The following is a 68,065-nucleotide window of genomic DNA, read 5'->3' on the forward strand; positions in this document are numbered from 1 at the left end:
ACTATATCCTAAATGCATATGCAATGAATTAGAGCATCTAGTGGCACTTTGATAACCGCATTTTGATACGAGTTTCACTCCTCTTAATAGTACGACTATCTATCCTAAATGTGATCACACTCACTAAGTGTTTTGATCACTAAAACAAAATGGCTCCTACATTTTATACCTTTGCCTTGAGCCTTTTGTTTTTCTCTTTCTTCTTTTCCAAGTTCAAGCATTTGATCATCACCATGCCATCACCTTTGTCATGATCTTCGTCATTGCTTCATCACTTGGAGTAGTGCTACCTATCTCATAATCACTTTGATAAACTAGGTTAGCACTTAGGGTTTCATCAATTAACCAAAACCAAACTAGAGCTTTAAGACACGTCTGGTCGACCGTTTACAGAACATTGACCATGCAGATTCACACCGGACACGTCTGGTGTGGCGTCCGGATGCGTCCGGTCGCTGAGTTCGCCTGTTAATACCGGACGTGTCCGATCACTCTCTGACGAGCGCGACTCACTTCTTTTCTTCGCCAAGTTGATCTACATCCACTCCAACTTTGTTTCCTTTGTAAATGTGCCAACACCACCAAGTGTACACCACCATGTGTATGTGTGTTGGCATTTTTACAATCATTTCCTAAAGGATTAGCCACTCAACTTGCCACGTCACTCGATCCTAGCGACGATGCAAAGTTAGATCACTCGAGTGGCACTAGATGACCGATATGCAAACAAGTTTGCCCCTCTTGATAGTACGGCCATCTATCCTAAACCCGGTCATAAACTTCTCTACACACCTATGACCGATGAAATAAAATGCCCTAGGTTATACCTTTGCCTTGCGCATTCCATTCCACCCCCTCCAATGTTGATGCAACACATGCACCAACACGATCAACAATGTTATGATCCACTTCATATCATCACGTGATCATATTGGTTCATCGATCTTGACTTTACTTGCTCTTCACCGTTGCCATCGTCCATCGACGCCAAGTCTTGCTCAAGCTTCACTGCCACACGGTCCATCGCTCCAAAGCCTTTGACTTGCCTTTCACGCTTGCAACCGGTCCATCAAGCCAAGTCATGTCTTGATCTTCTCCACCTTGATCACATGACTCAATGTCATGTCTCATGTGCATTTAAGCTCCTTCATCATCACATCTGTGAGCTTTGCAACATCTCCAAGCTATTTTCACCTTCATGGCATATGTTGCTCACACACATGTACCTGTGGACTAATCACCTGTGTATCTTACATAAACACAATTAGTCCACCTAAGTTGTCACTCAATTACCAAAACCAAACAAGGACCTTTCAGTGAGCGTGCTCGAGAGAGTGGCGACATTGGTTCGGACGAGCCGAACACGCAAGCAGGTGCGACGTCGGGCATTGGCGCAGGCAGATGTGATGGTGGAGGCAGCATTCAGGTCCGCTGGACCCCCGTGCACGCGTGTGTGCATGCGAGTCGCAAGCTAGGCGCGCACAGTGGAGCGGACCGGGCGGCAGTAATGGCCGAATGGCCAGCAAGCGACAATGTTGGGCGGACAGTGCGTGTGGACGCGTGCGGCGTGGGCGAGCGCGTACCAAGGCGCAACAGCAGGGACCCTGGCCAGCAGCGTGGGCCATGCGCGCGGGCATGCTTGCACTGGCGCAGCAGTGGAGACGTGGCCGGCGCGGCAGTGTGCGCTGGGCAGGCCAACAGCGGTGCTAGGCCGAGCAGAGGTGGTGACCGCGCCCGGAGATGGACAATGTGCCGTGCACGTTTTTTAAAGTGGCTCAAAAACTCGAACCCGATGCTCCAAATGCCAAACCAGTTGTTCTCTGCTCCATAGGGTATATAGGGCTATCAAACTAATCTAAAACACCTCGCCACTTCTTAAGCCGATCCTCCCCTAAAAATGTCCAAACTATGCCTCGTCGAGACACCCTCCGACTTAAGAAACGACTACGTCATTCGTTCAGATTTGCGTCACTTTCGGTTTCCAAGCTACAACTAAGCTAGCTAGTGACTCTCGTACCCGACCACGGGTATTCACCGTCACCTACAAAGTTCGCACTACGAACTATATCAAAATCTCGCATAAGCGTTCTATTGCACTTTTGTTCGATAAAAATTTACTTAGAACCCTAAACGATATAAAGTGACATGAAATATAGCATTTGTTTCGTGTTTTTAACAAACGTTTCAAGTTATGTACATTACTTTATACCCTATATTACACACATCCACAGACAAGTATGATGCTCATGCAGTGTTTTAGTAAAAACAGTACAATGTAACACCGAGGGTGTTACAATCATCCTCCTCCACTCATTCCTGGTCTGATTCAAAACATGTCCTTATCCATTCCTGGTCTGATTATAAAATCATGTTCGGCTGGACAGGAACACATACCTCGCTGAACGCTTGCTGCTAGTGCACTTGCTGAACGCTTGCTGCTAGTGCACTTGCTGATTCAAAACCTAGCTGAACGCTTGCTGCTAGTGCACTTGTTGTCACAGAACAAGACTATTACTTCACATCAAAATAGGAAACAAAACCTCACAAGTTCACAGTTGCAATATTACATGGCACTGGAGAATAACATAGATCTGTCAAAAAAAAATTCAAATCACCATGCAAAGTAAACCCAACAGAATATCCAGGGCTACTGACAGCATGTATACATATCCAGGCATTTAACTGCCACAACAGAATATGATAAGCTTGAAACAATTCAAATGAAAAACAAGGGACTAAAATGAGAGAGAAGTAGCAAACAAGTGGCAAATAAAAATAGAGTCTTGATCAATAAGCTTCCTTTTAGTCTTCCACTCTTGATCAAGACAAAATAGAGTTTGAACGGGCGGAAGCATAAATCTCTCATAGAAGTTACAAGAACTCTAGGTTATCTAGTGATGTTGATAAATATGTGAAGACCTTAGACCTCCTGCACACTCAAACCTGGTAGATAAAAAGTTCAACATCAGTTCCAGTGGCATAACAAGTATTTGGATTCATAATCAGGAACAGTGACACATTAGATTAGCCCTAGCTCCTAACTAAAATTCTATTAGAGAACTGCAATTCCAAAAAATATATAATCCATTAACTCTAGCTCCTAACCAAAATAGGAATAGTCTTGATGATCATAGTGCCCCCGTTTGACTTACCCCATATCCGGCTTATTCGGCTTCTTTTTTCAGCCGAAACAGTGTTTTTCTCTCACAACAATTCAGCTAGAACAGTATTTTCAGTCAGTTTCAGCCAACATTCAACAAGCCGAACGGGGCCAGTATAAATTATACTATGAGATCTCGCAGCAAGTTCTAAAATATAGAACTGAAAATTCTTTTATAGGTAAAATACAATAGTACATGTATAAGCCAGGAGTTAATTAAATTATATGCACTGCAAGGATAATAAGCAAGCAACGAGTACTACTAAAATTAAAGTAATAACCACTGCAGATGCCATTTGAAAATCAGAGTGCACAATCAAAATGGGTATTTGAAAAGGAGACTAGCATCTTCACAGAATAAGTGCACAAGCATGTAGCTGGGTACTGCTGTTGCTGTCACACCATCAGAGTGGCAGCAGCACATCAGAGGCCAGTAGTGTCCAACTCTAAATGATGCTTGAGAGATCTACAAGTAACAAAAAACCATTTGGTAAATCAAGACATCATCTAGATAATAATACCAGTAACAAGAGACCATACGGTGAAACTGAACTAGCTAGCTCTGAACAAACAACACAAAAGATTCAGTAACTAAACACACCATTATATCTGAGTAATTCTTGTGAGATCATTGAAAACCTGAGACAAGGACACTACTGCATACAAGAATAGTTCTTATAGCAATCAAAATAATACTAAGAAAACCTGATGGTGTAGCTACAATACAAACAGCAGAGAAATAAGACAAGGACACTTAGTCAGTAGTGAATTCACATTATAAGTAGCATTTTGAAATCAGGAACATATTCTACAAAATATACAAGGTGCTAGACCAATAATTTGGTCCATTGGCAGAAAAGCATACACTAAGTATCTAAAATGCACTGTTCATCCAAGTTGCACTGTTCTAGCTAATGACTAAACTGTACTACTGCTAAATTGAACTACTGAAAAAAGAAACTAACAGCCAATTGAAATTGAAAGCACGCGTACATAGAATAGAAAAATGGATAGAGAAATCTGAATCCTCCTGCAGTGTTCACCAAATCAGGTAGCCCATGAGTGGTCAATCAAAGATATACTGTATAGTAATTAATTAGATAACTGTCTTATATGCTTCATCAGTAACCGGCCAAAGCAATTGCATTGCTTGCTTTGCACAATGTCTTATATGCTTCATCAGTAACTGTCTGTCAGTTCCAGAGGGAGATATCACCGTGGCCCAAAGTCAAATGACCAACTCAGCAAGGAAAGAAAGCTTTGCACACAACAGAACTGAACATGGGCATGCAATGCAATGCAATGCAATTTGACAGACTGAACTCTACAGAGTGCTTCTTGGGTGGGCCCATACGTACATTGTACTACATGTATATACCATCACATGATGAATCTATAGGATTTGCTGGTTCTTGCTTGTGCTAGTAAATCAAATGGTTTACAGTGGCTAAAACTCCGATCCCTTTAGAAATTAATTAACAGGGCCAGTGCATTGTAGTTGTAGCCGGCCGGTACCAAGTAAAAGTTTTTTTTATAGATACATCTAGCTATGTTAATAAATATGGTATTGCTAGAATGAATAATCATGTTTAGCATTAGCAACACAAGTATCTATCAAGAAGCTGATACGAATATGATAGATAGATGGTACATAGAAACAACTAGCACATAGATGGGTGTTGTTGATCTGATCTGATCACTAGTACCCATCAGGTGACGAGATGATGCATAAACATGATGTGTATAATCAGTAGAAATAGATCGGCGCCCACTTCTAACCCCCACGAACTGATCATCATCATTACCACCATCCTACTACCAGGACTCTCAACTAGAAATAGAGACAAGATCCAAGAACCCTAGAGAACCCTAAAGGAGGGAGAGAGGACGAGGACAAAGGGGAGAGTGAGGGAATCACCGGTGAGAAGGACGAGGAAGGGGGAGGACGTAGGGTTGTCGTCGCCTCACGCCGCCCCGCCGTCGCCTCTGTTGCGTCGTCGTGTGCTCGCGTCGTGGAGAAAGGGACCCGGCACCGATCCGGATGGTAGGAGGTGTGGTTCCGTTCCGGGCCGTGGAGACTGGAAAAAGAGTAGCCAGTTTTGGTTCCGGGACAGTTTTCGTTCCAGTCCGGCCCGAAACGAACGCACATTTTAGTTTTCATCCGGATTGGAAACGGGCCGCAGCAATCCACCCGGAACGAGCCCGGAAACAAGCCAATCCGGTAGAAACGAATGGGGCCTTAGGATTTGGAATCTATGTGACACGGTATTGTTTAACTCCAGCTTTTACTATATTGTACAAAGAGGCTCCTGCTGGTGAAAAAAATATATTTTTATCGTCTCCTAATTGCATGGAGCAACGAGCTTCATCACCAAAAAAAAACATTCTTCAAACAGCGTTGCTGATTTAGGCCTCGTTTGCCTCAGTTTTTTCAGTAGCTTTATGAGTTATTTGAAATTGTTTTATGCCAAACAGATTCACATGTGACACTTCTCAAAACCTGCTGTCATAAGACTGTTCACAACGTGAGCGGTGCGAAAAAGAATCTCCGCACTATGTTCATTCTGATGCCCAGAAAGCATGAAATCGATCTACATCGATGTTTGAGTGCATGTGGGTCCAAAGTTGTCAGAACTTTACATGATTTCCTTCCTTGCCTTCACACATCCATCAATTGAAAAATAATTGTTTATTTGTTTAGCACCGAAGCAAGAATACTTGATGCTTGCAATTTTTCCTTCAGCATCGGATTGCATGACTCGATGCTTCATCATTCTCTTTCTTCCTTCATCATCGGTAAAAACCAACGAACCTTTGTATACGCAACGATGGTGCTGGGAGTCAGACGTCGTCTACACCGAACGCCCCTGTCGGTGGACCCGACATACAGAAGCTGCCGTTCTTATCCATTCCATCTGCTCCCTTCCATTGACCGTACCGTAGAGTAAAAAATTCACACATCACTGTAGCTCCGCTCTCCGTCACGGCTCCCGCACGCCTCCCTCTCTACCGCGCCTCCCGCCGGCCTTCCTCTCCACCGCTGCCTGGGCCCGCACCTGCACCGCGCGCGCGTGCTCCCCATGGCCGCACTGTCACGGTGTGCTCGCTGCACGAGACCGCACTACCCGACTGCTGTTGTCGCCTCCATCGTGTGTGCCCTATCGCCGGGGGCCGCACAGCCTCTCGCCCGCCGCTGCCATCCTCCTTCTCCACCGCGACCGCACAACGGGGATCCCGTTGTGCCATGCTCCGCCCGCCTGGCGGCCATGTTTTGCTGAAAGCGCACGTTGCAAGCGTATGTTTTGAGTGTTTCAGATGTTTCAAAGGTATGTTGTAAGTGTTTCAAATGGACATTGCAAAAGTAGATTGGGATGTTACATATGTTGCAATGGTTGTACACGTATGTTACAAAGGTCTGTTACCAATGTTTTATCTATGTTTTCTGGACGCATGTTGCAAGTGTGTTTATCTGGATGTTGCATGTGTTTTTATCTAGATGTTGCGTATGGTTGCAATGGTTTTCAAAGTGTTTCAGAAGCATTTTTAAGTGTTTCATCTGTCTTTAGACGTATATTGCAACCGTTGTATTTGGATATTTCAAAAGCAGATCGGGTGTTGCATCTCTCCGGCCTCCTCGTCTTCCACTGCATCGTCTCGGTGTGTCCTCCTCCTGGCGCCGGCAGGGCATCCATACGACGTTGTGGCCGGGTCCTTCCGAGTCAGAGGCACCACCTCCTTCCCCCTTGTCGCTTGGGCGGCACGGCCCTGCATGGAGTGCGCGAAATGGAGTGCAGCGCGGGGACATATGTACAGACGTCCGGGCGCTAGCTAGCGCCCTACGTATATGTAAAACTATTTTGTCAAACTTTCACCAAAAATAACTTCAGGCTCTACCAATAGAGCGAGTTGAACAGTCCATGAGAGCATTTTTTTTTAAAAAAAAAAAACTGCTTTTTTGGTGAAACGGGCGTGTGGCAAACAGAACCTTAGCTTTGGCCAGACTTTATATCCATGTTGTACAGTCTACCGGCTACCGGCTGCACCATGATGCGATGATGATATTGTGATGTGCCACGCTCTGCTCCGTGGCCCGTGGGGGCGTCGTCGTGTGGAAGACGACGATCCCGCGGTGACATGTGTGGATGCCCAGCCTTCCCACGTATCAAAATCCGCACTCCCCATTGGCCGGCCTCATATCCCCTTATCCACTTCGCCACCCGCGGTCTCGGCCACCACCCCTTGTCCTCTTAGCTGCATGCTAGCGCGGCGCCCTCCATCCAGTCCAGTGCTCTCTCCTCTTGCGAGATTCGCTTGCTCGATCCTTCCTTCCAAGAAGCAGCGCCCATGGCCATGGCCACGCAAGCCTCCGCCGCCACGCGCCACCTGCTGGCCGCCGCCTGGGCGAAACCACGGCAGCTGAGCTCGCAGCTCGCGATGCCGCCGCCGTCGTCCTCCCGCGGGCCGGCCCCGCTCCGCGCGTCCGCCGAGGAGGTGGTGACCGAGGAGGCGCCCAAGGGGTTCGTGCCCCCGCAGCTGGACCCCAACACGCCGTCGCCGATCTTCGGCGGCAGCACGGGCGGGCTGCTCCGCAAGGCGCAGGTGGAGGAGTTCTACGTCATCACGTGGACGTCCCCGAAGGAGCAGGTGTTCGAGATGCCCACGGGCGGCGCCGCCATCATGCGGGAGGGGCCCAACCTCCTGAAGCTGGCGCGCAAGGAGCAGTGCCTGGCGCTCGGCACCAGGCTGCGCTCCAAGTACAAGATCAACTACCAGTTCTACCGCGTCTTCCCCAACGGCGAGGTGCAGTACCTCCACCCCAAGGACGGCGTCTACCCGGAGAAGGTCAACGCCGGCAGGCAGGGCGTCGGGCAGAACTTCCGCAGCATCGGCAAGAACGTCAACCCCATCGACGTCAAGTTCACCGGCAAGAACACCTTCGACATCTAATCCATCGCATGCATCACGTACGGCCGGCGACCCAAATTGAAGGACTTGCTTGTTCTTCTTCTTATATGAATTATAAGTTAGCGGTGGTGCCATGGTTTGATAGATGATCCATGTGTAATTTTATTATCAAGTTTTCTTGGTGACCGTGGAGGCGCAGCGTGGATTATATGTATGTTCATTTGCTCGTCATAACGTTGCTTCTTTGCATAACACCGATCCATGATCATCGTTAGTAATTTAGTCCTATATGTACGTATATATTCATTCACTCCGTCCAAAACAACTAGTATACATATTTAAAGTCATAAGTACATGTTAATATTAATTAATAGTATATAAATTTAATCGATCTTAAACAAGTTTGACTCAGTTTATTGATCCTAAAATTGCATCATGATATGAATATGTTCCAAAAATCAGACAGTAATCAACTATTGATTCAACACCTACAAGTTACAACGACACTACTCCGCTTATCCTAGCTACGCCTGAATTTTTCGAACAAGCATGCCACTTGCTTGTAAGACAAAATCAGGTGTTGTTTAGTGTTTAGTGCTTAGTGCATGGAATTATAGTGTACAAAAATTTGTGTATCTTAGAGGATTTTAATGTAGATGCTTTAGTTACACCAACTCTGTCTCTAGTGTGTTTTATCTAAAAAAATCATAATATTGTGTATCGTGTACAATTATTTTTATTAAGGGACTGTTTTGATCCTTTCATTTGGATAAATTGAAATCTACTTAATAAACTAGGCTATTTAGCTTGGAATTTAACATTCCACCACTTTACAAAGTTCACATATAAGCCTATCTCAAATTTATAGGGTGGGAGATGGAAATTAATTCTATAGATCACCGTGCTATGTTTCTACTTTGCAATTTATAACATGCTCTTCAACTCGCTCTTTTACGGTATAAATGCAACACATAAGTATCTCTCTCATATAGCCAACAATAATATAAAAATATAATCCATATACAACCATATTAGCTTAATTATTATGTGTCTAAATTTTGATTATTAAAATGAAGTCAATTCTAAGAATCCAAACGCGGCCTAAGATTTAAGTGTATAGATCTGCATACAATTATGAAAAACAATAGATCCATAATCATTCGAGGAGGACGGTATCCTAGAATGCACACACAAATATGTGTTTAAGCATGGTCACCAAAAAGAATATACGGTGTAAAAGTATTTTATCTCTTCAATGTCTTATTTCATTTTGTTGTTTCGAACACATAAGCTTGAGAATATTATTATGGCAGAAATAAATACTCATTTAGTTTTATCTAGATGAAACCTCTTTTTTCTCGTATTTTATCTCTTCAAAGTCTTATTTCAATTTGTTGTTTCCATAACATAAGCTAGAGAATACTGTGGCAAAAATAGGAGCTCATTTTATCTCTCGCTTTATTTTTTATCTCATTAAAACTACTGAGATGGCAACACATTTAATGAGAATTAAACCCTAGGACTAAACTTAGTGTTAAGGGCACCAGCTGTGTATGAAAAAGGAGGTCCTAATAAGTAAATTAATGCACGACTTTATAAAAATAGAGGTACTTAGAAACTTAAGTATCGACCATAGGCTGTTGTTGCCTCCATCGCTAGTCACAAGGACCAGATAAAAGTGGATTTTTTTTCTATTTTAAATCGGGCTCACTTTAAGGACCACTTCCCTCGTATTGTGGTAGAGAAATTAATGTCTACATCTATTACAAAATAAAAGAATTTTGCAAATGGAGCATAATCAGTTGGTTAGGTTATGTCACAAAAAAAGGTTTCTTATAGTAAAACATGTCTACCTAAGCTTGAGCTTTCAAGTTAGTATGGGCGGTCGGATTTTCATTATTATCCCAATAGTATCTATCGCCTTAATCTCTTTTATAAAATTTATAGAAGTGGAATGTGTCTATGCATATTCACAGAGATGAGTATGTGTGCACTTATATATGAGTGTCGTAATGTTTTTCTTTTACGGAATACAAGAATACATGTATTCTTTTTCTTTATCACAATTTAAGCTATGAGTCACCTCCGATACGTGGGCCTACCCGTTGAGATTTTATAATGGTGTTTCAAGAAAGCCACATGTGTAAAATTGTATTTTGTCTTTTCAATGTTTTGTTTCATTTTGTTGTTTCAACAACATAAGTTAGAGAATATTGTGGCAGAAACAACTCATTTAGTTTTGTCTAGATGAAACCTCTTTCTTCTCTTGCTTATTTTTCCATCTCATTAAAACTGTTGACATGACAACCTATTTAATGAGAATTAAACCCTAGGGCTAAACTTAGTGTTAAAGGCACCATCAATATATGAAAAAGGAGGCCCTAAGAAGATTAATGTCCAAGCTTATAAATAAATGTCTTTACCAACTTAAAAGATCAATGTTTTATACATTAGAAGGGTCAACCTCAAAGGAGGCATTAGACAAAAAAAACTTGAAGATTGACCATAGGATTATCATCTAGCCTCATCCCTAAGTATAAAAAAACCAAATTTCCTTAATTACTATGGCCTCCTCTTTAGCCGCAAGGAAGAGATATGGGTGGGTTTTTTCTATTTTAAATTGAGGTTCACCTTAAGGATCACTCCGTACCTTTTATACTTAAAGGCATCCGAAGTACGACAAATTTACAAATTTTAAGCCCCTTAGAGTCTACCTCATACACTATATGGGTAGACCTTGAAGAGGTCGTAAGCAAAAACAAAAATTAAGGTCAGTTTCAATCCAAGAACCTAATCTCAACATTAAGATAACTTTTGTTCCTAGTTCCCATCTTTCTTCTCTATTGTCGATAGTTGGCGTTGAGGGAAGCCTAGGTTAGAGCACATCACCGATGATATTGAAGTTCTAGAGCATCCCTACCAGGGGCGGAGCTAGGCCCCCTTTACCGGGGTCCATCGACCCCGATAGGATTTGGCAGGTCAGTGAAAATTTTTTGTTGTATATTGTTGATAACACTAATAATCTTAGCTTATAATGTTGAAGACCCCATCGATTCTTTGGGCTGGCTTCGTTACTGATCCCTACAATTGTTCTCTATACAAGGCGATGAGCATTGAGGATAAGGGGTATCAATCATCTTAATTGAGCTATGGTTCCTAGGTTTTGGTCCACCTAACGTCCCAGCTAAGAATCCGATCTAATGTGATCCTACAAGGGATGGGAAGGTCACCGCCTCTTGCCACAACCGACATGGCGCCACTGTCCCTACTCCTTCATTAGAGTTCAGGGAAGGCTAGGTCATCATCGATGAAACCACCCTCACCCCTAAACTTTCTCACCAATGTTCTAGAGGAGGCAGAGGCATTGACGAATCTCATCTACTATGACTACTGATGGTAGACAACCTGACTTCGTGTTACGGTTAGTCCTAATTCACATTAGGTTACTTATTGTTCATGTTAACTAGATCAACGATCCTGTGGTTTAAGCTCCTGTTAGCTAATACCGGCATGCTAGCGTGGAATCAGAACTAGGATATAAGTGTAGGAATTTCACGGAGACTATCAAGGGTCTCGATGGAAGGAGACGATCTCATGTGTGGCTATTATGTGGAACCTAACTTAGTGCCTCAGCTATGCAAAACAGAGAGACCTTAGCACCAATGGGACAAACCTTAAAGTCGAGATGGATTATATATGTCCCTGATGCCCCACGTAGAAACAGATCTTAGAGCATCTCCAAGAGTTTCCAAAACCCATTCCCAATCTTGATTTTTTTGCAAGATTAAAAAACCGCTCTCAAATAATTCCTCATCTCAACCCTTAATCTTTTCACACTTGGGAAAATCGATCCAATCGCGTGGACATAAATGCCCACCTATCATTCGGCCAATGTAGCGGTGGAAGGACGTGAAGAAGAATAAGAAGTAAAGGCAGGGTTCTCAATGCAAATGTACAAGAGAGCAAGAAAATATAAATGTGGTTGAGGTGATTTGAAAAATGCCCAATATTCCCGATCCCGATGTAAAATTGTCTTGTATATTTTAGAAACAAAATTTCAAAAACAGTAAAAGGATATGCCTTTAATTTTTTAGCCACTTGCAAACTCATGGAATTAATAATGATTTTTTAGGAACTATCGGAGATGTCCTTAGTACACGTGGGACCTGCTTAAGCTTTATTGGGGCCTTATCCAGACCCTAAGAAGTTGTATGGGTAACATCAACGATAATGCTTGGTTGAGGGCGTTCATCCGGACAGACGGACCGACCCGCCCTCACTGTGCGCTCGCGTTGTGTGCAGCCCCCCACCCCCAACTCCCCACCCCGCCCGCGCAGATTCACCGCCTCCACCGCGTCTCCCGCCGCGGCCATGCTCTATCCGCCTGCTAAGGTCCATGTCGCCGATGAGCTCCGCACCGGTGACCTCCGCATCGGCGTTGAGCTCCGTATGTTTCATGCGTTTTAGATGTATGTTTCATCTAAATATTGCATATGTTTCATCTGGATGTTGTAAAAGTAGATCTGATGTTGCATATGCTGCAAGTGTATGTTTCAAATGTTTCATATATATGTTGCAAGTGTTTTATCTAGATGTTGCATATGTTACAGTGGCTATACACATGTTGCAAGCGTATGTTCCAAATGTTTCTCCTATTTCAGACGTATGTTGCATCAAGTGCTTCATGTTGCAAGTGTTTTCATTAGCAGGCGTAGCAGCGGGTGCAAACGGAATCGGTCCTCGTGGGTGCAAGCGGTCCCCGCATGCACGCGGGAACGAAGCGGGCATGGGTGGTCCCCACGTGCATGCGCAGCAACAGGCGGGGACCGGCGGGCAGGCGCAGTAGACGGGATAGGCGCAGGCGTCCGAATGGGGCTAGCGCGGGGAGGTCCGAGCCCTGGCCACGCCATAACATCAAGTAAATCTTATATTTAGTTTAACCTCTGCTCTATATGCCACTTCAGTCAAACATAACAGATCCAATAAAATATTCACCGTCGGTCTCCCATTATATAGACCACATGTGAAAGGAAAATGGTTGAAAACAGGAGGCGGCCCGCGTCAGTGCAAGCATATATGGCACCAACCAAACAGATCAAAAGAAAGACAAATTTTTGCATGCATGGCCACCATTGTTGCTTGCATGAAACGAAAAAGATCTCCCAATCCCAACTTCCAACACACCAGCAGAGACCACTCACTCATGGCACCAGAGACCTCACCCAACCACACAAGCAGGCTCATGATCAAGACTTGGATTCACGGCCAGCTTTTGAGTTTGTTTTACTCAAGGAACATGCATGAGTAAAAAAAAAACAGCACAGGAGCAACCAGCTGCCAACACTTGACCAAGCAGCGCAATCACAACGTAGCAGAGCACAGGGGCAAGATGGTCATTACAGGGGAAACGTGCAAAGTCTCTAGTCTAGCTATAAAATGGTGACGGTGCACCCCAGAGGCCAGCGCAGCAGCATCGGTGTATCGTCAAGCAAAGCGCAACTAAATATAAATTCCTTCCCTCTCTTCTGCTCTTGGCATCTCGTCTTCTCTGTCTTCTTGCTTTCTATATATATAGCTTCAATCACAAATCACAAGGTCGTCACTTCGTCAGAGAGGGTGTGTGGCAGCTCTTGGACAACAGGATACGAGATCGAGCAGCAGGCAGTGCAGCAATGGCGGCCATGGGCATGAAGAAGGGTCTGCTGGTGCTGACTCTTGGGCTCGCCATGGCCGCTACCTCGTCGGCCGTCGTCTACAAGGTCGGCGACACCTCCGGGTGGACCATCCTCGGCAACGTCAACTACACTGACTGGACTTCCAAGAAGAACTTCCGTGTTGGAGACACCATAGGCAAGTTCCGTCTTCTCTCGTTCAAGTCATCCATTTGTGCTAGCTACCACATTGTCGTGCAGAATTCCCTTCGTTCGAGTACCATTTCTAGTTAATTCTTGCAATGTGTAGCTTCAGGAGTAGATTAGATCCATTGTTAGCCACTGCACTATACATTTCCTTTTTGTCAGTCTTGCTACAGTTTATTGCAGCATATCTCGCTCTCTACTCATTTTCATGAAGCAGATTACTGAAATGCTTCATGCATGTTTGCTGCAATCTGCTTCGCTAGCATTGCTCAAGAGAAAACACACATAATAGATTCAGTGATACGTTGAGCAGGCACCGCCTCCCTCCTTTCCTCACTGGTGCAAAGGCGAGCTCCAATCACTTGTCACCGTCACTACTTTTACAACATGTCCTGCTTTAAGCCTTTAGCCTGGCAATGGCAACGGAATTCTGCTTTTATGTTTCTTACTGCACTGCACACTGCGAGCTTTACGTAGTCATATTGAAAGGCACTCACGGATGCTTCGTGCCTGTGTGCTGTGCACAGTAATATAGTCCATAAATTTTACTGACGGGCCACTATATGTCTGAATCACAAAAGCCAATCAGGAATCCAAGAAATGGATACATGCATGGCCTGGTTGAGGTGCCGTACAGAATTACTGCACCAGAGCATACTATCGAGGCCCTGTGTCAGCTACAGATGTTAATTGCCTGCTATATCTGTCGGAGCACTGCCTGAACTTTTAGCACGGATTGAGAAATGGTTTCTGACAGTATCAGCTCGATGTCTTGCGCTCTGCTGTGCATGATCTACCATGTAATCTGCGTTTCAGTCTTAATAATCTGAAGCTGTCTTTTCAGTAGTTACAAAATCAGGCTGTTTATACTCTATCTGTGGACGTAATAATCGAGGACCATATATTATGGTTATCATGAAGATGCTAGAAAAAGGGTAGTAATATCATTGCCAAACTATCATCTAGACGCAACCACCATGCGCGCATCTATCAGTAATTCAGTATACATACTACTATGAACTATGATTCTGTCAACACAGTAGTTGTAGGGCGAAGAACTTTGACAAAATTTCAATCATGAGTAGCATACAAGCATGTTTGTTTTTGGGATCGGTGTCAGACAAAGCGTTGGTCTCTTTACAGGGTAGATGTACCGTAGGCGTAGGGTGCACGTTTTTCCTCATTCCAGCCGCTTCTTTTGTTTCTGTTCTTTGCGTGGTCATTCTGGCATCGAAAGATCATGACATGGAGTCGCATCGCATGGCCGCGCGCGTGCAGAGTTCACGTACCCCCCGGGCATCCACAACGTGCTGGAGGTGAAGAAGGCCGACTACGACAGCTGCACCAACTCGACGCCGATCGCCACGCACACCTCCGGCGACGACAAGGTCGTCATCAAGAGCCCCGGCCACCGCTTCTTCATCTGCGGCGTGCCCGGCCACTGCGCCGCGGGCCAGAAGCTCAACATCCGCGTCCTCAAGACGCGCTCCTCTGACGCCCCTTCCCCGGCGCCCGCCACCGCGCGCTCAGGCTCGGCGGCGTCCCCAAGCCCCAGCGGCAGCACCGAGCCGAGCGGTGCCTCGGCGCCGCCGCCCGCGTCGTCCACGGACAGCACGCCCGACGCGACGGCCACCACCGCGCCCGCGCCCAACGCCAACGGCGCGGCGGTCAGTGCAGGCCACCGGGCCGTCGTCGTTGCCATGGCGCTGGCGGCGGTCGCCTCCACGGCGATGCTGCACTAGATCACCACTCCCTACCCTATGTGGAGGTTTTCCTTTCTTGTGTGTGTGTATGTGTGTCTGTGTTCTTGTTAGTTGCTGATGTGGATTATATTGTTGAGATGTTGTGCTTTTCTCAGGTTTCTTATCTTCAATGTTTTTCGTATTTCTCCTGTTCGACTTGCAATATCCGCGGACATAAATTCATATTTGCATTGCATCTAACTTGTGCTTAAACTGCCACACTTACAGCAAGTCTCGGATGTACACCGACCTCTGACAACTACTAGTTTTTGAGCTATCATCTGGTACCATGGGCACGGAAAATCTTCGGCAAGGTCCCTCGTGAAGATGATCTTCAATCTCTTCTCTTAATACGATTCGTGCACCATTCTCGGGCTTCACATTGGGCCACGTCCACAGTAAAAGCTAGGCCGTCGGATCGGGCATCAATGCTCAAGGGGATGCTGGAGTTTAGCAAAGACCTGGCCCCGTGGCCCAGGCATGAGGCACCCACGCGTGACGCGTGCCGGCAAGCGACCCGCGCAAGCCCTGTCCTGCCTCGCCTCGCTCCCTTCTGCCAACGAGATAATTGGAGTTTTGCTATTATGAAACGTGGTCTTCGCTCGTTTGTCATCCCACAAAAAAGATTCGTTCGTTTGTCATTATAAAACTAGACACGCTCGCTGAAATGCCCTTTTATCCGCCCATCGTACCAGCATGACCGTTTTGCCCCTGCTTCTTCTTCAACGGCAGAAGATGGAGGCGACGTCGCTGAGCTCGCTGACGCACGACCGTCTTCGGGGATGCGGGTGCCACACGGGAGGCACCTACTGCTGCCGCAGCCAGGCGGGTTCGCGCGCAAGCTCGCGCAGCATCTATCGCGGCCTGCCGACCGGGTGCGACAGTACATCGACGTCGCCGCCGGAACCACTGCGCTCGTCTTCGTCCACGACGACGAGGATCTGGAGCACCTCGCCCTCTAGTTCGACCGGGACGTGCTCGGTCAAACATCAGCCAACCTATTGTGTCCATGGAAATGACCCATACTGAGAACTGAAAGCTCCTGAAGGGTTGGAAAATCTTAGAAAAAATTGTTGACTGAACCTATTGTATCAATCAAAAAAGCTTGGAACAACACTTGCATCAGCTTCACTCATGTATCTGTAATAGTTTCTGACATTTGGAAATATTGGAATTGGCGAAGTCAAGGGCAGCAGCATCTCCACTTCTTTCTTGCAATCGCACAACACAGCAAGCTCTACTGGCCATCTTTCCGGACCATCACAAATATTAAAGCTTGCTAGAGACTTCAACAGTAACTGAATGACGTTGGTACCAGCAAGATCCCAATGATGATTCAGTAAACTAACTTCCAGATCATTCCCATTCTTTTGAATTGGCAAGATAACTCAAGAATTATCCATCTTATCAAGGAAAATGAAGATCGGATGCTCCAGTATAGTAATGCAGCACTCGAATCCCAGCAAATGAAATTCATTGACCCTCCTGCTGATCACCTTGGCAATCAGAAATTTCAGCAAGCAAGTATTGCTCTTGACCACTAGTTTTGCATTGCCATGAGCCTGCAACTTCCCAACATCTCCTTTTAGCTGTACACACCAAAAAGCATCAGACAAGAATTTGCTCCAAGCAGTAACAGTTGATCTGAAGGCCACACCACTCTTGGCAAGCTCCAATAACAGTGAACCAAGTCCAAAGCCAGTACCACCACCAAGGCACCAACAGCATTGAACGCCCAGAATCCCTGCAGTCCAGTGCAGTTGTCTGCAAGTTTGCACACGCAGTCCAGGCATAGATCGACAATCTCCTTCCCAATAGTGTAATGGACATGGGCAAAGTTGTTATCTGCATCCTCTTTCCTCGAGATGAGCTGCTCTGGGAGGAAGAGCTGGCCGAATGAACCAGTGCAAACCTCGTCGATGACAGTGGGCTCCAGGTCGACGAAGATGGCCTTCGGCACATGCTTGTCGGAACCGGTCGTCGCGCATTGTGATCGCATGCGCAGCCGAGGGCGCCGACCGCACCACGCAAGGCACCAAGGTAGACGCCTCTGCCTCTCCCTCGTCGAGCGCTGTGCTTGCACATGCAGCTGAGGATGTCGACCGCAGATCCACACACGACGGTCCCGACGGACCCGAAGGTGGAGATGTCGTCCCTGACAGAGAAGGCAATGACGGCGTCCAGGTGGCGGCGGCAGCAGCTCGCGTACCAATTGCGCGCGCAGCGGCCGCAGGCGGTGGTGTTGTACACGACGTCGCTGCGCAGGTTGCAAGGCACGTTCGCGGACTGCGCCGTGGTGCGCGCCATCCGGCGCTGGATCCGCGTCGCCGTGGACGAGCGGAACGTGTCCATGGACACCGTGCTCCGCCGGAAACTCCAGGCTCTGCTTGCCGCGCGGGGCCTCCATGCCGGCGGCGAGGGAGAGGAGCGCCCCACCATGCTTCTTGGTGACGATGATGCTTTCCAGGGAGAGGAGCGCCCCACCCAGAAGGGGCAAAACGGTCATGCTGGTATGGTGGGCGGATAAAAGGGCGTTCCAGCGAGCGTGTCCAGTTTCATAACCCGAGCGAAGCCCACGTTTCGTAATGGCAAAACTTCAATTATCTCTCTCCCCACCTTTGTCCCGCGATCGCCGCCACCGCCGCCCCAGGCCAGTCGGCCGCAGCCGGTCCTCTGCCCCGCTACCTCCTGCCATGGCGTCCCCGGCGCCCTTGGCGTTGCGGTCGTGATCGTCCCGTTCCCTTCCCCGTGCCCACGCCGCTGGGTCCTCCCTTCGCACATCTTTGTCTTCCCTTCTCCCTCCTCCCCTTTCTCTGCAGCCACTCGCGCGCGGATCTGGGGAAACGGAGGTAGACGGTCGGCCGCACCAGTGCCCCCTCTTCATCCCTCCCATCGCTGATGTCCCGCTGGGAGTGTCCACCGTGGCCGTCTTCCCGCACGGGCGCACGGCGTTATCCCCCGCCTGGCTCCGCGAGTCAGGCCTCGCCATGCGCGCCGCCAACTGCGGCAAGCGCTACTGCCTTGGCGTTGCGGCTCCGGCGACATAAGTGGCGACGGCACCCATCCAAAGGGACTTAACCTCTGCTGCCATAGAAAAAACAGAGCAGGGCCGCCGCGAAGGAATGGCACAGGTACATCGGGTGGCCGGCGCAGCTCAGCAAACCAACGGAGCACCGAGCAGCCCGGGTGCCATGGAGCACAGTAAAGCCCACGAGAAGATACAACTTCCTGGTAATGTGTTAAAGATTGGAAACTCCATATAATCTGTAATTAAACTAGGGTTCCTGATGAATCCTTTGTCGATAGTTCAGGACATATGATTTCTATTCTTGCCTTCCTGCAGAAGGTTCTGTTTGCATAGTGACTATTTGTGTTTACTGATACTGAGAAAGCCTCAGGTACTCAATTGGAATTGTCCTGGAAAGCTCTAATCTTATTTATCAACTTCAATTTGAATGTTTCATAAGCAACATTTCCGTCAATTATAACCTAGAGCAGCTATTTTCCCGCATCCTCCAAACTAATTTGAGATTTGAAGTCCATAATTTTAGTTACTCATCTGCTTCCTGTTTGCAGGTTCAAACACATGCCATGCACTTTTTCAGAATGCTATGGTTCAAACGAAGACTTCTAAGTAAAATAGCTACGTGGTACTTCTAATTAAGCAATATGATGAAAAAAAGGGACGGCCACAACCTCCCATTTGGCTATGAAGTTCACAATACAAGCTCCCATTCTAAAATGTAAAACACAAGAAAATACAGTAGGTTTTTTTTTTTCCAGTGATGGAACATTTGTCCAAAACTGTAAGCTTGTATTTAAGAAAGGTTATTCAGTTGCATTGCTTTGCATGGAGTTCTACTGTGAAATGGTTGCCACTATAGCTTATTCTCTGGCTGATCTATTTCGCCAGTCTTCTGTAGGAGGCAACATATACTTGCAAGATCTCAAGACATGTCTCGACATTATGATTATCACTGTATTCTTGATTCACAGCTCCTTCGTTGCAACAAACGGAAGCTTTGGCCTAATCCAAAGCCACTTTTGCCTAGACTATGGGGGTGTTTAGTTCGCGAAATGAAAATTTTTGGATGTCACATCGGATGTTTCGGAGATATCGGAAGAGGTTTTCGGATACTAATAAAAAAAACTAATTACATAGCTCGCCTGAAAACTGTGAGACGAATTTATTAAGCATAATTAATCCATCATTAGCGCATGTTAGTTACTGTAGCACTTATGGCTAATCATGGATTAATTAGTCTTAAAACATTTGTCTCGCGATTTCCAACCAAACTGTGCAATTAGTTTTTTTCGTCTATATTTAATACTCCATTCATGTGCCGCAAGATTCGATGTGATAGTTTAGGGTGAAAATTTTTAGGAACTAAACCAGGCCTATATATAATATATATATATATATAAACCTATTGACACTCGAGGAGGCCTTCGGCAAGACGACGCCCACCAAGGACGCCGCTCGAGGTCAAATACTGGGCCTGCCCGGCAAGGCCGCGCAGCACTTTCTAGTAATAAGGAAAAACAGATCATTCCAGTTCACATGAATCTTCTATGGTAACAGTATTACCGGTTAATAACACATGAGTATGACACCTCGAATTCTGCATCTTTCATAGCTTGGACACACTGGCGAGTGGTACGGATGTCAGGCAGGCCATCGCCAAGCTCAATCTCAGCCTTGATGGTCAAATGCTTAGCATTGTTTGGATCAAATCGGTCAGTCAAGCGCCATTCAGCTAGTGCAAAACACTGCCCAGGTTTCAGCACACGGTAGACCTCACTGTAGACGCCTTGCTGCGATAACCAGGGATGAAAGAACACTACTGAATCTGCATATTCCTGTGAAAACTTAAATTGTGATTTGGACAGAAGTATGATGCGAGACATACCGCATCTGGTGCATGACATGTAGCATCTATTGCATAGGCCGCATCGAAGGTGTTATCAGCTATTGGCATGTTCATGAAGTCCCCCTGCAATTACCAAGAGAACATAAGGCATTACTGTTTCTTCTCCACTAACCGGAACTAACGGATATAATGAAGAAAACTATGAACACCAATATACCTTCAAGAAGGAACATTGCTCACTCAAACCTGCTGAAAAAATGAGCTCCTGCAACCAAAAATTAAGCGTTGCATATCCATATGCTAAAGTTTTTTTATTCCAAAAAGGAAAATGATTAAATAAAAACCTTGCCCCTTGAGATCTGGTAGTCGTTGTTTTTCAATCCAGTTATCAGTGCAGAGCTACAGTAAATAGAATTAAGAATTCATAAGTATATATGCTCTTCACGATTGTCACGTTGGAATTTATTGATTGAATGGGTAACGAAGCTTTAGTGCAGATCATTGCCTGAATCTGGCAATTTCTATTAAGGGTCCCCCAATTCCACATCCCACGTCCAGGACCTGCAATAAACGTTTTAGTTTGTCATGGATGGTATGCTAAAGGCTAAGCAAAAAAAGTTAAGGGTTGATACACTGTTTGTAGACTCATTATTAACTACATGTGTTTTGGATGAATTGAGGCAGTATATTGGTGGTATCAGAGGGAAAAGCAATTGTGCTATAGAGTTTACTTGCAACGTACACATATATTTTAATGTTTAACAGTACTGCTTAATATCCTCTGTTGTTTTTTAAATGAAAATACCATGTATAGTTAATTAGCAAAAGAATTATGCTTCTCCACTGACCTTCATGCCCTTCTTGAGCCCCAATTGTAGTGCCATAAAATGCTGATGCCGCTTAATGCCTTCACGGATAGTCTCACCAGGATCTCTGAAATACAGACATGGGATTGAAGCAGTAAAATTACGAAACTGTGATCTAGAGCAGCTCGGCATCTCAACTGAGATACAACGGATGTTGTTATTGTCGATAGATAGTAATAACTGAGCAAGGTATGTATATGTAGCTGACCTGCCAGCAAAATGGAATGAGTCGCCCCATCCATATTCATAGAAGTCAGTGACAAGATCGTAGTACTTATTCACCTGATTCGCACAGTAGGAATTGTGCATATGCGATTTTAGATATATGACAGTTATGTCAAAATGAACTAATTAACCTATCCTAAACATCTGATATTTATAAATGGGGGGCAATAATTAAGTGTTGAATGGATACTGAAGACTACCAGATCAGTGTAATTTGATTTCCTTGATTCTTGTTCACCTCCGTGTAGGTCGTGGTACTTCAAGTACCTGATGAGAACGAGAAATTAACACTTGATCATATGTGTAAGGTCGGAGGACGACTGAAGTGCTTTAAACTTTTATAACAAAATAAAATGTATGTTACATATTCATGCATGGCTCTCACGAAAAATAAATGAGGATAGCATTTAGAGGGGGGAAAAAGTAACGCTCACCAGGGGCAGCTGGTGGGTCGAGGGTCGGAGGAAAGGTGCTACAGCCCCCGCCCCCGCCCCCGCCCCCGCCTCCAAAAAATGGTGTATAGTATTGAGTAACAGTGCAGATTAGGCTAAAACGATGCCAATGCCTAGACGCGGCTAGCTTCGGCCGAGGAACCGGGCAGGATTGCCGGGGCCGGGGCCGGGGAGCGCCTCCGGTGATGTTCAGCTGGCTCCGGCAATTCGTCGAACAACTTGCGTGCGGCTGCGGAAAGAAGTAGGAGTAGAACTATCACGCCGTGTCCATCGCCGGCTCGATTACGCGGACGGAGGGAGAGGTGGACTAGCGAAGAGTGAGTGGGAAGAGGCGACCTTGGGGGCCCGCGACGGCAGGCCGGCCCAGGCGGCCATTTGGCGAAACCAAGAAGGTGCACGTGTAAAGGCCGGGCCGGTCCTGAGTTTTTTTTTTTACCTGGGGCGAAACAAAAAAATCAGGGGCCCTTCTACGTTCATGCTGGTGACAATCTTCTTATAGGAATGCTGCATCCAAAAGAGGGCCAGGTAGTGTGGCCATGTCGTTCGTTTTTCCGGCCATCGGATCGGCCACACGGACGGCCTAGATCGTGCGAGCTCAGGTCTTTTTACAAAAAAACACCCTCGAACTTTAGTCGAATCAACCCGCGGTCCAGGCCTCCTCTCAGTTTTTTTCTTCAAAAAAGCACTCGAACTTTACCGAAATCATGTTCGACTTCTCCATTCTTCTTCTCTCTCCCCCTCTCCTCTCTTCGCTCTCTCTCGAGTACCGACACGGGTAAGAGCGACGGCGGCTGGCCCGAGCAGGACGCGGCTGCGGCTGCCCTATGCCTCCTCCTCCCCCCCTCGCGCCCTTGGCTTGTCCACCGGTGCGCTATGCGTGCCTGGTCAGCGTGAGGAGGCAGCAAGCGGACGACAGCAGCGGCCGCGTGCAGTGCCTCTGGGCCTACTGCATGTAGTCGGCTGCCCTGTTCTCCTGCCCCTTCCAGACCCGAGTCCCAACGCCGCGGCTCCTCCTCCGACGTCGCTCCCGTCCCCGCCAAGCGCCGCCCCCGTACCCGACCTCGCCCCTGTCCAAGACCCTGTCCAGGCCGCGCTGCCTGGCGCCACCCCCGCCGCTCGCCACGAGAGTTAGAGAGCAGCGTGAAGACGAGGGCCACGCCCCCGCGCCCGGCCACGGCCACGGCGCGAAGTCGACCGGCGCGACTCCGCCGTCTGGGCACGGCCGCGGTACTGGAGGAGAGCGGCACGAAGACGTGGGTCGTGGCCCTTGCGCTGGAGGAGTGAAGGAGATGGCATCGAGTTCTCACCTGCGGTCACTGCTGCAACCGATCCACACTCGCCTCGCTCCGCTCGCATCTACTTGATCCAGCCGCTGGACCTGAAGGAAAATTATTCCACGACGTCCGCGATGAACTGGCGGCGGTCGCTCCTCGCCTTGCCGATGCTCCTGGCGTCCCATCCCCTCCCCTCCCCGCGCACGTCTCCGGCTGCTAGTTGATACATGCAGGTAACGAGGGGCGTGCCACACTGCGAGGTACGTCTCCTGCTACCCACCTCTGTCTATTCAAAGCACATACGCACAAGTGTTCGATGCTTTGCCTCTATGAGATGATTGTTAGTTTGAACCTGAAATATATGTGCAGATAGATGACTGTTATTCTGTTAGTCACCTACCAATAGACTATTGCCGTGACGGCACTTGATGCCATCTACGAGGACCTGGACGACTTTTGCCATGGTCTACTGAATCCATGCCGCTGTCTGGTCCACCTCCAGTGCTCATACTGCTGCATTACATTAAGATTATTTAAAATTTAAAAATTTGGAATGGTACAAACTATTGGTTTGTAGGCTTTGATATATGCTACCATTGTTTTGTTTGTGGGATGGCAGACTGAATTTTCTTTGGACAAAGCCATATGAAAAGTACATACGTAAAACATTCTGCAATTTGGTTGCTTAGGAACATATTTGCAGCAACATGTTAGGGCTACAGTATATGGAAATGCATATTTGCTATATTGGACAAATGCATTTATCAGTAAACAACGGAACATGACATTATCAGACAGTATCTACTGTAAACAAAAGTACCCATATATATCTCTTGCTTTTATTTCTACCAGTCTTATCATTGTGATCTCCACACTAAGCATGCATTTTTCTTTTCTTTTTAATTTTAAATTATCCCTGCTATATTGAGTGTTTACCAATCACTCGAGACGGGTCAACAACTAGCCGTAAATCATCATAGTGGCGGATCAGTATTTGGAATTTGAAATTCTAAAGCATGGTGAAATTAAGATCTAAGGGACACTTCATCGCTACACACCGGTTACTACCATTGCTTTCAACGTTCTCAAAAGAACCAACATCGATATGGAATCCCAATAGCACTGGCTCATTGAGATCCTTCTAGCTTGGGTCTCATGAAGTGTCAAGTTCTTGGACTGTTATGCGTGGAGCACTCTTGCCATGTAAAGTTCTTTTAGTTATTTAATCCTCTTGGATTATGAACATCTTTGGCAGATCAAGAAATCTATGTAATGGTATTGTTTTCTTAAATTTGAGAACTTGTATGTTGGGTCAATCAATATACTTCCCAAAATTTTGGTGTGCTACACTATGCTGCATTTATACACATATTTTCACCTATTTTTAAAATACGCACTACCTACTCAGATAATTTGCTGAATTTTAGAGTTCGGCTACAGCCATAGCGTCTTAAGATCTAGTAATTGTTTATACTTGACTACTCAAATGACTTGCTACCTTTCTTTCTTTTAACAAAAAGAATAGCAAGGGATTTGCCATGATTTTTTGAGGAGGATTTGCAGAGATTTATATCAAGGTAAAGATCTCAGTGCTCTACTCAGCTTCCACAAACCCAACATGATGACATCGGCTGGTTTTATAAACACCGACAGTAAACCTCCCCTTTGTGTCAGCAACATAACACGAAATGAGACCCTAGCTCTAAATGAGACCTCTGCTTATGTAGTAGTTTCATGCGTTTTAGTTGCTGTCAACAGCAACTTCCACTACGGTTAAGATACTAAATCAGGAGGGACACTATAGTGGTTGCACGCATATGCTGGTGGTGGCATGCGACGGAAGCTTGGAAGTTCCAGTTTGTGCCAAAGCAACCTCAACACTTCAAACATTTGAGGTCCGCATATGCTTAAGTGTGACATGCTTGAGCAAGCATCATTTTGTCATAAACTAACCTTCATAGATATGGGTTGCAGTCTTACAGATATGAGATGCATATACAACTGTTGTTACCTTTTGCTGCAGATCTATTATCCAAATATACTTCCCATTATCTTGTACAGATATATTTTTTTTAGACAATTAAAAATTCTATATTGCCTCTTTTTGTGAGGACTATTGTTGAAAATTAAGACTCGATGACAAATTTTGAGTCTCGCTCTGCCACATCATTATATCCTGTGAAAATTAAGACTCGATGACAAATTTTGAGTCTCGCTCTGCCACATCATTATATCCTGTGGTACAATCTGTGTACATCAACCCTCAATATGGCCACGACGTATTTAGATTCACAAATGTGCATTTGCATCTTTGAAAGTATAGTCATGAAAATTTTCATCATTAGCTTATGCTCTTCCATGTGCTTGCACGAATACGCTTTCTGCAGCAGCATCACTAAAACTGGACAAGAATTGCTCTAGGGTTCTCTGAAATATTTCTTATATAATTCAGGTTCTCACTTTAACAGATAAGATTAATGTGCATTTGAGCCTTCTGAAAAAACTATATGTAATTCTTGATTCTTATCGTCCTCACATATCTCCCTGTCCCTAATGATTCACGTGATTATTATTGTATGAGTGTTTAAGTCTGCTTGCACCCATATATTAAGCCATATCCAGTGTATAACACTCAGAAGTTGTGAACATTTAAGCATGGTCCCTTTTCTCCGGCCAATTGATGATTTGTTAAAGACATACTTAATCAGTGTAGCATGGTCGTCTGTTGTCTCCACAATAACACTGCTTCTGCTACCTCATGGTATTTCTTGGTTTCATACAACTAGCAAAAAAACACCGTGCAAACATCTGTGCAAAATACTCCCTTCGTCCCAAAATATCTGACATTTTCGCTTTCCGATAAACAACTTTGACAAATATATATATATTAAAAAATATTAATATTTATGGTACATAATTGGTATCATTGGAAAGATCTTTGAATCTTGTTTTTTAATATATTTATTTGAAGATACAAATGTTGCACGTATTTTCTACAAATCGAGTCAAACTTGCGGCACGAAAAATAAAAGCGATAGATAATTTGGGACGTAGAGAGTATGAACCTACGTTGTACACCACGATTAATACCTATTTCATGACAATCCCTTGAGGGGCAAACACAAATTAAACACTGGCCCAATCCACTATATGCATGTTGGCGCCGCGCCGCGCCCATTTTTCTAGTACTATATTAAACATGTATGAAATGTTACTGATAAACACTTAGTTTTATACACAAAAACAATATTCATAAGAAACAATTCATCTATATTTAATTATGGTTTAAATAGCTGGCTAAGACATTTAGCTACCTAATTGTGTCCCAAAATAACCTATAGCGGCATCTAAGAGCAAAATTGTACATGAAAAAACATAGTTAAATCTTTCTCAGACAACTATAGTTGAAGATAGTGAAAGATATATGCCCTGTTCGTTTGGCTGATAAGGCGTGGCTGAAAGTACTATTGGCAGATTTGTTGTGATAGAAAAATATTATTCGTTGGCTGAAAAAGTACGTCTTATAAGCCAAACGAACAGGGCGATAGCTAGAGATTTAAAATCTTGATATTAAATTACCTTCAACCCTACCTTCAAGCGAGCACGAGTAGCCAGCAAGGAATCAGCAAGCTTCTATGCTACAGCGGTCAATTCCATCACCGGCCAACAAAGGACGCACATATTTAATCTAATAAATCACTGACATTGGGGTTTTGAGGCATACTGGATCATACTCATACGGAGCAGATACAGAAGCTTGCGTCGCCTCTCGGGTGAACCTAGATTCGCGTCGCCGCTAGCCCGCCGCGCGAGCACGATTGCATCTCGCGTCGCCACCAAGCACGAGGACTCGAGGTTGAGGAGTCGCGATTCGCGTGTCCGTGTGTGCCCGCGGACTTGACGGCTTGGGCAGGGCAGCTACTCTTCGCTGCTAGGCCAGTGGGCCTTGACAGTTGACAGGCCATATACATATACGATATATCTATGTGTACATACTTGCGGTGGGGCCTTTGGAATTTGGGGCCCGGGGCGACGGCCCCACTTGCCCATCCCCAGGGCCGGCCCTGATGATCAGGGAGGCATGAGCAATGTGCCAGAATTTTACCTTGATGGGCTTTTGGCCATGAATGTCCCTTCCTGCTTGTTCTCCGAGCCCGTCTTTGTGGAGTTCCCTATTAAGGTGCTGTTTGTTTCATCTGGGGAGCTCTGGGACCTTTAGCTTTGAGACCTTTTAAAAACCAAAAAAGCTTCCACGAACCAAAAGCTCATTTTGAGAAGCTTCTATCTTTCGGTTTCCAAGAGCTTTTTGCCTTTTGTAAGGTCTCAAAGCTGAGATCTAAAAGCTCACAGTAAGCTAAAACAAACAGGGCCCAAGGCTCCTACTCCCTCCACCCCATAATAGCTGCTCCAAAATAAGGTCCACATCTAGATATGGACTATCTAACTTTGGTAGCCCCTTTTTTTTAGCTTTATCTATTCCCAAGGTACAACTATTACCTGTTAAAACAATTTTAGTAGGGGTATTTAAGTAATTTCCCTAGTATCCCTAGACCCTAATCTCTCCAACAAAATCTAGAAGTGCACTTATTTTGGGACGGGGGGAGTATGTGTTAAAATAGTGTAGATAAGTTTCATCACTATGCAACTCATTTCATTGTATGAAACTTCCATCATTTCTCTCTTCATCTATACTATATCATGTTAACTTATCTATTGTCTATAAAGGCACGTCTATAAAACTTTCACGAAATTTCTATTGAGATTGGCCTAAGGGCAGCTCCAGTGTCGGAATGTTGAGATGGAACCATATGTTGCACATGATTCAGGTGCAGCGTGAGTGCGAGAAGCATGATAGTCAGTTGGCTGTTGGGGGCTACACCGAATAGAAAAAAAAGTACGGAGTTGGTGACATCCCATTTAGGCTTCGTTCGGTTCGGCCGGGACGGCCCGGAACATGGCTTGTTCTGCCTGGATCGTTACGGTTTGGTTCGAAGTCAGTTTATACTATAAATGTGTTTTTGGTTGGACGCGTCATGGAATGAAAAAGGTTGGAATGGAGATATGTTCTTTCTTCTAGGGTCCGGAATGAAAACTTGTCCCCTACTCTTCAGAACCAAACCGTCTATGGTCCCGTTCGCTTCGCTGAAAAAACAAACCGAAATACTGTTCCGGTTGATTTGTTGTGAGAGAAAAACACTGCTCTCGCTGAAAAAATAAGCTGAAAAATGCAAATGATAAGACAAGTGAACAGGGCCTATTACCAATCAGGTTGGAGTGGCACACCTGGAATCACTATATCTGCTCCTAGAACGGTTCAGGAACAGGAACGACCCGAACCAAACGAACGAGCCCTTAAGGGCTACTTTGGCAACACAGGGTGATTAACCCAGGGAAGAAAACGGCAGGGGAGGGGTTTTTTTGGACATCGTAATCCCCTTCTCCTCTCCAGGGGAGATTTCACGTGCGGGATCATTCCCCTGCTGCTGTTTGGAAACCTTTTTTCCCCTGTTGTTGCTGTCGGCAACGGACACCTAGCTCTCCATGGACCATGGGCGTGACAATGATGGAATGCAGCCTCACCCTCGCAGCCCGCAGGGAGCAGCCGCCAAGCAGCCTCGCTAGCCGGAACATCGGGAACAGCGAACAGGTCAACCAAGTTGAATCCAGCGAGGAGCTGGCGAGCTGCAACGCCTTCATCTCCCAGAGGTAGCAGGTAGGCCTCTGAAAGCTCTAGTTTGGTTTTGGTTAATTGATGAAACCCTAAGTGCTAACCTAGTTTATCAAAGTGATTATGAGATAGGTAGCACTACTCCAAGTGATGAAGCAATGACGAAGATCATGACAATGGTGATGGCATGGTGATGGTCAAATGCAACTTGGAAAAGAAGAAAGAGAAAAACAAAAGGCTCAAGGCAAAGGTATAAAATGTAGGAGCCATTTTGTTTTAGTGATCAAGACACTTAGTGAGTGTGATCACATTTAGGATAGATAGCCGTACTATTAAGAGGGGTGAAACTTGTATCGGAATGCGGTTATCAAAGTGCCACTAGATGCTCTAACTCATTGCATATGCATTTAGGATCTAGTGGAGTGCTAACACCCTTGAAAATATTTGTGAAAATATGCTAACATATGTGCGCAAGGTGTTTGCAGGGTTGAGATGGGTTTGGGTCCCTCTCTCCCTCCCGCCGAGCTTGCGAGGCGGGATTCGGCGCTTTCGGGAAAATGAAATGTCTATTTTCTATTGCGCCGGATGCAAAATTCTTGGTGGTTGGCACACTTGAGCAAGGGTGAAGAAGTTAGAGTTGAAATGGAGTTGGTCGAAATGATGCTGGCGTCGGTCTACTGACCGGACGCTGGGTCACTCAGCGACCGGACGCTGAAGGGCTGCGTCCGGTCGAGCTGTCAGACGGCACAGTCGCTAAGGTTGAGCACCGGACGCTGGTCTGCGTCCGGTCAAGGTGGACCGGACGCGTCCGGTCGAAAAAACATGCCTCGGGGAGCTTACTGGAAACGACCGGACGCTGGGGCTTCAGCGTCCGGTCAGTTTTGACCGGAGCGTCCGGTCAGCTTCGTAGCCGTTGAAATCTGACGAACAACGTTTGAAGCTGGTGACGCGTGGCGTCCATCGGGCGACCGGACGCTGAGGGCCAGCGTCCGGTCAGTATGACCGGAGCGTCCGGTCAGAGCGCGTTATGCCCAGTGAAGGGGTATAACGGCTCTATTTGATGGGGGCTCTATTTATAGCCCCATGGCCGGCTCAAGGGAGAACGCTTGCATATTTTCATTGACATAGCATCCTTGTGAGCTTAGCCAAAGTCCTCCCACTCATCTCCATCATTGATCCATCATCATTGTGAGATTGGGAGAGAATCCAAGTGCATTGCTTGAGTGATTGCATCTAGAGGCACTTGGTATTCGTGTTGCGCTGCGGATTTCGCTTGTTTCTCTTGGTGGTTGCCACCACCTAGACGGTTGGAGCAGCGGTGAAGGATCGGCACGAGTTGGTGATTGTTCGTGGCCGCCTTCGGTGATTGTGAGGGGAGTTGTACCTTCCCCGGCGGAGTGCCGAAAGGTAACTCTAGTAAATTGCTCGTGTCATTGAGTTACCTCACTTGTGGGTCGGTTCTTGCGGTGTCCTATCGTGTGGACGAGGTTTGTGAAACACCTCTTAGCCGCCGAACCACCAAGTGTTGGTCGACACAACGGGGACTAGCGTGTTGGCAAGCACGTGAACCTCGGGAGAAAAATCGGTTGTCTCTTGTCATTTGCATTCTCCCGGTGATTGGCTTGATCTTCATCTTGTGATTGGTTCATCCCCTACACGGCGGTATAATCACCCTATTTACTTGATTACTTTCTTGCAAACTAGTTGATACAAGCTCTTTAGAGTAATTAGAATTGAGAGCTTGCTTTGTTGTTTACATTCATCTAGTTGAGCTCTTGAGAGTAGCAAGTTTGTGTGCCTAAGTAATCATTGCAACTAGAATTGTTGGATAGGTGGCTTGCAACCCTTGTAGAGCTAGAGCAAGTTTGCATTACGCTATTTGTCATACTAATCAAATTGCTCTAGTTGATTTATAGATTTTTAAATAGGCTATTCACCCCCCCTCTAGCCATACTAGGACCTTTCAAGTGGTATCGGAGCTGTGGTCACCGTTTGATTGAAGGTTTAACAACCTCGGTGTCAAATTATGGCTCAAGTTGTGTTCAACCATGTGGGGGGCAAACCACCATTCTTTGATGGCACAAGCTATGATTATTGGAAGAGAAAGATAAGTGTGTATCTTGGTTCAATCAATGATCAAGTATGGGATGTAACCGAGAATGATTATGCTATCATTAATCCCGACAATCCCACCAACCAAGATAAGTCTAACAAGCAATGCAATACAATGGCTCTCAACACCCTATACAATGCCCTTGATTCAAAGGTGTTTGAGCAAATCAAGGATTGTGAAAGAGCAAATGAAGTGTGGAGGAGATTGGAGGAAACCTATGAGGGCACACCGGAGGTGAAGAGTGCCAAGTTATATATTCTCAAGGACAAGTTGATAGGTTTCAAGATGAAAGATGATGAGAGCATACCGGAGATGTTCCATCGCTTGCAAGTCATTGTCAATGATTTGAAGGCTTTGGGAGAAAAGATCAAGAATGATGATGTCTCTCATCGGTTCTTGATGAGTCTAGCTCTGGACCTTTAGCTTTGAGACCTTTTAAAAACCAAAAAAGCTTCCACGAACCAAAAGCTCATTTTGAGAAGCTTCTATCTTTCGGTTTCCAAGAGCTTTTTGCCTTTTGTAAGGTCTCAAAGCTGAGATCTAAAAGCTCACAGTAAGCTAAAACAAACAGGGCCCAAGGCTCCTACTCCCTCCACCCCATAATAGCTGCTCCAAAATAAGGTCCACATCTAGATATGGACTATCTAACTTTGGTAGCCCCTTTTTTTTTAGCTTTATCTATTCCCAAGGTACAACTATTACCTGTTAAAACAATTTTAGTAGGGGTATTTAAGTAATTTCCCTAGTATCCCTAGACCCTAATCTCTCCAACAAAATCTAGAAGTGCACTTATTTTGGGACGGGGGGAGTATGTGTTAAAATAGTGTAGATAAGTTTCATCACTATGCAACTCATTTCATTGTATGAAACTTCCATCATTTCTCTCTTCATCTATACTATATCATGTTAACTTATCTATTGTCTATAAAGGCACGTCTATAAAACTTTCACGAAATTTCTATTGAGATTGGCCTAAGGGCAGCTCCAGTGTCGGAATGTTGAGATGGAACCATATGTTGCACATGATTCAGGTGCAGCGTGAGTGCGAGAAGCATGATAGTCAGTTGGCTGTTGGGGGCTACACCGAATAGAAAAAAAAGTACGGAGTTGGTGACATCCCATTTAGGCTTCGTTCGGTTCGGCCGGGACGGCCCGGAACATGGCTTGTTCTGCCTGGATCGTTACGGTTTGGTTCGAAGTCAGTTTATACTATAAATGTGTTTTTGGTTGGACGCGTCATGGAATGAAAAAGGTTGGAATGGAGATATGTTCTTTCTTCTAGGGTCCGGAATGAAAACTTGTCCCCTACTCTTCAGAACCAAACCGTCTATGGTCCCGTTCGCTTCGCTGAAAAAACAAACCGAAATACTGTTCCGGTTGATTTGTTGTGAGAGAAAAACACTGCTCTCGCTGAAAAAATAAGCTGAAAAATGCAAATGATAAGACAAGTGAACAGGGCCTATTACCAATCAGGTTGGAGTGGCACACCTGGAATCACTATATCTGCTCCTAGAACGGTTCAGGAACAGGAACGACCCGAACCAAACGAACGAGCCCTTAAGGGCTACTTTGGCAACACAGGGTGATTAACCCAGGGAAGAAAACGGCAGGGGAGGGGTTTTTTTGGACATCGTAATCCCCTTCTCCTCTCCAGGGGAGATTTCACGTGCGGGATCATTCCCCTGCTGCTGTTTGGAAACCTTTTTTCCCCTGTTGTTGCTGTCGGCAACGGACACCTAGCTCTCCATGGACCATGGGCGTGACAATGATGGAATGCAGCCTCACCCTCGCAGCCCGCAGGGAGCAGCCGCCAAGCAGCCTCGCTAGCCGGAACATCGGGAACAGCGAACAGGTCAACCAAGTTGAATCCAGCGAGGAGCTGGCGAGCTGCAACGCCTTCATCTCCCAGAGGTAGCAGGTAGGCCTCTGAAAGCTCTAGTTTGGTTTTGGTTAATTGATGAAACCCTAAGTGCTAACCTAGTTTATCAAAGTGATTATGAGATAGGTAGCACTACTCCAAGTGATGAAGCAATGACGAAGATCATGACAATGGTGATGGCATGGTGATGGTCAAATGCAACTTGGAAAAGAAGAAAGAGAAAAACAAAAGGCTCAAGGCAAAGGTATAAAATGTAGGAGCCATTTTGTTTAGTGATCAAGACACTTAGTGAGTGTGATCACATTTAGGATAGATAGCCGTACTATTAAGAGGGGTGAAACTTGTATCGGAATGCGGTTATCAAAGTGCCACTAGATGCTCTAACTCATTGCATATGCATTTAGGATCTAGTGGAGTGCTAACACCCTTGAAAATATTTGTGAAAATATGCTAACATATGTGCGCAAGGTGTTTGCAGGGTTGAGATGGGTTTGGGTCCCTCTCTCCCTCCCGCCGAGCTTGCGAGGCGGGATTCGGCGCTTTCGGGAAAATGAAATGTCTATTTTCTATTGCGCCGGATGCAAAATTCTTGGTGGTTGGCACACTTGAGCAAGGGTGAAGAAGTTAGAGTTGAAATGGAGTTGGTCGAAATGATGCTGGCGTCGGTCTACTGACCGGACGCTGGGTCACTCAGCGACCGGACGCTGAAGGGCTGCGTCCGGTCGAGCTGTCAGACGGCACAGTCGCTAAGGTTGAGCACCGGACGCTGGTCTGCGTCCGGTCAAGGTGGACCGGACGCGTCCGGTCGAAAAAACATGCCTCGGGGAGCTTACTGGAAACGACCGGACGCTGGGGCTTCAGCGTCCGGTCAGTTTTGACCGGAGCGTCCGGTCAGCTTCGTAGCCGTTGAAATCTGACGAACAACGTTTGAAGCTGGTGACGCGTGGCGTCCATCGGGCGACCGGACGCTGAGGGCCAGCGTCCGGTCAGTATGACCGGAGCGTCCGGTCAGAGCGCGTTATGCCCAGTGAAGGGGTATAACGGCTCTATTTGATGGGGGCTCTATTTATAGCCCCATGGCCGGCTCAAGGGAGAACGCTTGCATATTTTCATTGACATAGCATCCTTGTGAGCTTAGCCAAAGTCCTCCCACTCATCTCCATCATTGATCCATCATCATTGTGAGATTGGGAGAGAATCCAAGTGCATTGCTTGAGTGATTGCATCTAGAGGCACTTGGTATTCGTGTTGCGCTGCGGATTTCGCTTGTTTCTCTTGGTGGTTGCCACCACCTAGACGGTTGGAGCAGCGGTGAAGGATCGGCACGAGTTGGTGATTGTTCGTGGCCGCCTTCGGTGATTGTGAGGGGAGTTGTACCTTCCCCGGCGGAGTGCCGAAAGGTAACTCTAGTAAATTGCTCGTGTCATTGAGTTACCTCACTTGTGGGTCGGTTCTTGCGGTGTCCTATCGTGTGGACGAGGTTTGTGAAACACCTCTTAGCCGCCGAACCACCAAGTGTTGGTCGACACAACGGGGACTAGCGTGTTGGCAAGCACGTGAACCTCGGGAGAAAAATCGGTTGTCTCTTGTCATTTGCATTCTCCCGGTGATTGGCTTGATCTTCATCTTGTGATTGGTTCATCCCCTACACGGCGGTATAATCACCCTATTTACTTGATTACTTTCTTGCAAACTAGTTGATACAAGCTCTTTAGAGTAATTAGAATTGAGAGCTTGCTTTGTTGTTTACATTCATCTAGTTGAGCTCTTGAGAGTAGCAAGTTTGTGTGCCTAAGTAATCATTGCAACTAGAATTGTTGGATAGGTGGCTTGCAACCCTTGTAGAGCTAGAGCAAGTTTGCATTACGCTATTTGTCATACTAATCAAATTGCTCTAGTTGATTTATAGATTTTTAAATAGGCTATTCACCCCCCCTCTAGCCATACTAGGACCTTTCAAGTGGTATCGGAGCTGTGGTCACCGTTTGATTGAAGGTTTAACAACCTCGGTGTCAAATTATGGCTCAAGTTGTGTTCAACCATGTGGGGGGCAAACCACCATTCTTTGATGGCACAAGCTATGATTATTGGAAGAGAAAGATAAGTGTGTATCTTGGTTCAATCAATGATCAAGTATGGGATGTAACCGAGAATGATTATGCTATCATTAATCCCGACAATCCCACCAACCAAGATAAGTCTAACAAGCAATGCAATACAATGGCTCTCAACACCCTATACAATGCCCTTGATTCAAAGGTGTTTGAGCAAATCAAGGATTGTGAAAGAGCAAATGAAGTGTGGAGGAGATTGGAGGAAACCTATGAGGGCACACCGGAGGTGAAGAGTGCCAAGTTATATATTCTCAAGGACAAGTTGATAGGTTTCAAGATGAAAGATGATGAGAGCATACCGGAGATGTTCCATCGCTTGCAAGTCATTGTCAATGATTTGAAGGCTTTGGGAGAAAAGATCAAGAATGATGATGTCTCTCATCGGTTCTTGATGAGTCTACCTCCAAGGTTTGAAATGTTGAGAATGCTAATCATAAGAGGAGGATTAAAGGAGATCACCCCCAACCAAGTACTAGGTGAAGTCATGACACAAGAGACATACCGTGTGGAAAGGGAGGGGGATGACAAGGAGGACAAGAAGGAAGATGAGGACAAGAAGAAGAAGAGTGTAGCATTCAAGGCTAGCTCATCATCATACAAGAACAAGGGCAAATCAAAGAAAGAGTCAAGTGATGATGAGGATCTTAGTGATATTGATGATGAAGCTATGGCTCTCTTTGTGCGCAAGATGGGCAAGTTCATGAAGAAGAAAGGCTATGGTGCAAGAAAAAGAAGAGATCATACCAAGAGCAAAGAATATGTGAGAAGATGCTATAATTGCAAGAGTCCCGATCATGTGGTAGCCAATTGTCCTTACAATAGTGACAATGATGAAGATGAGAAGAACAAACACAAGAAGGACAAGAAAGAAAAGAAGGAGAAGAGGGAGAAGAGGATGACCTTTCAAAAGAAGAAGAAGGGTGGAGGCTATGTAGTCACTTGGGATAGTGATGGCTCTTCGGATAGTGATAGCTCTAGTGATGATGACAAGAAATCTATCAAGAGAGCTCTAGCAAGCATCGCCATCAACGACAAGCCCTCTATCTTCGATACTCCATCGACGTGCCTCATGGCAAAACCTACCAAGGTAAAATATGATGTGAGTGATGATGATGAATGTGAAAGTGATGCTTGTAGGAGTGATGATGATGATGATGAGTACTCCAAGGAGGAGCTCATGGACATGTGTGAGCAAGTGCATACTTGCTTTGAGATGAAGAGAAAGGAGTGTAAGGAATTGAACAAGAAAGTCAAATTTCTTGAGCAATCCTTTGATGAGCTCAATGCCACTCATGAGGGGCTAATGGATGCCCATGAGAAGCTTGGCAAAGCTCACTCAAAGCTTGAAAAAGCTCATTCCTCTCTCATTGAGCAAGTCAAGAAGGTGGAAGCCAAGGAGGAGCAAGTGATAGTTACATGTGATGTGGGACTAACATGTGATCTTATTAATGAATCTACTTATAAGCCTATTGCTATTGCTCCCACTAACACTTCTTGTAGCACTACCACTTTCACTCCACCTATGAATGATACATCACTAGCGGTGGAAAATGAGACCCTCAAGAAGGAGGTGAATGAGCTCACTCGTGCCTTAGGCAATGCCTATGGCGGAGATGCCCGCTTGCTAAAGTGCTTGGGTAGCCAAAGGTTTTCTCTCAACAAAGAGGGATTAGGCTATACCCCCAAGAAAGGCAAGGCGGCCTTTGTCACTCCCAAAGCTAGCTTTGTGAAGGGCAATGGTCGGTTTTGCAATAGATGCAAGCAAGTTGGGCATATAGAGCAAAATTGCAAGACTAACAAGAACAAGCTACCTAATGTATCCTCAATCAAATTTGATTCTTGTTACATGCTTTATAAGGGTGCCAATGGTGTGAAGGCTAAGTTCATTGGTACACCAATTATGGGCCCAAAGAAGAAGGCCATTTGGGTACCAAAGACCTTGGTGACTAACCTACAAGGACCCAAGCAAGTTTGGGTACCTAAAAAGAATTGATCTTCTTTTGTAGGTAAACTATAAAGCCGGAGGAAGGCATTGGGTGCTTGATAGTGGGTGCACACAACACATGACCGGTGATTCAAGAATGTTCAATTCAATCAATGAAAGCAAGAGCAATGGGATTGATAGTATCACATTTGGTGACAATGGCAAAGGCAAGGTCAAAGGGCTTGGTAAGATTGCAATATCCAATGACTTGAGCATTTCCAATGTGCTACTAGTAGAGAGCTTGAACTTCAACTTATTGTCGGTAGCTCAATTGTGTGATCTTGGTTTCAAGTGCATATTTGGTGTGGATGATGTAGAGATCATAAGTGTAGATGGCTCTAACTTGATATTCAAAGGATTTAGATATGAGAATCTATACTTGGTTGATTTCAATGCTAGAGAAGCTCAATTGTCAACATGTTTGATCACTAAGTCTAGCATGGGTTGGTTATGGCATAGAAGGCTTGGTCATGTTGGAATGAAACAATTGAACAAATTGATTAAGCATGACTTAGTTAGAGGCTTGAAAGATGTCACATTTGAGAAGGATAAGCTATGTAGTGCATGTCAAGCCGGAAAGCAAGTTGGTAACACACATCCTAAGAAGAGTATGATGAGCACATCTAAGGCATTTGAGTTGATGCATATGGATTTGTTTGGACCAACCACATACACTAGCATTGGTGGAAATAAATATGGATTTGTGATTGTGGATGATTTCACTAGATACACATGGGTGTCCTTTCTTGTTGATAAGAGTGATGTGTTTGCAACATTCAAATCATTTGTCAAAGGCATTCACAATGAGTTTGAAACAACAATCAAGAAAGTTAGAAGTGACAATGGTAGTGAATTCAAGAACACTAGAGTTGATGAGTTATGTGATGAATTTGGAATTAGACATCAATTCTCGGCCAAGTATACTCCTCAATCAAATGGGCTAGTTGAAAGAAAGAATAGAACCTTGATTGATATGGCAAGATCAATGTTGAGTGAGTATAATGTGAGTCATTCATTTTGGGCCGAAGCAATCAACATGGCTTGCTACTATAGCAACCGACTCTATTGTCACCCCATGATGGAGAAGACTCCTTATGAGCTATTGAATGGAAGAAAGCCCAACATAGCATACTTTCGGGTTTTTGGTTGTAAATGCTATATATTGAAGAAAGGCACTAGATTGAGCAAGTTTGAAAAGAAGTGTGATGAAGGTTTCTTGCTTGGTTACTCCACTACTAGCAAGGCTTATAGAGTTTGGAATTTGGCTAGTGGTACTCTTGAGGAGGTTCATGATGTGGAATTTGATGAAACAAATGGTTCCCAAGAGGAAGATGAGAATCTAGATGATGTAAGAGGCACTCAATTGGTCAATGCAATGAAGAACATGGACATTGGTGATATAAGGCCTAGAGAGGTGATTGATATTGAAGATGACAAGAATCAAGTGTACTCTAACTCAAATGTGCAAGCTAGTGGTTCTCATGATCAAATCCAAGCAAGTACTAGAAATGGCAATGTGCAAGATCAACAAATGGCTAGTTCATCATCTCAACCAAGTGATCAATCAAATGCTAGCAATCAAGTGCAAGTGCTTCAACCAACCAATGTTGCAAGAGATCATCCATTGGATACTATCATTGGTGATATTTCAAGAGGTGTGCAAACAAGATCAAGATTGGCATCATTTTGTGAGCACTTCTCATTTGTGTCATCCATTGAGCCTAAGAAGATAGATGAAGCCTTGAATGATGTTGATTGGGTAAATGCTATGCATGAAGAGCTAAACAACTTCACAAGAAACCAAGTATGGGAGTTAGTTGAGAGGCCTAAGGATCATAATGTGATTGGAACTAAGTGGGTCTTTCGGAACAAGCAAGATCAAGATGGGATAGTAATAAGAAACAAAGCAAGATTAGTGGCTCAAGGTTACACTCAAGTTGAAGGTCTTGACTTTGGAGAAACATATGCCCCGGTTGCAAGATTGGAAGCAATTAGGATCTTGCTAGCTTATGCATGTGCCCACAACATCAAGTTGTACCAAATGGATGTGAAAAGTGCATTTCTCAATGGGTACATCAATGAGCTTGTGTATGTTGAGCAACCTCCCGGTTTTGAAGATGAGAAGAAACCCAACCATGTCTTCAAATTGAGAAAGGCTTTGTATGGATTGAAACAAGCACCTAGAGCATGGTATGAGAGATTGAGGGATTTCCTACTCTCTAAGGGATTCAAGATGGGTAAGGTTGACACCACTCTCTTCACCAAGAAGCTTGGAAATGAGTTGTTTGTAATGCAAATCTATGTTGATGACATCATTTTTGGATCAACAAATCAAGAATTTTGTGAGGAGTTTGGCAAGATGATGGCAAGTGAGTTTGAGATGTCTATGATTGGAGAACTTAGTTACTTCCTTGGTCTTCAAATCAAGCAAATGAAGAATGGCACATTTGTGAGTCAAGGCAAGTATATCAAGGACATGCTCAAGAAGTTTGAAATGGATGAGAGCAAAGCTATTAGTACACCAATGGGGACAAGTGGAAGCTTAGATAGTGATGCTAGTGGCAACATGGTGGATCAAAAGATGTATCGGTCTATGATTGGAAGTCTACTCTATGTGACCGCATCAAGACCGGATGTGATGTTTAGTGTATGCATGTGTGCAAGATTTCAAGCCTCACCAAGAGAAAGTCATTTGAAGGCAACAAAGAGAATATTGAGGTACTTGAAGCATACACAACATGTTGGATTATGGTATCCCAAAGGAGCAAGATTTGAGTTGATTGGATATTCGGATTCGGATTATGCGGGATGCAAAGTTGAGAGAAAGAGCACTTCGGGCACATGTCAACTATTGGGAAGATCACTTGTATCTTGGTCATCAAAGAAGCAAAATAGTGTAGCACTTTCAACCGCCGAAGCGGAGTACATTTCGGCCGGTAGTTGTTGTGCTCAATTACTTTGGATGAAGGCTACTTTGAGTGACTTTGGAATCAAGTTCAAGCAAGTGCCGTTGCTATGTGACAATGAAAGTGCCGTAAAGCTCACCAACAATCCGGTTCAACACTCAAGAACAAAGCATATAGATGTCCGTCATCACTTCATAAGAGATCACCAACAAAAGGGGGACATTTGCATAGAGAGTGTGGGCACCGAAGATCAACTTGCTGACATATTCACCAAGCCACTTGATGAGAAGAGGTTTTGCAAGCTAAGGAATGAATTGAACATACTTGACTCCTCCAATATGTGTTGATGCACCCCCATTATATGACATGCCTCTCCTTCGAGCAAAGCAAGGTAAAGTTGATTGACATGTCATTCATCCATTACTAAGGACTTGTTTAGTGCATCTAGTCATTCCTATCATGTACTAGGTTCATTCATGAAAATCAAATGAATTTGATGCTTATATGGTACCACTATTGCTTGTATGTTTGAAATGATCTAGTGGTAGCATATGACATGTTTGTGGGCTTGTAAACCTAGTGTTTGATTTAGAAAATGAGCTATAAGTGTTTAACTCAACATGGTACAAGATAACCCTTATTTGGAGGTGTGAAGAAGCTTGTCCTTGGATCAAACCGAGTTAAATAACTTTTGCAAGTAATCTAGATTGAACTAAAATTGAGAAAATGATCCCTATTTCACATGGTTTCACCCCAACCTATCCATAATTTAAGCTCACCTTTTGTGCTAATTGTTGACAAAGGGGGAGAGAAACAAAGATATGAGTGATAGGGGAGCATTGAACATAAGGGGAGAGATATGCTAAAGGAAAGGGATCAATTAAAATTTTGAGCATACAAATAGGGGGAGCAAGCTCATAAACTTGTATGGTGCATTTGAATGAGCATTACATATGTTTGTTTGCATGACATAAGTTTTAATTTCAAATATCCTTGCTTGTGTGGTGTATGCTAGTTGTAGGTTTGAATGTTGAAATGAAAAACTAGCATGCGTAGGCTAAGTAACTAGACCTATGCTCTTTCTATAGAAACTAGACCCTTGCATGTAATGTTGATCTCATGGGGTATTCTAGTTTTTGTATATGTCTAGTTACTAATGGTGCTAAGGATGGTATATTGGTGCACTCCGATTGGTATCACGCTTCAAAGGTCCATCTCTTATACCTTAGCATCACTTGGTAGAAATTGACTCCTATATTTCCTATCTAAGCATATGTGCAAAGCTACAATCCAAACTCTTAGCACATATGTAGGGGGAGCAATTACTACCATATGGAGTTCATGAAACTTGCCTATACCCTTTACACATGGTAAATATGCTTGGGCAAGCAACATGGATTCAAATGAACTTTAATTTATATCTTTGTATAAGGGTTGTCATCAATTACCAAAAAGGGGGAGATTGAAAGCTCTAGTTTGGTTTTGGTTAATTGATGAAACCCTAAGTGCTAACCTAGTTTATCAAAGTGATTATGAGATAGGTAGCACTACTCCAAGTGATGAAGCAATGACGAAGATTATGACAATGGTGATGGCATGGTGATGGTCAAATGCAACTTGGAAAAGAAGAAAGAGAAAAACAAAAGGCTCAAGGCAAAGGTATAAAATGTAGGAGCCATTTTGTTTTAGTGATCAAGACACTTAGTGAGTGTGATCACATTTAGGATAGATAGCCGTACTATTAAGAGGGGTGAAACTTGTATCGGAATGCGGTTATCAAAGTGCCACTAGATGCTCTAACTCATTGCATATGCATTTAGGATCTAGTGGAGTGCTAACACCCTTGAAAATATTTGTGAAAATATGCTAACATATGTGCGCAAGGTGTTTGCAGGGTTGAGATGGGTTTGGGTCCCTCTCTCCCTCCCGCCGAGCTTGCGAGGCGGGATTCGGCGCTTTCGGGAAAATGAAATGTCTATTTTCTATTGCGCCGGATGCAAAATTCTTGGTGGTTGGCACACTTGAGCAAGGGTGAAGAAGTTAGAGTTGAAATGGAGTTGGTCGAAATGATGCTGGCGTCGGTCTACTGACCGGACGCTGGGTCACTCAGCGACCGGACGCTGAAGGGCTGCGTCCGGTCGAGCTGTCAGACGGCACAGTCGCTAAGGTTGAGCACCGGACGCTGGTCTGCGTCCGGTCAAGGTGGACCGGACGCGTCCGGTCGAAAAAACATGCCTCGGGGAGCTTACTGGAAACGACCGGACGCTGGGGCTTCAGCGTCCGGTCAGTTTTGACCGGAGCGTCCGGTCAGCTTCGTAGCCGTTGAAATCTGACGAACAACGTTTGAAGCTGGTGACGCGTGGCGTCCATCGGGCGACCGGACGCTGAGGGCCAGCGTCCGGTCAGTATGACCGGAGCGTCCGGTCAGAGCGCGTTATGCCCAGTGAAGGGGTATAACGGCTCTATTTGATGGGGGCTCTATTTATAGCCCCATGGCCGGCTCAAGGGAGAACGCTTGCATATTTTCATTGACATAGCATCCTTGTGAGCTTAGCCAAAGTCCTCCCACTCATCTCCATCATTGATCCATCATCATTGTGAGATTGGGAGAGAATCCAAGTGCATTGCTTGAGTGATTGCATCTAGAGGCACTTGGTATTCGTGTTGCGCTGCGGATTTCGCTTGTTTCTCTTGGTGGTTGCCACCACCTAGACGGTTGGAGCAGCGGTGAAGGATCGGCACGAGTTGGTGATTGTTCGTGGCCGCCTTCGGTGATTGTGAGGGGAGTTGTACCTTCCCCGGCGGAGTGCCGAAAGGTAACTCTAGTAAATTGCTCGTGTCATTGAGTTACCTCACTTGTGGGTCGGTTCTTGCGGTGTCCTATCGTGTGGACGAGGTTTGTGAAACACCTCTTAGCCGCCGAACCACCAAGTGTTGGTCGACACAACGGGGACTAGCGTGTTGGCAAGCACGTGAACCTCGGGAGAAAAATCGGTTGTCTCTTGTCATTTGCATTCTCCCGGTGATTGGCTTGATCTTCATCTTGTGATTGGTTCATCCCCTACACGGCGGTATAATCACCCTATTTACTTGATTACTTTCTTGCAAACTAGTTGATACAAGCTCTTTAGAGTAATTAGAATTGAGAGCTTGCTTTGTTGTTTACATTCATCTAGTTGAGCTCTTGAGAGTAGCAAGTTTGTGTGCCTAAGTAATCATTGCAACTAGAATTGTTGGATAGGTGGCTTGCAACCCTTGTAGAGCTAGAGCAAGTTTGCATTACGCTATTTGTCATACTAATCAAATTGCTCTAGTTGATTTATAGATTTTTAAATAGGCTATTCACCCCCCCTCTAGCCATACTAGGACCTTTCAGCCTCCCGCGCTACATGCACCTGCTGCACCTGTTGTCGTGACTCGCGAGAGAGGGCTGGGGAAGCGCTCCCGGCCTCCTGTGTCGCGGATTTCTCCCCCGCGGAAAACCCGGGGAAGGGGGCTGATATTCACGTCTCCGCGGTCTTCCAAACTCAGCGGGGGATTAACCCAGGACATATTGGCCGGCGGGTTTCTCACCTCAGAAAATCACGGGGATCCCGACGGGGTTATCTGCTTCCAAAGTAGCCCTAAAAGGGCTCTGACTTCCTGTGACTCGCTACAACTAGAGGGTCCTTATGTCTCCTCGTGATTCGGTTTTAAAGCACACTAGAGTTCTTTGTACCGGATTTAAAAAATATATATATATACACAAGAAAACAGTTATAGTATTCCCTCTATTTGAAAATGTTGGAGATTAGTTTTTTTTCTCTCATAATGTGTCCGCATAGCGCCAAAACCTTGTGTTATGAATCTATGGGCGTGTTCACTGGTTTGAAACTTGGCTGAAACTGACTGGTTTTGTGAGAGAAAACACTGTTTTGCTGGTTTTGATAAACAGTGAAATGAGTGGGCAACCAGTCGGCTGGTCTGATTTTTTCAGACCAGCGAACACGCCCTATATACAAAACTTTTGGTATTATAGTGGTCAAAGTTAATAATATTTTTTTCTTTTAGTTTCTTTTGGAACAAACTTGCACTTGATGGGCTTCTATCTCTGTAAATGGCAGGAAGTATAAATAATAATAATGAAAATGTGAATTACTGGTCAACGGCCGATTTGACTTGGTCCTTGTCAATCGACCCTCCCGTGCTCCGAGCAAGATCTAAAGCCCCTGACATTATTACTTCACGATCTTGTCCCGCCACAAGAAATAGGCGCCATAATAGCTACAATTAAATACGAATCAAACTATATCCATTCATCATTCAAAAAACAAGAAAACTAACTCGTAACTTTCATAAAACGCCGATAAAGGTCTTGTTTAGTTCCAAAAAGTTTTCTCAAAAAATACTACAGTAGTCATCACATCGAATCTTACGATACGTGCATGGAGCATTAAATGTAGACAAAAAAAAACTAATTGCACAGTTTGGTTGAAAATCGCGAGACGAACGTTTTGCCTAATTAGTCCATGATTGAATACTAATTGCCTAATAAAAACGAAAGTGCTACAGTAGCCAAATTCCTAAATTTCACCCAACTAAACACAGCCAAACAAGGCTATTGATGATAAATCAATACTATCTGGACGAGGAATCTCTCCCTCCATAGTTCGTTTTAAGAAAAAAAGAAAACGAAGCCCAACGTAAGATAGCTTTATGAGTCTTTTTGTTCTTTTACAATGCCCTAGCAAATATACCTGCTTCTTCCGGAGTAGCCTTTTTTTCTCAGGGCTCCTTCCCAACTGTCCAGTTGGTTTATTTCTTCTGGGTCAGGTGAAGGATATAAGATGGCTGATAGCAGCATCTAATCTAATATATCAAAGTAGGAGACTTTGGCCACCGTTCAAGGCATCCACGGTAGTAAAAAAGATTTCATCCCTCTGATTCTAATTTCACGGTCTAGATTTACTTCCAACGCTCTTTCCTGTTTGCTCAACGTGTTACCCTATCGGTGGTTGCTCTAAAAAATATTGGCTCTATAGAAATTTCTCCTCGCTTCCACATCCAGCTAGCAGCCTCTTCCTCTCCTCCCCGAGCCGCCCTTGCCAGCGCCGCCACCGCCTCTCCGCGCGCCCCAACCACGGGGACGCTCCCTCCCTCTACTCTTCCTCTCTCTCTCTCTCTCTCTCTCTCTCTCTCTCTCTCTCTCTCTCTCTCTCTCTCTCTCTCTCTCTCTCTCTCTCTCTCTCTCTACCCATGTTGTGCCGCACGCCGGCCGGCTACCGTCACGGGCGGGCCGACGCCCCTGGCTCAGTCGTTCGCGGTGACCGCTCCCCGGCCCGACGGCGCAACAGCGCGGGCGCGGCCACCCCCTCCCCCCCCCCCCCGCCATGGCCGGCTCCCCACTCTGGGTTCGGGTGGGGCGGCGGTGAGCCCCCGGCAGGTGCTGTGGCGGCGCGCCTAGCCCCGACGGTTATGGCCTCCGGTGCCTCCGCTACAGTCCCCTCTGCTCCGTTCGCTTGTTATCTCCCAGGTGAAGCAAGAACATCACTCTCCTCTATTAGTCCCATTACTGTCGCCTCTATTTCCCTCTTCTGATATGTGCTAGACATTGACGGATTCGAGAAGAAAAGGTAGTTGCTTTCCCTTAATCTCTATCCCTTCTTCTGATGGGCTCTCTTCTGATCTATGATAGAGATTGACGGATTCAACAAGAAAACCTACGTAGTTTCCTTAAATCTCCATCCCATCTCCATTTATTAAACACTGATGCACGTATCAATGGATCCATTCGTTTCCTTGAAATGGGAACACATCTCGGTACATCTACGAATGGATAGCACCTCTGTAAATCTATGTTATGCTCTATTTCTTCCTCCCTGAACTTGGTTGGTCTTGGTATGGTAACCTAAAAAATCCTCTTTATTTCCTTTGGCACCTTATATCTCTCATGGTGTTCCCTTAATTTCGTTTCTTGTATGTATGGATTTATTTTGCTTGTGCATAAGGTTCAAGGTTTCCCGTAGAAAAAATCTAAGCATGTCTCTGTGTACTATGCTGCTGTTGTAATCTTTTTAGTATATATAACCGTGTGCCTATGGTACTGCTTTATTTATTTTACCACTGATGGACTAGTATTTAAGGGCAGTCCCAATGAAAGAAACTAGTAGTTTCTATAACATATGATACCGCACCAAAAAAGTACTGCTTTCCAACTCATGGTTTCTATGAGTAATAATTATTTTCTCTTTCTCTCTCCCAACTCTATCTTCTTCCTCCAATGGAAGTGCGACACGAGCTCCCTAGAAACTGGTGGTTTCCCCCAATGGCGATTTCATGGTTTCTTGGTGCATTGGGTCAAGAGTAGACCTGATTTCTTCATGAAGAAACCATTTCTATGATTTTTGCTCTCTTTCTTCATTAATTACGTTGCCATGTCAGCGTTTTGTCTACGTGGCAAGTCATTTAATGAGAATAGAAACCATCATCAATGCACCATTGGGACTGCCCTAATAGAGTGCGAGCTAGACACGGAGAGAGAGATGTATGAAATCCAACTATCTCGTCGTCTTCTAATTGATTGTAGTTAATTCTAAGTTCTAATATGGTCCCATCTCTATTGGATATTGGGCTAGTACATCACGTCCCATGCCCCCCACCGGCACCTAAGCACCATATGAATCAGAGTCTTTTTTTTTTCTTTCGAAACATCACTGTCGTTGTTAGTTTGTTACCCGCACAAAAAGTTAAACGATCGAAAGAGAAGCCGCGCAGGCATCGTCCTCATCCTATATACACTTGATGATGGTCAAGAGGCGTAGAGTTTGAGCTTTGCTAAAATAGTGAGAGAACAGAGAAGGTGAGTAGAATAAAGTTGCTTTGTTTTTGCGACCGTGGTGTATCACGTATTTCATTAAGCAGAAGAGATTTGTTTTAGAGCAAGAGGCGGTAATCTCAAGATTACCAAGAATCCCCCTACCCCCCTACACCCGAAAAAACAAACAAGCAAGAAAGGCGATAATTAGAGGAGAGGGCTCTCCGCCACAAACCTACCTAATCGACTGGACCTGCAAGAAAAATATAACAACGCAATGGCTGTCAACAGAGGAGATGAAGCTGTGTGGCAAAGCAACCACTGAGAAGAGGCGAGATTACGGCGGCGAAAACAGTAGCGGCAGAGTATCCGCTATGAAAACACACGGCGGTGAAGCATCCGCCATAGACGACGAGGCGGCAAACTATCCGCAAGTGAGCCATCTTGCACTCAACAGCAAAGCATCTGCAAAGGGCAAAGATGAAGCGACAACGGTGCCAAAGCATCCACCCCGAGCAGCAGCGACGGCACAACATCCGTCGAAGAAGAGCGGTAGCGGCAAAGTATCCGCTACAAAGATCGAGCAGAAATGGCGGCAAGCATCCGCCAAAAAGGAGCGACAACGGCGAAGTACCCCAAAGAACCGAGCGACTACGGCAACACCAACTGAGGTAGGACAGACCGATACGAAGAGTAAAATGAGGCACACGCAGGCGCAAACACAGTGAGGAGTGACTTCGGTGATCGGCAATGGAGGAGGAGCAGAGGCACGTTTGGTGGGGTGCAGCAACGGAGCCTTTAAGAAGGGGAGGACATCTGCGGACGCCAATAGCATTGGGAGAAGCACCCAAGAGGGCCTTTCGTCCCCAAATGTCCCAAGAACCCCTTTGACTAACATATAACTTCAACGACGCCTCCAAAAAAAATGGATGATGTTGGCGTGCCTGAACTAGGGCAAGAAGTCGGGGGGGGGGGGGCGTCGGAGAGGCAATACTATATAAAAGATACTGATGTTTTAAAGTCTGAACGTGCATCGCTACCTCTTGCTGCTAAACTGGAGCTCCACGCTGCCACCGATCATATTGTCCAACTGCGCGAGCCACTCATCGTCATCCTTAGAGTCGTTTTCGGCGTGCACTCGTATTAGGCATGCGTACGTATGGGCGGCGGCTGCTGTTCTTGAAAGTTGGAAGCGCATGCGGCCATGTGCACAGGAGACGAAGAGAGTCATCGCGTGCTATTAGTCCAATCTCAATGGGAGTTTTATAGAGTTTCATAGACATTAACAGCATATTCGCTTGTTGGTTTCAGCCAGCCCAAACCAGCCAGTCAAAAGTGTTTTTCTCTCATAATAAACCAGCACCAGCCAGCCCAAACCAGTCCTGAAATCAACCAGCGAACAGGCCGTAAATATGCTGACATAGCACTGTATTAATTAAGAGAGAGACGATGAGAGTTTCATGGGACTCTTCTACACTGTTTCTAAAATATAAGTGTGTTGATGTTTATACCAAAATTTGGGGGAAAAACGCGGGAACTCGTAGGCTTCCAAGATTGTGCCAATCAAGGAATCGATTGAATGAGGATCGATGTCAGCCAATTCAGATACGACTCTAGAATCGGATCTCTTGGGATGACGTCAGCGGATAGCGATGATAAACTACGGTTGGCGCCAGGAAACTATATATCGGACTCTACAAGAAGGGAAATATTAGAGTCCAAGTTATCTTAAATTAGGAATATTTTTGTTTATGCCAAAGATTGTAACGAATCATGCTCGAGTAGAATTCATGTTTAGACTCTAGGTATAAATATCAGACCCCGGCAATTGTAAAGACAACAATCAATCCAATATACAAGTTATTTACTTTTTCGGCTCTAGCCACCCCTTAGGAGTAGGAGTAGAGTAGGTCTTGGTGAGTTCTTCAGCAAGTATGGCTGCATCGATCTGGTCGACCTCCACTGCTTGTTGTAAGTACCGTCATGGCTTATACCTCTGTTCGTACGGCTGCATCGATCCGGTCGACCTCCACTGTGACTCTGGTATAAGTTAGTTATCGATTCTTGCCTAGTTCAAGTATGGCTGCATCGATCTGGTCGACCCCCACTACATGAACTAGATTAAGGTCAAGTTATCGGCTCTACCTTAGAATGGCAGGCTTTGGTAGATTCATTAAGTTACCAACATTGCTTATTGCTTTCATTATTTATCTAAATTACAGCAATATCATTTTGCCCAATTGAGATTGATCTAGATCGGCCTTATATCTTGTTTAGCCCATCGTTTGTTAATCTGAAACTGATCTAATCTATACCTTAAACGATGAGTTATGTTTTATTGACTGTTTTACATCAATCTTAATCGTGCATAGCATGCGGTTAAAGTATGTTGCGTCTTGAGTACATTTATTGGCTAGCGAAAAACGTTCCATGGCCTGTTATCATGGCATATGTGATTCTGCCTCACACCCCACTGTTAGTACCGTGGAGTGAGAATCGTTATTTGATAGATCTATTCCTGATAAGGCATGACTTTAACTATACGCTATGCCTGAATCGGCTGTTTTAGCCGATATCGAGTGCTTTCACGAACAGTTCGCATCACGAGACTGTTAAAGTAAAGATAGGTTAAAAGATATGTTAGCCCCATAATCTTATTATTGTATTACGGCCTACATGATTCTGCCTCATGCCCCACTGATATTAGTAATGAGTTAGGGTCATCGAGTCTATTGTTATTTCTACGGCCTGCATGATTTTGCCTCATGCTCCACTGGTTATATAGTTGAGATCTAACATGTTCATTAGATTTATCTTTATTAAACGGTTAAATGGTGTTGAATTGTTTCTTTATATAAAAAGGGGTTCGGTTGCTTGTAATTATTGGCTCAACATAAAACAATCATTGTTGACATCTTATTGTCATTGATTAATATCTGCTTAAATCACGACATTTATCTTGACTGATAACCGATTCTTCTTGTACAACCCAATGAGCTTTAACCGATTTATTCTCATGAATATGCTAGAATCGACTGTTTAGTCGATGTCCTTTTATATCGGCTCCCAGAGCCGTACATTCGGGACTGTCTGGCAACACCGGCAAGTTCTACCCTTAATTACTGATAAGCTTTCTCTCCTTGTCAATTACAGGGTCAAATTGACTGGCACATCTCGAGAGGAGTGCGTAGGATCGATCATCCCAGCGCTGAAGCTAGGCGGATCTACAGCTCTATCAAGCACACCCTTCTGACTTGCTACGTGTGTCCTTAGCACGTGACGAAAATTCTGTGTCGACACGCATTTCTAGCACGCCCGGTGGGACCCCACAATCGTCATGGCGGTTCACAACAACAACGACATCCTTATGCTGTATTATGAAGATCTACCTGATGGGGATAACGGTATCATCGACAAAGCTATAGAAGAGTTTTAGAACAAATATTTGTTGTCCTACACCAAAACACATGACAACATAATTGTTTGAAAATTTCCACTACCAAGAGTTCTACTACACGGACAGACAGATACAAGTGAAGATAAAGACAGGTGCTTCTTTAAGGAAGTGGTAAATAAATCTGTTCGTGATGCCATATCAAGCCATAACGAAGCTTTCGTGGACATATTTCACAACGCCATGAGAGAGATGATTCATGGATTTCGAGTTGGTCAAAGCGGACCAGCTTATTACAACATTCTAGATCCATCGACCCAAGGGACTAATCAAGTCGGTACCAGCCATCAAGAAGCAGCACCAGCTAGTAGTGGTGACGTCCAGACAGTCCAGGGTTCACCGGAACAGGCTCAAGGAACTACTTCAAATCAGACACAGTACAATCCTGGACCATCAGTACAGCATGTGCAACAGCCGACGGGGCAAAGTTAGAACCAGATGATCAATTTTGGCACATCAGGCTCTGAATACCGTCGTTGGCTCAAACAATAGCACCATCAATCCAAAGGATCCATAGAGATATAGATCCTTATGTCTATAATCAGAGACTTCAAGCAACAAGCCAACAAAGGACCCAACAGATTGAGATTCCACAAGGGTATCACTATAGCATAGATTATAACACCCTCCACATGATGCCAAATCCAGGATATCAAGGCACGTGAGATTTCAATCTACAGATGGGTCAGCAGGTGTAGAGAAATCTAAATCCATAAGCTGATGAATTTTTACTGAGGGTGACCGAGATGATGAGGAATTAGTTCGGTCTGAAGCCAAAAGGGCTGACCTTTTCGTACAAACGTCCATATCTAGAATGGTATGTGAAAGGACCTAGGATGCCACCTAGAGGGGGGGTGAATAGGCGTTTCTGAAAATTAACACCTTTAAATGCGGAAACGATAAGTAAAGAGAGTTTCCAAAATGGAAACTCCAAATAACGAGTAGTACCACCCCTCACAAGTTAGCCACAGAGTATATAAAAGATACTAAATAAATCTAGGAGCCAAATGCCTGCAACCAAAGAGTTAGAACACAATACAATTCAGTTTGGCGCAGGGGCTAATACCGGACGTGTCCGGTATGTATACCGGACGTGTCCGGTATTCACGACTTCAGTGGAACAGCCTCGAATTTGCTCCTTTTGATTTCTATCTTCAATCCAAACTGCAGGAAACTATTAGAGATAGTAATATACACAGAGTACCTGCAGAATAGCTAAAGCAACACAAATATCAAATGAAATGCGAATTGAGACACGATATTTGTTTTACCGAAGTTCGGACTCGTTTGAGTCCTACTCTCCGTTGAGGGGGCTACGGGCGACCCAGCGAAGGTCAGCCCTAGAGGATACCACGAAGGTCACTCTAGCCGGAGTCTTTTCCAACTCCTTTTCCTCCTTCCACTAAATGATTCCGAGGCGGCGGAATCGACCGTTACAAACTTTCTGAAGCAACCACAATCTCTCGGTTGCTCTCTGGCGATGCCTAGCCGTCTAGGACCAAAGAGTCCAAGAGTAACAAATGTGAATCATGAGATTGACAATATGCACAAGTGCTCAAGTGGTGGCTTGCTCTCTTTTTCAAATTCTCTCTTAACCCACAAATTGATTTTACAATTTGGATCACACACTCACTAAGAGAGGGTTTAGGAGAGTTGGCAAGGCTAAAAAATGTGTGTCTATCTCAGCAGAATCAGCAGCCTCCAAAGGTGGAGGCTAGGGGGTATTTATAGCCCCCAAGGAAAACTAGCCGTTTTATAGCCGTTGCAATACCGAACACGTCCGGTATGCATACCAGACACGTCCGGTATGACTCATACTGTGCCAACGGTAACTAAGTTACAGAGAAGTTGTGAGGCGTCGGAACTCCCGAGGAACGCTGGGACTTCCGACCGTCGGAACCCCCGACTCAAGTCGGAACCCCCGACCCTCAGCAATTTTGAAAAACATGTAACTGAGTTAAAGTTAGTGAGGTGTCGGAACTCCCGACACATGTCGAAACTCTCGACCGTCGGAACTCCCGACTTACGTCGAAACTCCCAACCCTCAAGGCTTTTGAAAACTAGCCGTTGGCCTCTTGGTCATCCATACCGGACACGTCCGGTATGAATACCGGACATGTCCGGTATGACCAGAACAGTGAACCCTCCAAGTTAGTTGAAGTGCGAGACGTCGGAACTCCCGACCCATGCCGGGACTCCCGACGAACCAACTCGAGAAGAACAATTTAACAGCTGCTGGGCAAATACCGGACATGTCCGGTGTGAATACCGGACACGTCCAGTATTGCCAGACCAGCAACAAATCAGTTAGCTCTTTTGTCGCTCAAATTCTCAAAACTCACATGGGTTGGCTTGAGCACTTATGAAACATTATCTATCAATATGATGCATCCCTCTTAATAGTACAGCATACCTATTAAACTCAAGATCAAAGGAAAAATGAATTTATACCACTTGAGTTGATTTCTTTTGAATTGATGCCGTCCCTTCCAATCTTCATCAAGTAAGGGTGCTAACAAGTTGATGTTGATCTTTTCACTTGAGCATAGCCATCTTGAGCATGTGACTTGATTCCATTCATCAAATTTGAATAATCCCAAATGTATCAAGTCACTTCCATCAAATACTTCATTATAGATTTGATTCTTCACATCAATATGACCATCTTAGCTTGATTAGTACCTCAACTAAATGCAAGTACTTTCTTCTTCACCCTAGCTAGGTTCTTCGGCCGCCAAGCCGTCGCTTGGCCTTCACCCTTGCTTAGTACCTCGAAGCCTTTCCTTGCTATCTTCACCATCTCAAGCCATCAAGTCACATCTTGTTGTTGAATCATCCATTCATATGTATTGTTATCTTTTTCATTTTAATTTAGCAAGCTTCAAATATGAGACCATTCCATATGCAATCCCTCATGTCTCATTAACTAATAATCATGAGCTTGCTTTCACATAGTACATGGAAATCCCACAATAAATAAGCCTTCACATGAATTCCATTTGCATTGTTGTCTTGTGCTTGAACTAGATTGTTTATGCAACAACACATTATTTTGGCTTTCACTAAGTACCTGTGAGATAACCTATTACCTGTCCACACTTAGCAAACGGGTTAGTCCTTTAATCACGTTGTCATACAATCATCCAAAACCCACTAAAGGGCTAGATGCACTTTCAATCTCCCCCTTTTTGGTGATTGATGACAACTTGATTAAAGCTTATAAAATGATATAAACATTTAAACTTTTGGGTTCAATGATTTATGAGAGGCTCCCCCTTAATATGTGCTTATGATTAGAATTCACAAACTGACCTCAAATGTCAATTGCACATACTAAAACAAATAGGAGACTCCCCCTAAATCATTGCATCCGTGGGGTGCATGTGTGTGTGACAAAGAGAAACCGTGATGCATATGACAAGATATATCATACAAGAATAAATATAAAGGCATCACATCAAATATTTTCATTCTATCATGCATAGTCCTTATGAAAATAAATATGACACATGTAATTCACACATAGCACTCATTACAAATTTTCTCAAGTCCAGAAACCACTGATATATAGATAAAGATCATGTCTCAAGAGATACATAGATAAAGCATATGTCTCATCTCTCACAAGATATAATCAATGAAGCTCAAAAACAAACTACAGCCTGCAGTACATATCTTCAGGTACAAAGATAAGCAAATAAAACTATCCTGAAGCTTTAATCAGTCTCTCTCCCCCTTTGTCATCTATCACCACAAAGGTCCAACAATGACATACTAAGGACAAAGGGGCTACAAGCTATCACTAATCTCTGGCATCACTCATCATCATCATCTCTTCCAGTATCTTTGTCATTAGAGCGGGTAACACCAGCCAGACGAGAACCACCGGCACCAGATGGGTCGTAGCCACTAGAGCCGTAGTAGCCGCCACCACCTGTCAAGTCACTCCACCAATCTGTAGCATAGTCGTCAGCAGTGCTGGGACGTGGCTGAGAGTGAGTAGGCACACGAGCCTGAAGTGGTAGAGTGTCAGGGTGCTCAGGTGCCTGCTGCTGCTGCTGTCGCTGTATGAACTCAACATACTCTCTATCATATCTAGCCTACTGTTGCTCCTCGGTCTCAGGCTCACTAGCTGCCTCATCTGATAGAGGAGATCTAGGAGGATCAAGCTCAAGATTAGAAGCAATTTGCTTCAAAGTCCGAGTGTCCTTCCTCCTAGCCTCCCTCTCCTTCTGCTGCCTAGTCTGGATGTCACGGCACATCCCAAATATGGAGCTGAAAAGCCTGCGGATAGGTGAGGGAGGACTGCCACGGCGTGAAGTAGAATGTGAAGGAGCACATGGTGAAGGTGAAGCTCCTGCTGGTGCACCACTCCCAAGTGCATCTGCCTCTGGTGCTGCTGCTACTCCTCCTGGTCCTGCTGGAGGTAACCCTGTCTCAGGCAGATCTGCAATAATCTTCAGGGCCTTGTGAATCTTATCATACTCGAATGTGTGCCCTGTCACCTGCTCAATCATATGCATGATATAAGGAGCAAAACCATAGCCCTTGAGGGGCCTCTCTCCAACACTCCTGATCTCGGACCAAATAAAATCAAACACGCTGAAGGGCCGAGCATCAGGTGCCATCCTATGGAGTAGGTTCCTAGAATAATCTACAATGTTGCCCTTGTCTCCACCCTTGCAGTCAAAAGTCTTCCTGAACATCCTGTCCAGGTATCTGTAGATAGGGTGAAGACCTAGAACCTTCCCCACAGCTCCTCTCTCACCACTAGGAGGATACATATATGCGAGCTGCTCAGGGGGTAACACCTGCTCGGTGTGGATCCTGTCCCTCTGGAGATCATCCTCTGAGAAGCCAAGCTAGGTGGCAAAAACATCATAGTCAACACTGTACCACTAGCCCTCAAGCATCCAGTGCATCCGCCGCTCATCCTCCTCAACAAACAGAGTAGCATAGAACTGAGCTACTACCTCTGTGTTCCAGTCATGCTGGAACTCCATGATCTCATAAACCCCAGTGCGCTGACAAATAGCAATGGCATGATCAGCTGAGGCCTTCTGCAACTCTCTAACATACTGCCAGTCAATCCACTGAGACCTGGCAATCACAGGGTTCCTGGTGAGAATAACACTGGAGTAGAAATCCAAGTGAAAGGCTATCTGGAAGCGGTGATCGTACTGAACCTTAGGTAAGCTCCTCGGATCAACCCTTCGCTCATCTCTAGCTCTCCTGGTCATACCCTTTCCTTTGTAATCAACCCTGGAAACATAGGAGGGTACATTGGGCAGACGTGTCTCAAGGAGACCATAGTGCATCCCCTGACCAGGCTGGTGCTGAACTGGAGGAACTGACTCCTCCTCCTCAATCTCCTCCTCCTCATCTGAGCTATCACCGTCTGATCCTCTGTGAGTGCTCTTCCTCTTTTTATCTTCTCTGGGCTCCACTCTGAACTCATCAGAATTAGTGTTAGAAGAAGAGCTCCTTGACCCCTTTGCATACTGAGGTGCTGCACTAGAGGCAGCCCTGGTAGGCCTCCTGCTGCTCGGCTGGAATCCAGGATGCATCTCCTGTCTCGCCTTCTTATACTTTTCAAGTGCTGGATCGTGCCTGTGCTTGGACCTCGGCTCCTGTCGTCCACTCATGGCTGCTGTCCTGTATCCAAAGATTTCCAAAGAATTTTAGATACATGCCCATAGCTTATTCTTGAATTGTAATTAGACATAGATTCTTCTATCCAAGCTTTTACAATCACCTCGACACACCATTGTCACAAGGTTTGCAAAACATAGATACAGAAGAAACTGTGCCTAATAAACAATTCTAGGATAGCATTGAATCAAAGGAAGTAGAGAGTCTGCTCTGCTGGGTCATACCGGACACGTCCGGTATGGGCGACCAGCAGCCCTAACCAGGGTTCCTTGATTCAAACCAACACGGATTAATACCAAACTTTGGTCATTGCTTCTCCATCACCAATGCAGCATATTGACCGAAGGAATTTTCAAATCATGTATTGACCAAGTAGATCGGACGAGGTCCGTGATTAGGGTACCTTGAGAGGAGAGAAGAGAGAGCGATGTGAAATCCAAATCCACGGGCCTTCAATCCTTGATCCAAGCCTTCTCCAATGCAATCTCCCTCTCTCTCTTTTCCTTGGTGAAATCCTTGGTCGCCCTAGGTGGGAAGAAGGGCGTCGGCTGGTTGGTTTGGAGGAGGCAAGTCTGTTTGGGCCGAAGGGGTACGCTCTGTTTTTATAGTCCCGCTCATACCGGACACGTCCGGTATGCGCGGGCTGGCCCAAATAATTCCAAAATGTGTTCTCACTCTTCCAATCCCTTTCTCTGTTGTTGCTCAGTCCAAAAAGGTGTATGATCTTGATCCAAACCGAGTACTATCACTTTTCTTATCGAATGCCATCAATTTATTTTCTCTTTTCCAAATATATGGCATAATCAATAATTTGCTTGCTTGAGAGAGATAAAGTGAGACAAAGTAGATTGTGGACTTAAGAAAAACCATGTCATGCGTGATTAGCCAATCAGACAATCAGGGAGAGCTATAATCACCACATGACAGGGCTAGGTCGCAAAGACCAAGATTCAAATAGTTTTTCAAATTCACACCACCTACACATGCTAGTTATGGGTTTTGAAAAACATCTCTCCTATGTCACACAAATGCACATTCTAACATGTAAAGGGCCTTAGATGCACTTACAATGCATATATGTAAAAACATACCTTTGCCTTGAGCCCACAAGAATACCACTAAGAAGATACATGGCATGATAATCTTTATGTTGACCTTGATTGCCAAGTAATCATGCTTGATACAAATTCAATTTTTCATCCAAAGGACTACAAAGAGTGCTAGATAAATTTGTTAGTCCACAATGGTGCAAAATAGAAATTTATCTCCCCCTAAATAAGTGCTTCAAGTAATTTGAATAACTTTCAACAAGCACTTTATTCTTTTAAGAGTTTGGGAGTCAATTTTCTATTTTGACCATAAACTAAATAAAATTGCCATATTTAAAATTAAGTTCGGGAGATGCTCACAATCCACTTAGATTTAATAAAACACAAGCTTCTTAGTGAATTAGTGATATATGAACATATATGAATCAAAAACTCAGTTGGAATCCAATTAGTGTTCTGTTTCCTGTAATACCAGACACGTTCGGTAGATATACCGGACACGTCCGGAATACACAGAACAGAAGCACTGACTTTCTGTCCCTGGCCATATCGGACATGTTCGATAGTAATACCGGACACGTCCGATAGGTTCAGGACAGAACCAATTAATTCACTGCTTGTAATTTTAGCTCTAGTATTTATTGTTAACTTGCATCTCAACAAATGAATTGCTTTACTAGAGAGCCGTTAAAAGCATCATATGGCAAAGTAGAATTCCTTTTAATTGAATCTTATTAGCCACTTTCATTATTTCACAAATGTACCTATTTGTGAACTATAGAACACGAAACGAATAAAGTGGCTATCCTACAAGGTACAAGGTTTAGGTACTTGTTACCAATGGTGAGGATGAAATATATGATATGTTCATTGAATTATCTTCGGGTCAACCATATAAGAGATTATGATGAGAATTGGTTGATAGATTGAGTGAATATTGTCAATTTGCTTGCTCAACCACCCTGAAGCTTTCATCTCACCACCAAGTACCTACATTATCAACCTAAGCACATTTTGGTACCTAACTCTTGTTGGATCCTTTTGGGTTAGTCAACAAGTGCTTAGGCACTCAAATGGCCTTAGTACTAGTTTGTGATGAACACATCACCTTGCTAGTGCTAATTCCATTTGTGGTCTTCCTAAGCATATTATCATAAACAAATATGTTCGGCTTAGGGATGTTACCATTTGGGCATTCATAGCTTAGATGCCCCTTTCTTTTACAAGCATAGCATATACGGCCTTTGTTTGCTCTATGCTTGTTTTGCTTGTATGGACATCTATCAACCTTGTGGCCCATCTCATTGCACCCATAGCATCTTCTAGTTGCAACTTGGGTTTCCTTTCTTGCCTCTTTGTACATTGGGCATTTCTTGGTAGGATGCCCCAATTTCTTGCTCATGAGACAAGCACTTTGTCCATCACTCTTTATTTGCTTGGCCTCCTTGGTAGAAGCCTTTTGATTGGCGGCTTCAACCTTGTTGGCCCAACTCTTGTGTGGACACATAGCCCACTCATGTCCATACAATCCACAACCATAGCACATCCTTTTTCCATGTTTCTTGCTCTTGGTTGTGTTGGCCTTGCTTGAGATGTGATTCTTTTGTTGGGCTTTGGAGGAAGCAAGGTTTGAACCCTTCTCAAGCTTCTTCACCATGTTATCACGGTTATCTTGAGAAGGTTGTGCTTTCTCCTTACCCTTCAACCGAATCACATCTTTCTTTAATCTTTGCACTTCTTCTTTGAGCTCTATGTTTTCTATAAGATTTAGCTCAATCGAAGATTGGCTTGCTTGAGGAGCACATTCATTAGTACAAGAAATATTTAATTGAGATGGTGTACTAGTGAGCGGATGTGTGAGAGGTTGAGAGAATTTTACTGATGTAATCACAACCTCATGAGCCACCTCAAGCATGATGCTTGATTCTACTACTTCCTCATGAGAGCACTTTAGATGAACATAATTTGCTTGTAGCTCATTATACTTGCTTGATAGTTCATCTAGCCTTGCCTTGAGCTCAAAGTTTTCCTTCTCTAGTTGTGAAACACTAGAAGAGGAGTTAGTAACTAAAGCATGCTCAATTGACAAATTTTCATACCTCTCATTTATTGCCTTTAGCTCTTGCAATTTGGAGATGAGAAACTTTTCTTGATTTTGAAGCGATTGCTCTTGCTTCTCAATCTCTTCTTCAAGCTCATCATTCTTTTCAACTATCTTCATGATAATGAACTTGTCTTTATGGTTGAGATGATCAAGGTTGTAGTTGTCTTCAACTTCAATATCACTCTTATCTTGATCATCCACTTGAGCCTTCTCCTTTTCTTGATCTTTCTTGTTACTCTTCTTCTTGCTTTTCTTGGCCATGAGACACAAGTGATGAGTATCATGAGATACTGAGATTGACTCATCACTTGGTTGCCACCGGGCTTGAGCATCGTTGCAAATAGCTGCTTGCTGGTCTGCTGCCTCGGCCATACCGGACACGTCCGGCAGGCATACCGGACACGTCCGGTACATGCAGGTAGACAGCAGGTCATGCGCTACTTGCACTTCTTGCTCCGGCTCGGCACTCTCGAGGTCTTATGAGGCTTCTTCGCTGTATGAAGACACAATGGACATACTTTCCATTGACTCGATCTCAAGTGCATCATCACATTTGGATTTTCCATATAAATAAAAAAGTCTAGTCCAAATGAGATGAGCACTCTCCAGAGGTGGTTGTCCATTGAATATTGCCTCATCTTGAACCTCTACACTTAATGTACTCAAAATGACATTAATAGCTTGAGCATTGAGTTGCATGCATATCTCTTCCTCTTTTGACAAATTTTTGTAGTTGCTCCAATCAACTATAGGAAGAGGTATGCTTGCATCCACAATATGCTCAACAAGAGGACTAATATCTCTAAAAGCATTGAGTACATTAATTGACCAAGGTAGAAAGTTTGAACCATCATTTTGGAGAAGCACCGGCTCCAACTCGATAGGCGTCGACATCCTTTTCTCACGGCGGTGAAGCTTTAGGTGAGAACCTCGCTCTGATACCAATTAAAAGGACCTAGGATGCCACCTAGAGGGGGGGTGAATAGGCGTTTCTGAAAATTAACACCTTTAAATGTGGAAACGATAAGTAAAGAGAGTTTCCAAAATGGAAACTCCAAATAACGAGTAGTACCACCCCTCACAAGTTAGCCACAGAGTATATAAAAGATACTAAATAAATCTAGGAGCCAAATGCCTGCAACCAAAGAGTTAGAACACAATACAATTCAGTTTGGCGCAGGGGCTAATACCGGACGTGTCCGGTATTCACGACTTCAGTGGAACAGCCCCGAATTTGCTCCTTTTGATTTCTATCTTCAATCCAAACTGCAGGAAACTATTAGAGATAGTAATATACACAGAGTACCTGCAGAATAGCTAAAGCAACACAAATATCAAATGAAATGCGAATTGAGACACGATATTTGTTTTACCAAAGTTCGGACTTGTTTGAGTCCTACTCTCCATTGAGGGGGCTACGGGCGACCCAGCGAAGGTCAGCCCTAGAGGATACCATGAAGGTCACTCTAGCCGGAGTCTTTTCCAACTCCTTTTCCTCCTTCCACTAAATGATTCCGAGGCGGCGGAATCGACCGTTACAAACTTTTCGAAGCAACCACAATCTCTCGGTTGCTCTCCGGTGACGCCTAGCCGTCTAGGACCGAAGAGTCCAAGAGTAACAAATGCGAATCACGAGAATGACAATATGCACAAGTGCTCAAGTGGTGGCTTGCTCTCTTTTTCAAATTCTCTCTTAACCCACAAATTGATTTTGCAATTTGGACCACACACTCACTAAGAGAGGGTTTAGGAGAGTTGGCAAGGCTCAAAAACGTGTGTCTATCTCAGCAGAATCAGCAGCCTCCAAAGGTGGAGGCTAGGGGATATTTATAGCCCCTAAGGAAAACTAGCCGTTTTATAGCCGTTGCAATACCGAACACGTCCGGTATGCATACCGGACACGTGACTCATACTGTGCCAACAGTAACTAAGTTACAGAGAAGTTGTGAGGCGTCAGAACTCCCGAGGAACGCCGGGACTTCTGACCATCGGAACCCCCGACTCAAGTCGGAACCCCCGACCCTCAGCAATTTTGAAAAACATGTAACTGAGTTAAAGTTAGTGAGGTGTCGGAACTCCCGACACATGTTGGAACTCCCGACCCTCAAGGCTTTTGAAAACTAGCCGTTGGCCTCTTGGTCATCCATACCGGACACGTCCGGTATGACCAGAATAGTGAACCATCCAAGTTAGTTGAAGTGCGAGACGTCGGAACTCCCGACCCATGCCGAGACTCCCGACCGTCGGAACTCCCGACCTACGTCGGGACTCCCGACGAACCAACCCGAGAAGAACAATTTAACAGCTACTGGGCAAATACCAGACACGTCCGGTGTGAATATCGGACACGTCCGGTATTGCCAGACCAGCAACAAATCAGTTAACTCTTTTGTCGCTCAAATTCTCAAAACTCACATGGGTTGGCTTGAGCACTTATGAAACATTATCTATCAATATGATGCATCCCTCTTAATAGTACGACATACCTATTAAACTCAAGATCAAAGGAAAAATGAATTTATACCACTTGAGTTGATTTCTTTTGAATTGATGCCATCCCTTCCAATCTTCATCAAGTAAGGGTGCTAACAAGTTGATGTTGATCTTTTCACTTGAGCATAGCCATCTTGAGCATGTGACTTGATTCCATTCATCAAATTTGAATAATCCCAAATGTATCAAGTCACTTCCATCAAATACTTCATTATAGATTTGATTCTTCACATCAATATGACCATCTTAGCTTGATTAGTACCTCAACTAAATGCAAGTACTTTCTTCTTCACTCTAGCTAGGTTCTTCGGCCGCCAAGCCGTCGCTTGCCCTTCACCCTTGCTTAGTACCTCGAAGCCTTTCCTTGCTATCTTCACCATCTCAAGCCATCAAGTCACATCTTGTTGTTGAATCATCCATTCATATGTATTGTTATCTTTTTCATTTTAATTTAGCAAGCTTCAAATATGAGACCATTCCATATGCAATCCCTCATGTCTCATTAACTAATAATCACGAGCTTGCTTTCACATAGTACATGGAAATCCCACAATAAATAAGCCTTCACATGAATTCCATTTGCATTGTTGTCTTGTGCTTGAACTAGATTGTTTATGCAACAACACATCATTTTGGCTTTCACTAAGTACCTGTGAGATAACCTATTACCTGTCCACACTTAGCAAACGGGTTAGTCCTTTAATCACGTTGTCATATAATCATCCAAAACCCACTAAAGGGCTAGATGCACTTTCAGTATGATTTGGTCACTCTCCCCACAAATTATAGGCTCCCAGAATTCACTAAGTTTACTGGCCAAGACAATACAAGCACGATAGAACATATCAGTCGGTATCTTACACAATTGGGCTGACTTAGAGAAGAAGTTTTATATATATTTTTACACTACGACTAGAGAAAAGAAGATTACCGATCTGACAACTATAAGATAAAAGACTAATGAATCGGGCACTGAATTTCTTTAGAGGTTACGAGAAACTAGAAACTTGTGCTTCTCCTTAAACTTGGCCGATGATCAACTAGCTGCTTTAGCTGTTCAAGGAATGCTGCTAATGTGGAAAAAAGCTGCTGGAACAAGAATTTGACAGCTTGGGTCAATTGGCTTAACGAGTAGCAGTGCTCAATAGCCAATTCCAGAGTATGCGTAGAGATACCCGGTTCTAGAAGAGTACCATAGTAGCCGAAGCTTATGATCCATACTCAGTCGATGACGACTATGAAGATGAAGATGAAGAGGTTGCTGCGGCTGAATGGAATTAGGGCAAGAAGACAGTGATGGTGCCAAATCCTTGGAAAAGAGGAGTCAAGGAGAGCTATGACTTTGATGTCACCAAATCAGATAAGCTCTTCGATTTCTTACTTGAGAAAGGGTAGATCAAGTTGCCCGATGGTCATGTCATGTTGCCTCCTGATCAGTTGAAGAATAAGAAGTTCTGCAAGTTCCATAACGCTACTTCTCATTCCACTAATGAATGTAGAATCTTCAGATAGCATATACACGGAGCTATTCAGCAGGGGAGGCTCAAATTTGATACGCCTCGAAAAATGAAAGTTGATGATAATCCTTTTTCAGGAGATCAAAACATGGTTGATGCTGGGTTATTCAAAGGAAAAACTAAGGTCCTAACATCGACCAAATCAAAAGAAGCCGGAATAGTCTATCCCAAGATGCAAATATCAGCTGACGAGTACAGAGAAATTAGAAGATGTCGTGCCGAGCAAAAGAGCCGATACGAGCAGGGAGAGACGTCAAAAGCACAGACGACAAAGCCAAAGGTCACGTCTCAGATTCTATTGAATAAATAGCAGCGGTAGAAGGAAAAAGATTATCAGCGTTGGTTGAAAGATCAAACGTACCAGTATTAACTGAAAGAAGAGAGGTATGAAAGGAAACAAGCCAAATTACATTGGAATTGTCCTTTCTTCAGGCATTGCTGAAATAAAGGTTTGAAGTTGCCTACCAAACATGACTGTCCAAAATGCAGCAATCAATATCGGGATATAGGCAGTCTCAAACCAACCATCAGTCTATCCATGCTCAAGATGCATATCATCATAATAACATGGATCGACACTTAAAAATAAAAATGTTCATGATCGGCTTGGAAAAAGAGTCGTTGATCAGGACTGGGCTGATCATGAAGAATAAGACAATGAAAGAAGATATGTGTGGCATGAAGGCCAGTGGTGCCTAGGAGGTTTAACAAAAAGCAAGAAGAGAAGGGTGCAACGCCTAAGGAATAAAGAGATCGAATAGGCTCAGGCATCCGGTAAAACTCAAGTGTGGCATACCAAACAAATAGTCGATAGGAAGTAACCATCGGCTAATATCCAAATGGCTTTTCTGTTGCCATTGGAATTCAGAGCTCCGGCAGATCAAGAAGTTTATTCGGATTTTGATGAATCAGAGTATGAGGAGGTAGTTGCCAAGTTGATGGTTGTATAGCAAGCAGTATTTGACAAACCAATCAAACATCGGCACTTAAAAGCGTTATATATGAAAGGTCTTGTCGATGGAAAGCCAATGAATAAGATGTTGGTGGACGGAGGTGCTTCTATCAATCTTATGCCTTACACTATTTTTTGTAAACTTGGCAAAGGACCAGAAGATCTAATGGAGACTGACATGATGCTTAAGGATTTTGGAGGTAATACATCTAAGACCTGAGGGGCAATAAACATTGAACTAATAATCGGGAGCAAGACTCTACTCACCATATTCTTCATCATCGATGGAAAAGGGTTGTATAGTTTGCTCCTCGGTCATGATTGGATTCATGTGAACTGTTGTATACCATCGACCATGCATCAGTGTTTGATTCAATGACATGGAGATGATGTCGAACTGGTTCGCGCTGATGAGTCCTTGAGCATTGCAACAGCCGATCTAGTCTTTTGGGAACTAGAAGATTTCGAATGTTTTTCTAGCAAGTCATGGGAAGGAGGCTTCATTAAGATCAGCAATGAAAGCCAACAACCGATGCAAGTTATCGGCTCTAAGAGTTTGTTTTAGTAGAAAAATCACGGCTTGACATCGACCATTGGATTAAAGGAAAAATAAGCGTTGAGTCTTGGAGATGGGTTTAGGTCGACATATGTGGATGCTGAGTCAAAGTGTAAGTGCGATTCAGAGTTAGTGGATTCCTTGAAGAAGTTCTGTTTCGCCTAATAGGATGCTTGACCTGGGCTGATTAATCGTTCGACTTTTGATATGAAAAGTTCTATGGTATGTTATCCTGACACCTGGTCAACATTTGATAGCCGATTCATTCTTGGCTCTAATAGCCAGTACCAGAAAGGTATCGCCTCTAGTTCAAAAAACGAAAATCTTCAAAGATAATAAAAGCTGATACGATATGTATCGCCTATAGAGCAAAAACAAAAGATAAAAACAGTCATACACAAGAGCATTATACTGAGGTACATTCACGGAAAGAACATGAGTCTTTGTTCATCGGATGACCCTAGATACAATCTAACTAAAGATCTTGTTCACCACATCCTGGGCGGATGTGATGTCTACTATGGCCTCCGTTGCCATGACAAATTCTTCGAGCAGGTCCTCATGCTCCTCAGGGCCATTGCCCATTGGAAAACCAGTCTCCATGGGGTGGAGCTCGTACCCAGTCTGGACTTGTGCCACGGTCAGCGGCACTGCCGCACCATGATGAACACCGTGGAGGGCGATCTCCCGAATGTGGACTAGGATGTCTTGGAGATGAACATCGATAGAGGAACCCTGGGCATTGACGGCGTCTACGACCGCATTCGCCACCAGTTGGAGAGATTCCAACTGCGCTGTCAGGGCTGACAATCACAAAAATAAGAAGACTATCCAAATGAAGATAATGGAAGTCAGAGTAAAAAGCCTTCATGGAGTTCATCTTACCCACCATCGTGGCGTCAGATTTGGCCAGCCACGCTCGGACGGTGCTGGCCTCCTCCTCGGCTGCATAAAGAGCGGCTTGAGTAACCCTAAGGCAGATCTCAAGCTGGCCATTCTCTCGAGTCACCTTGGAGTAGTGGTTTTGAGCCACCCTCCACTCCCGAAGGAAGCATCGAGCGTCGTCGCCATGAACAAAAGCCATCAATCTCACCTCATACGTCGGAGGCGCTGACTCACTGGCATGTTCTCCAGGATCTCCTTCGCCGCTCGCTTGCCACGGTTATCCTGGCCGGCCATGGATTTGATTGGATCTATGAGAAGGGAAGGGAACTGCTATAGGGTTTTGGAAGGTAGAGAAGTGCAAAGGAACATTTGCGAGTGGAGATGTTTTCAAGGCCGAAACCATCGGCTGGTATTTGAAGCTACGAAGCGAAGAGGTGAACGCCTCGGGAAGTGCGGTAGATAACCACAATTAGTAGAAGGTGAATCGTCGCCTCACTAATGCCGAAGAGAATACGGTGTTGGGCGACTAAAGGTAGAAAATCAAAGGGTTCTCTTAATGAAAGACGTGTTTTCAGACCCAATTGGATTAAGATCAGAAGTCTAGGATCGACTGTTTTAAATCGGCTCTTTAGCCAAAACAAGAGATACAATGAGACAGCAGAAAAGTATGGTTATCGTCAGTTTTACACAAGATACATGTGTTAACCTATGGATTACAAGTTCAAAACATCCTGAATGACTTTCAATATTTCAAGCCGAACAACATCAGCTTCTGTAATCTTTTGCTCGTATTCTTCGGCTGTTCTAGGGGCGTTCTCAAGGCTACTACGGATGGCTCTGCTTTCTTTTACTTTGGCCAACAGTTCATGTTTCTTCTGTTTGATAGCGTCAAGTATTTGGGCCAGAATGGACTTGCGATGATCAATGGCAGCCTTCACATTTTTAGCTTCATCTTAAGTTCTGCACGCTTGACTTCCAGTTGGGATAACTCTAGATCGGTCCTGAGGGAAGAGTTCTTCAAAGCATCAATCGACTGTGTCAGTTCTTTAACCTCTTGCCTGTTGGAGTCCCCTTTGGCCAGCAGTGCTTCATGATTGGACACGTTTCTCTGGATCATTTTCACCTTCAAGGCCTGATCTTCGAAAATAGACAGAGACGACAAGACCCTGGAGAGAGCTGGGGATGGATCACCTTTGATGGCCAAAAAGACTCTCTACATTGAATCAGTATCTTGGATCAAATCGGCTATGTTCTTCTCAAATATAGGCAGTATATTTCTTAGCCGATTTCTAGTCTCCTCTGGCAAAGCTTCATTAGAGGAAGTGGTTGACGATCTAATTTCATCTTCATCAAAATACTCCTTAAGATTGAAAGAACAGCTCTGGGCTGAAAGATCGAGCGCCTGTGTGTAAGGGAAATCTTGATTTGGAGGTTTGAATCGATTTATCGCAAAGTGGATGGCAAAAAAGATACAATACCTTCTCTGTGATAGCCTCTATCAGAAGAGGGGGAACAGCTGATGATGCATTGATGACATCTGGTTGAATCGGCTCTGAGCTTCCAGCATTGGTGTCTGCAATAACAAGGAAGGATTTTTAATTCATGTTTGTTGTAGAGAAATGAATGGAGCAAGTAACTCCCTCACCATCGGTTGTTTGCTGGGCTAGGGAATCAATAGTCTGAGTATGGACGGCAACAAGACCATCTTCAGCACCGGCAAGGTCGCTAAGCGGACTATCAGGTGTTTCCTTGAGAAGTATCTGGCACAAGTAAAAAGTCAGGTGAAGGGCAAAAGACTAAGTAAATCAAAAAGTTAAAGAAAATACTTCGACAAGCATCAAGGAAAATTTTACATTTTTTGTCGTTATGGAAGCATGGGTTACTTCCACCGAAATCGGCTCCTATTGAGGATCATCCGACAAAGGTTTGGTTGGTGTTGAATCAAGCACCTGAGATAGTAGTCCCACACCCAAAGCAGACTGGGATGCAATGCTCGATAACTGTGAGAAAATGGGATCAGAAAGTTGAACATCAGTTTGAGGAAAGTATGAATTGTTCACCTGAGTAGTTGATGGCCTTGTCCTACGGAGTCTTTTTCTAGTAGTGGCCTTCTGAGTTACCCCTAGAACCGCCTTACGCTTTGGAGATTGATGTGTCATGATCGTGGGAGCGGTAGGGGTTCTCATCAACTTCTTCAAAGAAGGTACGGTTGATCCCATCCTTGAAACTAGGCATGACGGTTGGTAATCTATAAGATGCCCTCTCCTATCTAGGCTTGGAGGATCGAATTCAATGTCCTAAAAAGATCGGTTAGAATAGTTGGCAAGAGAATTCGCTAGGTAATCTCTCTGAAAAGGGAATGAAAGATTACCTCACTGTCAGAAGCAAATTCTCCATCTAGAGCTATACATAGAGGGTGGACTGACCCATAGAAGAGAAGGGAACGCCATTCTTGCCACCAGGAGTCAAAGAGGTTGGAAGAAAAACTGGCTCTGACCCAGTCATGCAAAGAAAAGGAAGGAATGTCTGATCCCAATTGAAAGGCTTTGGAAGCTTCCAGCACATCACTAATATCTTCTCTCGGCTTTAGGAT

At 44.6% G+C, this 68,065-nt stretch overlaps 4 protein-coding genes across 4 annotated transcripts; 2 read left to right on the top strand and 2 right to left on the bottom strand.

Annotated features, from left to right (window-relative positions):
• Positions 1 to 7,420: 7,420 nt before the first annotated feature.
• Positions 7,421 to 8,317, top strand: LOC136479219 (photosystem I reaction center subunit II, chloroplastic-like). The gene has a single exon (XM_066477156.1). The coding sequence runs from the start codon at positions 7,505 to 7,507 to the stop codon at positions 8,105 to 8,107; it is 603 nt and encodes a 200-aa protein (XP_066333253.1). The 5' UTR covers positions 7,421 to 7,504; the 3' UTR covers positions 8,108 to 8,317.
• Positions 8,318 to 13,554: 5,237 nt separating this feature from the next.
• On the top strand, positions 13,555 to 15,863 carry LOC136479229 (blue copper protein-like). Its single transcript, XM_066477166.1, has 2 exons — positions 13,555 to 13,915; positions 15,202 to 15,863. Exons 1-2 carry the CDS (start codon positions 13,738 to 13,740, stop codon positions 15,663 to 15,665), a joined length of 642 nt encoding a protein of 213 aa, XP_066333263.1. The 5' UTR covers positions 13,555 to 13,737; the 3' UTR covers positions 15,666 to 15,863.
• Positions 15,864 to 16,333: 470 nt separating this feature from the next.
• On the bottom strand, positions 16,334 to 18,212 carry LOC136479240 (uncharacterized). Its single transcript, XM_066477172.1, has one exon. The coding sequence runs from the start codon at positions 18,169 to 18,171 to the stop codon at positions 17,251 to 17,253; it is 921 nt and encodes a 306-aa protein (XP_066333269.1). The 5' UTR covers positions 18,172 to 18,212; the 3' UTR covers positions 16,334 to 17,250.
• Positions 18,213 to 19,839: 1,627 nt separating this feature from the next.
• On the bottom strand, positions 19,840 to 22,487 carry LOC136479250 (cycloartenol-C-24-methyltransferase 1-like). Its single transcript, XM_066477180.1, has 9 exons — positions 22,062 to 22,487; positions 21,828 to 21,894; positions 21,611 to 21,684; positions 21,385 to 21,469; positions 21,042 to 21,097; positions 20,881 to 20,935; positions 20,754 to 20,801; positions 20,576 to 20,659; positions 19,840 to 20,480 (listed from the first exon to the last, which is right to left on the bottom strand). Exons 4-9 carry the CDS (start codon positions 21,418 to 21,420, stop codon positions 20,250 to 20,252), a joined length of 510 nt encoding a protein of 169 aa, XP_066333277.1. The 5' UTR covers positions 21,421 to 21,469; positions 21,611 to 21,684; positions 21,828 to 21,894; positions 22,062 to 22,487; the 3' UTR covers positions 19,840 to 20,249.
• Between the last annotated feature and the right edge of the window lie 45,578 nt (positions 22,488 to 68,065).

Source organism: Miscanthus floridulus, chromosome 1 (genome assembly GCF_019320115.1).
Source record: "Miscanthus floridulus cultivar M001 chromosome 1, ASM1932011v1, whole genome shotgun sequence".
Lineage (NCBI taxonomy): Eukaryota > Viridiplantae > Streptophyta > Magnoliopsida > Poales > Poaceae > Miscanthus > Miscanthus floridulus.

Bases quoted from the DNA above. Each gene is read 5' to 3' on its own strand.
- LOC136479240 (XM_066477172.1), bottom strand. From the start codon at position 18,171: ATGACCGTTTTGCCCCTTCTGGGTGGGGCGCTCCTCTCCCTGGAAAGC.
- LOC136479229 (XM_066477166.1), top strand. From the start codon at position 13,738: ATGGCGGCCATGGGCATGAAGAAGGGTCTGCTGGTGCTGACTCTTGGG. The intron at 13,916-15,201 runs GCAAGTTCCGTC...GCGCGCGTGCAG, and splicing joins CCGTGTTGGAGACACCATAG to AGTTCACGTACCCCCCGGGC.
- LOC136479250 (XM_066477180.1), bottom strand. From the start codon at position 21,420: ATGGCACTACAATTGGGGCTCAAGAAGGGCATGAAG. The intron at 20,936-21,041 runs GCAATGATCTGC...TATTTACTGTAG, and splicing joins ATAGAAATTGCCAGATTCAG to CTCTGCACTGATAACTGGAT. The intron at 20,660-20,753 runs GTATATTGGTGT...TGGTAATTGCAG, and splicing joins AGCAATGTTCCTTCTTGAAG to GGGGACTTCATGAACATGCC.
- LOC136479219 (XM_066477156.1), top strand. From the start codon at position 7,505: ATGGCCATGGCCACGCAAGCCTCCGCCGCCACGCGCCACCTGCTGGCC.